The sequence below is a fragment of the Talpa europaea genome (assembly GCF_964194135.1).
Source record: "Talpa europaea genome assembly, chromosome: 10".
Taxonomy (NCBI): Eukaryota; Metazoa; Chordata; class Mammalia; order Eulipotyphla; family Talpidae; genus Talpa; species Talpa europaea.
The window spans coordinates 23,934,425-24,006,513 of NC_140077.1; the positions used below are offsets into that span (position 1 = coordinate 23,934,425).

Here is a 72,089-nt window from a genome sequence, read left to right on the forward strand (position 1 = left end):
ATGCTGGTGCCCTCCATCTGTAAACAGTAGGGAAAGTTTGTTGTTTCTGGTTGAGAATTCAATGAATTTTCATTGCAACCTCACCCATCACACAGAGAAACCAGGGGGTGAAGAGCATTGTGTTCGGTTCTCTAAATAAATTGCTTTTATATTCTAAAATGGAATAGGGTTGTGGGAAAAGCAGAGCAAGTGCCTGAGAAGGAGAATTTGGAACCTCATTACTGTGTTCCCAAAATTCAAAAAAGAATTTGGTGACTGTCCAATCTCCTTCCCAAGAGAAGTTAATTCAAATAGGCCTTCGGAGATTTGCATTCCTTTTTTGTTGTTTGTGTGAATGGAGTGGGTTGAGAAGGGGAGCAAGGGGCTGTCAGGAAACAGGCAAAGGATGAGAAGATAGGCTATTTACCACAAGATCAGATCCAGGAGTCTCATCCATACAAAACCATGACTTCTTTCTTACTCTACTTGGGGAGAAATTGGTAAATAATCTCAACAAGTTGATCGTACTTATGGAGGATAGAAGACTGTGCATATGCCTGAGAAAGGATTCGTATTAAATAATAAAACATGCTCGGACCCTACATCTTCCTAGGAATATTTTTGAGTCACCTCTAAGTATTCTGTGAATAATAAATGTTTCTTGTAAGTGTTTTTATTACATGAGTTGTACATGGTCATGGCAGAAGAATTAGGAAGTACAAATAATTCTAAAAAGAAATTAAAACCATCTCTACTTCACTGCTCAGAAGTTGCTGCTGCAATCATTTCATAACACATCCTTCCAATCTTCTGTGCATATTTTTTTCTTACAAAAAATGGAATTAACAGGGAAAGGAAGGACTAGAGTCAAAATAAGGGGGGGGGTGCATTTGCATGGGGAATATAACCAAAATGAAAATGCATACATTGTGCAAAGATGAAAAAAGATGTAAGAATTATATAAAATATTTAAATAAAAAAATGGAATTAAATTGTATGTAGAATCATTTACTTAACAGTGCCTTGTAAACATCAGTCTGTGTCTCTTAAGGGTTTCTATGTCATCACCACTGGCATGAATTGCCCTATGTGTTCAATTTTACCCACCTTATAGTGTGTATTTTGAAAGCTCCTAGCACATATTGCAAAAACAATCTCCCCAAAGGTTGTGCCAATTGATATTCCGGCCAATACCATGTGGAAATGACCCTACGCCCTAAGCCCTTACCAGTGCTGGAAATTAATAATTTGTAAAAGGTTGAGTTCCCTTTACAGGGAACTGGGATCTTGTCTGACTACATACATCAATGAAGACTCCAGAGTTATGGTTTAGAAAACCTGAATCATTCTTTGGAGTTCAAAGAACATAAATTGCTGGTATATGTGATACTGACATATCCTTCAAACAGATAAAATACACCATAATGGAATGAATGGAAGACAGGAATATCAAAACAAGAAGATTTGTATTTGAGTTAGCAAGGTCAGTATTGATAAATTAAGCAAAACCCCTCATTCGCAGCCTCTCATCCCATCGTCATGTGGAACTTTCAAATTAGTCCACCCTAAGGCCACCATCAGCAAAGCCTTCACCTCTTATGAGGCCCATGATCATCCTTTCCATACTTGTGGGAGGGGCCTTTGGAACAGATGTTGAAGTCAGCACACAGAATAACTGTGGCTACTGAAGTACAGTGATGCCACTTTAGTATCTCATTTTTTTGTTTCATAAGGAATTAGCAGTCAGTCACTTCTATGTGAGCAGAAAGCCAAGGCTGAGAATGCGGGGAGCTCGCCTTGGGATACCCACAGAGAGCTGGCCAGTATCCCAGGAGGACCTGACACAAAGTGCCGCTTATCTAGAGACAGCAGCAAAACAGGATGTGAGGCCGACACTCCTATCAGATGGACTTCTCTTTCCCATCTTGTGCTGCTTTGGTCACACCCACACAACCTCCCAACAACTCCACAAGTGCCCACATTACCTGGTCCACAAAGTGAATGTTCTTCCAGGAGTCCTCTGTGAATCTAAACTTGTTCAGGAGAACGAAAATGTATGTACCAGCAAAGCAGTATTCACTCAGGTACTTCTCTTTCAAGCCAGTGTTCCTGCTTTTCAGCTGGAAGTGAAGGAATTATATTTGTACAACAGGCACTTCTCTATACCCTCTTTTAAAGTATTACAGCTGATTAAAAGGAGCAAGTCTCAGCTCATGTGGGCCTGAGAGCCTGGCGTTGCACTCCTTCAAAGGGTGCAGGGTTTTCTAGTTTAGGGTCTATAAAGGGAACTTTTCCTCCACAGGGTTCTATATAAATAAATGATCCAGGAAATAAGTTTTTGTGGTCTAGTTGGCTCACTCATTTCATCCTTGGTGAAACTTGAACTTCACAATCACATTAGCATATGAAAAGCTGTGAAAAATCTTGCAAGAAAGTAATATGTTAATCTTTGTTTAATCAGAGATTTCTATATGTCCTGAGCAGAGTTGTGGGTTCAGAGTCTCTATAAGCAACTTAAGGGCAAAGTATAAAGAGTCTTGCCACTCAGTGTAGTCCCTGGACCAGCAACTGAGCATCCTCTGGGGGCTTACTAGTCCTCACCTCAGAACTATCAACCCAGGTGATCATGTGCACACTGGGAAATGCAGCTCTAGAACACAGTTTAGGAAGCATGTTGCTCAGGACTGCTAGACATGCCAACATTTCGCCTTTCCATCCCCAGTCCTTACCTAACCTCTTTTGTTGTTGTTTTGCATCTGAGTCAGGCAAAGGAGTATTCTCGAGTTCTTCATATGTTTATACTCACCCGCTACTGAATGAAGATATTAAGGACTGCCTGCCAACCCTATCCTTACCTCTCCAAGCTGTTGTAAAATGTGTGCAAATGCCCACAGCTTGTTCTGCTACTCTCCTGCCCTCAATTAGAGGCCAACAGGCCAGAACATCTCTCACTCAACCCAGTTGGGTGCTACCTTATCCCTCAGCACTTGAAATAGGCATTCCCTCCTAGACATCCTGGGCAGAGAAAGAATTAACCCTTGTTAAGCAGACATCATTTACTAGGAATTATGCTATGCATTTTATGTATATATATATATATATATATATATATATATATATATGCTCTCTAGGCTGCCTGCCTACTCACCTTTTGCTTATATCTCTCCCCTTTCAAGGAAAAGCTCATCTTTAAATGTTAATTGCTGGCTGGGGTCTGTTTCTCTCTTGGATCCTGCCAGCCTCCAGTCTCTGGAAGTCTAATTCCATACCTAAACGCCTTCTCCCACTCTGATAGAATACTTTGAATGGCCCTGTCTTTTTATCCCCATCTTGGGAATTATTCTTTGATGAACAACTCTGACATTCTCCTGGGACCTTGATGTAACCACAAAGTCCCTGCCACTCTCTTTTAGTGACTGCAGTCTGCTTTTCCTTTGTGGAAAGATCTCTTCTGCCATTGGATGTAATCTCAATGGACCTGTAGAAACCATTTTGAAACACAAAATTCCAAGAATCCAATTGGACTCAATTGACTCAAGTTCTGAATGGCTGGTCTATATCTTGCGGCACAATGCTCAGCACCTTAGCACATAGCAAACATATATTGCACAAATCATTAGCCCATTTCTGAGATGAGAGAACTGAGGCTTGTCATTGATCAGTGATTTGACCAATATCATATGTTAACAATCAGCAGAGCTCATATCTGAACCAGATCTATGTGGCCTAATTCCCTTGTAAACTTCAACATTCCTATCCCCTACCTCCTTCTGAAGAGCTGTACATTGGCTATGTAGTCTAATCTGCTAAGGATTACTTATAGACAATAATATAGAAGCCAAAGAAATCAATCTGGTTCTCAGTCCAGAACTGATCATGTTAATACTCATGGACTCAATTATACGTACCCTCCAGTCAGAGGAATGGTTGTACCACTTCCCTTTCCCTCACCTGTCTGCCCCTCTCACCTCTCCTTTCCATTCCCAGGGCAGGGGGACAGTACCAGGTTTTCTCTTCCCCACATATTTTCCTTACCATCCTCCATATGAAGGGATATGGCAAATCTTCAAGAATGGGATGCATTCTTGAAGAATGCATTCTTGGGATGCATTTCCCTCCAAAGGCTAAAAGTGCATGAGACTGAGTGTCAGGACCGAGAGTATACCGAGAATTTTAGAGCATTGTTCCCTTGGATGTTCTCTCTCTAACTAGATCGTGGATGCCCAGATTTTCAGATTGGAAAGTGTTTATGTTTTGGATGCAAAAAGACTTTTACCAGTCCTTCAATTTACCTACCAGAAGACAAGCATGAATGTCCTTCACTCATTTTCCCAGTTTCACCTGTTCAGGGACCCAAGGATTTGGCTTTCATTTCATACCCCTGCCAAGACAGCGATAGGCAGCTCAACATAATATGTGTAGAGCATCTAGCCCACTTCTTAGGACATAGTATATTCTTAACAAATGTTCATTTTATCTCTGCCAAAGGTATCTAGAAGGGATATTCCAGAAGTCAAGATACTCTGGAGTAACAGTCCTCCTTACTGACAAGGTTAGCAGGAAAAAATGGGAAGAGTTACTCTGCAACTGGGTAGGTGACAAGACGGTCCTTTCCATGTGGGTGGACAATGCAGCTGGGGGAAATGAACCTGGGTCATACACACATCTCAACATCGTCTCATCCTGCAAATCCCCTTCCCTCAACACACCCTCACTCCACCTTCCAAAATGTTGCCAAATTTCAACCAAGTGCAGGTCTCTTTGAGTTTACTTTCAGGGCCTCTGAGCAATTTCTCATGTGGCTTATCTCAGCAAACCTAAAGACCTGCATGTAAGTGTTCCCAATTTAATCTGATGAAATAAAGTAGGTGAGGGTAAGAAGAGAAAAATCTGATGGAGCTTATACTCTGAGAAAGAAGTCATTTTTTTCAGAGTAGCCTAAATCTATTTTCTCAGGAGCCAAATACAGGCTCGGTCAAGTGGCCTCAACTCCAAGACACTCATCTTCCTCCACAGACCACTATCTGCTGCAAAAATGTTTCCTCTGAGTGTTTTTTGTAACCTGGAAAGTGCTGGTGTCTATTTGAGCAGTTTCCAAAAACTGTGAGTACCTCTCCTTCATGTTCTAACTCAGACAAAATACTTAGGGAGAAGATCAAACCTCCAAGCTCTTGCACAACCTTTTTTCTCCTGTGTCAGTGACAAGGAGAAAAGTATCCATTTATAATTAATTGCATTTCTTAAGTATTAAAACACCATTCACTTTTGCAACTGTGTCCACTTAAAACAACTGCTGGGTTGAGCTATACCTCGATCATCAGTCTTTTTATTTTATTTTATTTATTCATTTTAAAAAGACTTATTTATTTATTTATACAAGCACTGGGTACAGTCAGAGGCACGGGAGGGCGAGAGAATTCACCAGAGCCAGAGCAGAGAGCAGAACAGGCAGACTGACAAAGTACACTGCTGAGGGGAGCAGCGGGCAGCAGGAGAGGTCTACGTGCTGTGTGGGACCCTCACCCGGCGGCCCGGGATTGAACCAGCACTGCAGAGGCTGTGGGCAGCTTCGCAACCCAGCGCTTAACCGCTGCACCACAGGGAGGCCCTCATCAGTCTTTTTAAATCAGAGTAGACCCCCTACCTCCCTTCTCTCCGGAAACATGGATCAGGTAGGCTGGATCTCTAATGACTCAGTGCCTCAGACAAAAAGAAAATGTGCTTCAAATTGATGATTAGTCAGAGATACACTTGACTTGGATAATGGAGAAAGCTTACCAAAATGGTGTGGCAGATTCTGTGAACTATGTGCCTTCCCTGCTAATGAAGCTCTGATTTGCAGTGCGAGGAGGGGAGCTAGAGTCTGTGTACCCAGCTCCACAAAGTGGCTCATGAGGCATCTAAGGCTCTATGCCAATCACAGAATACTGCACCCTGCATTCCCAGTCAGTCCTGGCCAATGAAATTATAGGAGAAAGTCTGGTAAGGAGCTCTGGGATAGCTTTTACTTTCTACAAAGAGGGAACAGATGTATGGCTTTACCCTTCTTCTGATCTTAATAATGGCTATGATCCCTGAAGTCACATCTTGTGCCCATGAGGAAATAGACATAACACCAGAACTGAAGAAGAAATGACTAAGATAGAGTCAAGCTGCCTACTGCCAGACTTCGTATTAGGTAAGAAAAATAAGGCTTTTTTTGGTTAAGTCATTTTGTATGCCAAGTTATTAAGGAATGCCCTTGAACTCAATCCTAACTGTGCACCATTGGGTTTTTCTAACACATTTTGCTGGATCTTGGTCAAATTATCACAACTTCAAGAACAGACCTGCACCCTGCAGGTTGTTGAGGGCACAGGACAATGGTGACATCTGCTGCTTTTATTCACTTACCTCGTTCCAAGACAGAGCACAGAAATTACTCATAATGCGAGTCACCTCATTCTCAGAAGGGAGTTCTTGTGATGTAAAGTTCAAGAAGTGCATCACATAATAATAAGCTGAAAATGCCTGCAGAGAAAAATGCAGAATCTTGTTCTGTGTCCAACACACACAGCGGGGCACTGACTCACTCTCCAGAAAGAGCTGCTATTAAATAATAGACTTCTAATTGTTTTTTCTCCATTTTGATACATATAATTTTTATTATACTTTCCTATTACTGCCTTTTTTGGCCCTTTTATTACAGTATGAGTTTAAAGAGGAAAATTTAGTTGAGCATAGCTGCTAGATGAGGATCTCAGACTCACTGTAATACTTTTTCTCTCTCTTGTCCTAAATGGTGTCAGTTTTTAGGGGAAATCATTTTGGAGGTCTTAGGAGCACATTTGTTTATTCAGCAAACATCCTGAGTGTGGTAGGCACTGAGCTGAGTCAGAGTCTACTTCGATAACTAAAGGGAGCAGAAAGCTTTCCAAGAACTATAAGTGGTTTGATTTAGGATTTTATTTTGCTTTCTGTAAAATTCCCAAACCAGAAGGAAAGTGCTATCTAAAACAAGTCAAGCAACATTCCTATGTAATTCTCATGGCCAACTATACAGGAAGGCAAAGAAACAGGATTTAGTGAGGATATCAGGTGGGGATTCAAGTCTCACTCAGAGAAAAAGAAATATACCCTCTACCAGGCAGGTTCCTTCCTACTAAGAGGCCTTATCCTTCAATTCCAGCCAAAATAAGCCTTCCATCAGCTTCTTAAAAATTACATTATTACAAAAGCCATTGGTTGTGTCTTTGAATGCTATTTTAAGTGACTGTATTTTGTGTGTGGGGGGGCATAGTCAACAATTGTTACTTGATTGATGGTAGCTAAAATTATTCAATATACTACTAAATTACCATTACAAGAATGCTTGATCTCCAGGACTAAAATATAAAATTTGAATAATGAGTAGATCAAGGGGAAAATCTTTTACCTCTTCTTAAATGCATTATCTTATTCTAGAGTAATAAAGAAGGAATTTGGACTGTAGATCCAAATAGTTCCCCAATTCTTCAAAGTGTAATGCAAACAAAGCTATCTTTCAGGTTTCCTTGGGGCTTTCTATGTTTCTACTTCCTAAATATCTTTATAGAAAACCCACAGCTGAGACATCTAACTACTGCTTCTCCTTCCTCTAACGTCTGAGAAGCCACCTGAAGCAGATACTAATCTGTGCCTATGCAATAGCCAGCCCCCCTTCTTCTGGCTTACAGATTCCTGATCCTACTTAAGGAGGGAAGCAAAAATGATCAGGAAAGACTCCCCAGTTCTAGGAGACGAACAATGATTGTTCATGATCTAAACCAACCCTGGTAACCCATTCCTCTTTATCACAGATTAATTTAGAAATGTGCATTTCACCAAAGTGTGGCCAGTGGCATCTGAAAGATGTTTGTTGGCACTTCCACAAAATTGGGGAGAGATGTATGCAAGAGATACCGCCTCCTTTCTTACTTTGACTTTGCTTGTGTAGATAAAAGATTAGAGCAGTAGCTGCCATCCTAGCAGCACAAGAAGGCTAAGAGGATAATGGGAAACTGATCCCAAGTCTTGACATTAATAAGCCAAAGAACTAACCCTGAATTAGCTACTCAAGGTTTGTTGTCATGGGAGAGAAAAATAATTCCTTCTACTCACACACTTTGTAGGCATGTATTCTGTAATACATCCAAAGTCATCCTAACCAATGTCTTTATCATTTCTCAAACTTACCTCAAAATGTCCTTGGACTGGTGGTATATAAGTCCCATTGAAGGCACACTTGGTGTAACCACAGGTATCGTTGCTGAAGAGTTGATTTTCAATGTTTTGCTTGCATTGTTCATAGTTTCCAGTGCCAAGGATTTCAAGCTTGTCCAGTTTGCTCAGCTTATATTTCTCAGTGCAGGGGCTCTTGTAAAATTCAACTACATCCATTACCCTCTCATATCCAGGGTGAAAGCATGGGTCCTTGATGGTTCCATTTGAATTCTGAATGGAAAAATACTTGAAGCCATCATGTGTGAATGTTTTGGTTACAAAAGCACCAGTATGATTTCATTCATATGGAGAAATTGTACAATACCCCAGCATGCATTGGCTGCAGTATATCCCTGTTTCCTCCCCCCCCCACCACCCTTTTTTTAAATACACTCTTGGGAAGAATGGGGTTTATATAAGAGGAACTAGAATTGGTATCAGATGTAAATATGTAAATGAACTTTCACTATTCATAGAAAATGAATATAGTTAAAGCTGGACCCAGAAATTCCGTTAGTTTGGAATGTCCCTGAATACTTAGACTCATCACAGAAGTCAGAAGTAGATTCACAAGGAAAACTGTGAAGGCTCTCACAGTGTTGAACTTGAGTTAGTTCACCAGGAATCAGTCCCCAATGCCACCTTCAAACAAAAAAATCAGATGCTCCAAGAGCGAGGAGTACCTTAGGTCATTTAAGTCAGGGGTAACAAAGTGATTTGTAACCCAAACCCAAGAAGCACAAAAGAAAAAAGGGACTCCTGTGAATGAGCGGCTTAGGGGAGCCTTGGGGCTCAGTAGGTGTCACTCCGCAGTCCTACTCTCATGATGGTCATTTTATGGAGAGTGCTTCTGAGAACCCCAAAGAGGACTTTGGAAGTGAGCAGAGACCTGGCTGTCCTTTCAGTGGAGATGGGGAACAGGCATATATGACATCCTCACTCTGTGTTTGCAAGGCACTCCAGTGATTTTGAGTATGTTTAATTTTTCTTCCCTTCAAAATGCAGAAAGTACCTGGAGACAAGATTGGAAGCAGTGACTAACATGTTCTGCGCTTTTGTTTCCTCTCCAAGTTGTTTTTAGCAACCCTGATTCTGCACTTTGAAGGAATTGGAGATTAGAAAGTGGTAAAGACCTTACTAATCACACACACACACACACACACACACACACACCCCAACAATACTCTAGAATGAATTTTCATTGTCAATCCCATAGGCATGAGAAGTTGTTTGCCACAAAAAGGAGTTCAGTCATGTCCTTAGAGACAGTGTGGTAAGCAAAGACAGGAGGCAATGCCTGGTAGAGAATGAGTCATGAGAAAGACATATAATTGGAGATGACAACAAGAAATTATGCATGCTATTTACAAATTTGTATCTAGAGTGTAACGCATCCCTCTGAAAATGTATTATCGAGGCTAAATATATTAATTATTCAGATGTCATCTCAGATGTGGTATTTGTCAAAAGCTGAGAGAGCTGTTTTCCCAAAGCATATCATGCCCAAAGTGCTTAATAAGAGATGCTGTTTATATTCATTCTAAATTACTCCAGTGCTTCAGTTTGGACCTTTTCTATGAAATACGCATTGCCTTGGTTGAATTAAAAATTAAAAAAAAGGAATGATTTGTAAGGGTTTGACCCGAGGTACTTAGATATTCTGCCAAAAAAGGTTTGGGACAGGGGCTCCCTGGTGGTGCAGGGATTAAGACACAACCTCCAAAGCTATCTGCAGCACGAGTTTGATCCCTGGACAGGATCTGCAGGGATCCTGTGCAGCAGACCTCTCCTGACTCACCCGCTGCTCCCCTCACCAGTATGTTTCAGTCAATCTGCCTGTTCTGTTCTCCACTCTGTCTCTGGTGAATCCTCTCACCCCCCATCCACAACACCTCTGGCCTGTACCGCAGTTCTTGTATGCATAAATAAATAAATCATTTTTTTGAAAAAAGAAAAGAAAAGGTTTGGAACAGTAATAAACCTCAGGCCAATTACTGAAGTAGAATGAGAAAAGAATAGGATGTGAGGGCTGGCAGCCAAGCTGTGGGGAGAACAGATCTGGATTGAGTTATACTTGCCTGAAAATCGTAGGACAGTTTCGTCAAGAGTGCTTGGTCCTTTCCATAACACAAGAAACTATGTGTGTACAAAATATAGGTTTTTCCATAGAGTTGAAAGCTCACATGGTTTTCTTCAGGCATTTCAAAAGGCTTGTTATACACAAAAGTTATTTGTGTAGAGGCTCCCCCAAGGTCTAAGGCTCCATAAGCTGTCTGATAAGTTTTGTCCTTTATATGCATGTTGAGCCAGTTCAATTTCTAAAAGAGAATTTAGTCACAAGTGGTCAGAGTGCCAGAACATCCCCCTTTTCACACTATTTACTGGACTCAGGGGCTTCCTAAGGTAAAGAGCAGGGCCATAAGGGTGACACAGAGTTCACCAGGGTTCTTGAGTCTCTATCAATCAACAGTAAGAAATGAGGGGCTCTAAAGACATAATTCAGCCTCCAATAATACACAAGCAGTATAGCCAGTGTTTACAAACTAGAGGGGTCTATGGCCAGGACTCAAGTTCAAATTCTCATTCATTTGCTCATTAGTTGTATGACCATTGAACAAAATAGTTACCTTCTCTGGGCCTCAATTTGGGGCTATAAAATGAGAATACCTCATCTGGCTGTTTTGAAGATGAAATCAGGCAGTACAAGGAAAGGACTTAACACAAGATAGCACTGGGCAAATATTAGCTATTCTTGTTTTTAATGATAATTTTTTAATTTCCTCTATACCTTCCCCTAAAGTGGAGATACAGCATCCTTATTCTCATGCTGTGAAAGCTCTTACAAGAGAATTATATTTCTGGTAACCCTAGCAAATGTGGGGGCAAATTAATTTGGTCATTCAACTAGCATTTGTACTGATTAGTGATCCAAATACTGTCTGAGATAGCACCTCCGTGGATGCTGTAAGATAATCACCTGAGTGAATTTTCCCAGCAGGTAGTTGATAGTAATCCAGCCAAAGGCACCTTCTTCTTTGCCAGAGATGATTTTGGCGCCTTGGAAGTCAAAGGGGTACTTGCTGAGGCTCGTTGTCACTGCTAACATGACCTCGTCTGCAGCCCATTTATCTTTCAGCCTGCACAAAAGAAGACTTGGGATTATCAGCTTTATTTTAAAAATGACGACCAGCCATTCCAGCCAGAGCTTCCAGTCAGTTCTCCTAGGTAATTAACCATAGCACTGGAATAAACAGAGGTAGAGATCGCCATGCATGGTTGTCTAAGGAGGCCATCTTTAGGGAGGGGGTGGGGGTGGCAGATCAAGTTGTTTGGCAACCTCTTTCCAAAGTCAAATCCTTCCAATTCCTCTATAGGTTGGTCTTTCTAAAATACCATTTTTTTGCTCTCCAGCTCCAAAAAAAAATCATCAAAGTAACATTAATTTCTGTGGTAATAGCTGGGTATTGTTTTATCGTAACACCTAAAGCTGATGTGCATTATGTTAGTTACTGATGATGGTTCCTAGCTGGTTATATAGCCAGACTCTGCTTGAGGTTTTAAATTAAAACTCCACTGGTAAATATTCTGGGACAGATAACCAGTTGGTGCCAGACTGAGAAGAAGACTTCCTTACTCAGTCCTTGGTTCTGTCTGAGATACTTTTTTTCTTACCATATATTTTTTTTTTTGAGGTAACATTAATTTACAATATGGTGTAGATCTCTGGCCCTAAAAATGAAATCTTTCAGGTTGTCATAATGAACTTGTGATGCCATTCTCCACAGGTGTATGCTCTGCAACATGAGAGGTTCTCATCTGAATGGCTTCCATACCTGAGCAACTGGCCCCTTATCCTTAGTTTTCCTCCCTCCAAACCACCTTCTCTATGAGTGTTATCAATTGTGTAACATTCTTTAATGACATTCTTAAATGACTTTTATTATCTCCCAGAGAAATTCCAAACTCCCTAGTGTGACCCACCAGACACTTTGTGATCTGGACCCTGCCTTCTCCGATTCCACTCAGAGTCCTGGATCTATCATTAATCACATGTGTGATTGCATGAGTTCCTTAACATTGGTAAGCCATAGCTTTATCTGTTTAACACATTTAATAATACCACTTACTTCATAGAGGTATGGTGATTAAATTGAAGCAAAGTGCTAAACAAGGGTTCAACAAACACAAGCTGGTATTTTTATTATTTTACTGTATGTAGCTTATGTTCCATCTATGCAGAACTATCTACCGTCCTCTGAACAAACCCTGGTCTCTCAAAATGTCCCTGCCTTTGCACATCTTTTAGAACACAAGCTCCAGGAAGGCAGGGACTTTGTCTTCTTCTCTGCTGTATCCCCAGCACTTAAAACAGTGGCTGATACATGACTGGTTTGCAAAATGTATATCTGTTCTGCCAGTAATGCCCTTCTCTCGTCCTGCAATTCAGCCTTCATGATTCAGATATGGACCCCTTCTCTGGGAAAGACTTTCCATTCTGGACAGGGCCAAGTGTGCTCCCACAGTAGCTCTGAGCACCCCTTTATTAAAGAATCCATCACTCTGTATTCAAAACTCTGATCACCTTGAGGGCTGAGTCACCTACTTCTATTCTGGAACAGAGGGTGCGGTCACTCTATGCTGAATGAATGAATGAATGAATGAATGAACAGATAATACACATAGGTACAAAGTGGTGATGGAAAAAGATGTGTTAGTTGTGATTATTTGTGTCTTGGGTTCATTTGTGAGTCTCCTGTGGTCTCCCCACTCCTAGATATTGAATGACTGGACCTGTAGCCCCAAATCACAAGTACACAGGTTCAACCTTTCTCTCTTTGTATCCATGCCCCTTTGAATTCCTTGTGGGAAGATAGAAAATGGGGTTTTTTGAACATACTAAAACTTCTGCCATTGCACATACTAAGAGTTTCAGTATTTTATCCACTTACGGAGATTTTCTTAGATGTGGACATTTAGGATGCAGAGAACTGGGGTGGTAGGGAAGTGTGGCACGTCCCCATAAGTTCAGAGCTTTTGGACTGTCAAACCCTGCTTATGGTCCCTACATGCACTTATACCTGAGCAACCGCATGCCTGCTGTGGCTCCGAGGTAAACAGGTGTCTCTTCATGCTGGGACTGTGGAATCACACTTCTGGCTCTTTGCATACATTCCTCCAGAGAATGGTCAATTTCTTTTGTTTTTTCAGCATAATCTGAGATTCCAGGACCTATGAAAAGATATCAAAGCAGATGAAAATCTTATAAAACAGTAAAATGTAGTATAGATGGTCAGTAGTTATACTCACTGAACCTAGCCTTGGTAGGACTTATTTTCAGACCTTTGGTTGGGTTTGTCCACTGTTCAAAAATTTTGCCACCAGGTGGCACAATTTTCACATCCAATTGCATAAAGTTCCTAACAGGTTCTCTCAAATTTTACTGAGGATCTATACCTACTCTGCATAGCTGCTGTTTGATGTTTCTTTCACAAAGTTTAACTTAACAATGTTAATTCATAGAAGGCCTAAGAGGAAAATGATGACAGTTAAAATAAGCATCAGGCACACTAGTTATTACTGAAAAGATAGGAATTGCTACTAACTAGCTAAAATTGCTGAAGTGGCATTTCTTCCTTTGTTAGACAAAACAGGAATAGATTTCCTCCCGTCCCCCAGTACTCATTTCATCAGTAGGTTTTTCCACTCGGATTCCCTGCCCCCTTAGTAAAATTGTTTTTCCAGTTTTGGAACAAAACTAATTGTTGCTATGGAGAGGGCTAGAGCCAAGAAAGATTCCCGAAGCTTTTTGAAGCTAATACTTAAGAATGTCAGCACACTTTAAGATGAGCATCTACACTGTCAGAGTTTCAATAGTGAGGATTTGCTTAAAGATAATTATCCAAGTATGTTATCCATATCATTTGCAGTTTTTAAACAGTATGTTTACTTACCCACACTGAGGAAATCAGCTCTAAATTATGGTCTGTTTTGATCAAAAAACTCTGGCCTTTCAAGAATTGGTGACTTTCAACCAACCTTTTATCTAAATACTTGGCTAGAGAAATCTCTCTTTTGAAAGAGGGAAATTACAGCATTAATTAGGTCATACACACACATGGTATGAGTTTCACAAGGAAAACAGCTTCTAGGTTTAAAAAAACTTTAAAGATGGAAGGCAGTGGATTAAATAAACACCAATAAAATATGGTATTTGAGTTTTAAGAAATGCTCAAATTGATGGAGTCAAAGTCAAAGGACATGAGACTGTTGGGCAGAATGACTTGTTCACTTGGAAATCTCTCTCTACTGCTTTCGTGACAAACTATGAAAAGTGGGGGTCCTCAGAGGCCAGCAAACTAAAAGTCAATAATTTTCTGGGGTCTGAGTTATCTGTATTACTAAAAATAAACAGTGGGTCCCTGGCTCTAAGGACCAAGATAGATAAAGATCAGAGAGATGATGGTGTAGTGTCGTAACATTTGGTGCATGCTGGAGTGTTGGATGGGAGGAAATAGAAGGAACTGAATTGTATACAACCCTGACTTGTTTTATGATCTTAAAAGAAAACAAGCTAGTGCATCTCACTCAGCACCCAGCTGCTGGTGCCTTAGCAGACCAAGGTCCCAGCCTAGGCCTCCTTGCAGGGCCTTGCTCTACATCAGGGACCCTTAGCAACCCTCAGGTGAGCACCCCTGACTCCAGACCTGACCGCCTACTCCTCAAGAGTGAACAGAGGTCTGTGTGGCAATCTTGCAGGACCTAGCTACTCACCACAGGCCCCCAGCCGCACCAGGAAGTATATTCCACTCAGCACTCAGCCACATAGGGCATTCTTCCATATCAGGAATAGTCAGCAACCCTTTGCCCTCCTGGTCACCAGAAACATGCCCTTGAGCCACCACTCCTGGGTGAGGCAAGGTCCCAGCAACTTAGCCTCTAGACCCAGCACTGCAGTCAGCCCTCCCAAACCTCCCAGCCACCAGAACAAGGCCCAAAAGTGCTTTGGGGGATGCTCTAGTACATCCCTAGATTCTACTAGACCCCAGTAGCTGTACCTACCATCAAGTGAACACTCAGAACAGTGAGGGAGAAGCACTCATACACAACAAAAGCCCCAACTACAGCAGGGCAAACCCAAAGCAAACAATGGAGTGAAGGAAAAGTACAAATGGTGAAACAAGCCCTCAGGGGAACAATATACCACAAAGACACAATCAAATTCCAGGACCCAACAACACTGACACAGAAGAATCATTCTCCCTGCCAGATAAAGAATTCAAAATTGTCATATTTAAGAAAGTCAAAGAACTCAAACAACACAAATAAAGCTCAGAAAAGCAAATCAGAGACATATGTGAAGACACAGAAAAGGAAATGGATGCAATGAGAAACATAATTATGAACAGAATATCAAGATTGAAACTTTAAATAAGAAAATGGAGGGGGGGGAGCAACATGGCGGCGAGGAGACACTGCGAGTAAGATCTCCCATTAAAAAAAGTTAATAGGGAGGAAAAGCGGCAGGTCCCAGTGAGAACTGGGACACGGAAGATAAACGGGTGACTCCAGCAAACTACCCGAAGAAGAAAGTGGCCATAAAAGAGGACTAGAAGGGAGGGAAGCGCAGAACCCTGCTCCCCTCCCCCGCCCACAGAGGCGGCACTCTCCAACCGGCAGAGAGGAGGGAAACAACAAACCAAAACGGCCAACAAGAACAAAGGACGCAGCAAGCGGGACTGTGAGTGGAAAGGAACTATTGCAGCCACCACACCCCGTGAACGGGAGCTGAGGCGAACCCTGCAGGATTCGCCGCGGTGGTGAGCGAACGGCTCCGGGCGCCATTAGAGAAGAACAAAGACCCCGGGAGACGCGCACACAGCCCGGGCTGCTGGTAAGCTTGCGCGGAAAAGGGCGCGCTCGGCGCGCTTGAAAAGCAAGTGCAGACCGGGATAGCGGCTGCCCAGGTCCGCGCCTGCAACCTAGGCTTGCGGGGAGACGCGCGGAGGTCCTCACTGAGGTGAAGGTCCCTCCCTGAGTGAGCAGGAACAAGGCGCCCAGGCAGGGAAGCGGGATTCAAAAGGCGCCATTCCCGCGCCACTGAACTGGGCTACAGCCCGCGTCCTGGAACTGAGGGCTTTGGAACTGAGACCCGGGGCACAAAATTAGGGGCGTGGGTTCCCCACGACGGTGGGGCACAAGGCAGACACAGGACCACAAAGCCATTGAGGTGTACCCTACCATCCCCGCTCTGCTCCCTGTCCCACGGGGTGGAAAATCAGCTCCCCAAGGGCTCTAGGAGAGATCTCTGGCGCCACCTAGCGACTTGAAGCCAGCACAGGCTCCTGAAGGAGCTAGTGGCCAGCTGGGGAGTTAGCCCACACCCGGCCCCTTCCGAACAAGTAGTCTGAGCCCACAGGGAGAGCGAGCACCCACAGCCAGGGCAGACCAGGCACGCAGAAGAGTGTGCCTGACACCGGACGCGCAGGGAGTGTGTCCCCCATCACCATTTTAGAACAGGGACATTTCTTCAGTAAAGACTACCTGCAGAAGGCTTCCTCAGGAGCCAGAGGTGAGCGGGGGAAGTTCACCCACGACAGACCCCCTCTGGCCTGCAGTCCAAGCCCAGAGGGGGAGCAGGAACCCACCGCCGGGGCAGACCAGGCGCACAGGGGAGTGTGTCCCCACATCGACATTTTAGGACAGGGACCTTTCTCCAATAAAGACTGCTTGAAACTGACAGATGACTCCTGGAGGAACCAGAGGGGAGCAGAGAAGCTCACCCAAGATGCCGGCCAGTCCCAACAACACAGTGTCCCAACGCATACGGCAAATTAGAAAACAGACAGTAGGGAGGAGAAGAACCACACGCAACCTAGCAACTCTCCAGAGAAAAAGCACACCACAAAAAGAAAACCAGCCCCCAGATTGCAACGACAGTAACTTGGAAGAACTTCTGAGCCTTCCAGAAAGAGAATTTAAAATTGCCGTGATTAAAAAACTGACAGAAGTCATAAAGGAAAACAATGATAAGGGAAAAATAATCAACGATCAGAAGAATGAAATTGAGTCCCTAAAGAGGGAAGTAAAAGAAATGCAGGAGATCAAAGAATTAGTGGAAGAACTAAAGAATTCTGGGAAAAGCAATGAAAGCAGAATTGATGAAATGGAAGAACGAATAAGTGCTCTTGAAGACACAGAAATAAAAAGAACCAAAACAGAAAAGGAAAGAGAAGTACGAAGGAAAAAGAATGAAGAAAGACTTCGGGAACTATCTGACTCCATGAGGAAAGGAAATATAAGAGTTATAGGAATACCAGAAGGAGAGGAGAGAGAAGTAGGAACAGAGAAAATATTCAAAGAGATAATTGAAGAGAACTTCCCAAATGTGAAGAAGGAGCTGAAAATTGATATACAAGAAGCAAGAAGAACACCAAACTTCCACGACGAAAGAAAAAATACAGCAAGACACATAATAGTAAAGCTCCCTAGAATCCAGGACAAGGAAAAAATAATGAAGCTGGCAAGAGGGAAGAAACAGATAACATTCAAAGGAAAGCCAATCAGGCTGACATCAGACTTCTCCGAAGAAACACTACGGGCAAGGAGAGAGTGGAGGGACATAGTCAACAGACTCCAAGAAAACAGATGCCAACCAAGAATACTCTATCCCGCAAAGCTCTCCTTCCTCTTTGAAGAAAGAATATGGACCTTCCCAGACAAACAGAAACTCCGGAATTTCATTGCAACTAAACCCCCACTCCAAAAAATACTACAAGGAGTCCTAAAGCCAGAACCTCAGAGGGATGAATAACAATGAAAGAAGGCCAAAAAAAAAAGTTATTAAAAGAATAAATAAATAAAATCAAAGGAAAGACAAACACAATGGCAAATACAGATGTTAACATATCAATATTAACTCTAAATGTAAATGGACTAAACTCTTCAATAAAAAGACACAGAGTTGCATCCTGGATTAAGAAACAAAACCCAACCTTTTGCTGTCTCCAGGAAACACATTTAGCTGCAAAAGATAAAAATAGGCTCAAAGTTAAAGGATGGAAAACAATCCTACAAGCGAATGGACCAAAAAAGAAAGCAGGAACAGCTATACTTATATCAGATAAAACAGATTTCAAACTCAAAAAGATAAAAAGAGACCCCAATGGTCACTACATTATGATCAAGGGGACAATACTTCAAGAAGAAATAACACTCATTAACATATACTCACCAAACGAAGGAGCACCAAAATATATCAGACAACTGTTGTCCTCTCTGAAAACAGACATCAGAGAAAACACATACGTAGTGGGAGACTTCAACACACCACTATCAACAATGGATAGATCAACAAGACAAAAAATAAGTAAAGAAACCAAAGCTCTAAATAAGGACCTAGAGCAATTGGGCTTAACAGACATCTATAGAACACTAAACCCCAAAAAAACGGAGTACACATTTTTCTCAAGCGCACACGGATCATTCTCCAGGATTGATCACATACTGGGGCACAAGACAAACATCAACAGATACACCAAGATTGAAATCATATCAACCATCTTTTCTGACCATGAAGGCATCAAACTAGAAATAAACCATAAAAAGAAGGCAAGGAACTTTCCTACCTTATGGAGATTAAAAACCACACTACTGGAAGACCACTGGACTAATGAGGAGATCAAAGAAGAAATTAAAAAATTTTTTGAATTGAACGACAAGGAAGACACCAATATCCTAAATGTATGGGATGCAGCAAAAGCAGTAATAAGAGGAAAATATATAGCAATAGAAGCTCACATCAAGAAACAAGAAAGAACTCAAAGAAACAACCTAATCTCGAAGCTCAAAGATCTAGAAAAAGAACAACAAAAAAACCCCAAAACCAGTAGAAGAAAAGAAATAATAAAAACCAAAGCAGAAATAAATGAAATTGAAACTAAAAAAACAATCCAAAAGATCAATGAAACCAAGAGCTGGTTCTTTGAAAAAATCAATAAAATAGACAAACCCCTAGCCAGGCTCACAAAGGAAAAAAGGGAGAAAGCACAAATAAACAGGATCATCAATGAAAGAGGAGAAATCACAACGGACACAGCAGAAATCAAAAGAATAATCAGTAACTACTATGAACAGTTATATGGAAACAAGTTTAACAATCTAGAGGAGATGGACAAATTCCTACAACTCTACAATCACCCAAAGCTAGATAAAGAAGAAATAGAACACCTAAACAGACCAATTACAATTAGCGAAATTGAAATGGTAATCAAAAACCTCCCCAAAAATAAAAGCCCAGGACCTGATGGATTTACAAATGAATTCTACCAAACATTCAGAGACGAATTAGTGCCTATCCTTCACAAACTCTTCCAAAAAATTGAGAAGGAAGGGACAATACCAAACACGTTCTATGAAGCCAACTTTACACTAATACCAAAACCGAACAAGGACAACACAAAAAAGGAAAACTACAGGCCAATCTCCCTAATGAACACTGATGCAAAAATCCTCAATAAAATTTTAGCCATCAGAATCCAACAATGTATCCATGAGATAATTCACCACGACCAAGTTGGATTCATTCCAGGGGCACAAGGATGGTTTAACATCCGAAAATCAATCAACGTTATCCAACACATCAACAAAAAGAAATATAAAAACCATATGATAATATCAATAGATGCTGAGAAAGCTTTCGACAAAGTGCAACACCCATTCATGATAAAAGCCCTTGAAATTCTTGGGATACAAGGAACATACCTCAACATCATAAAGGCCATCTATGACAAGCCAACAACCAGTATCATTCTGAATGGTGAAAAGCTGAAAGCAATTCCATTAAGATCTGGAACAAGACAAGGATGTCCACTCTCACCACTGCTTTTCCATATAATACTGGAAGTCCTAGCCAGGGCAATAAGACAAGAGAAAGACATCCAAGGAATCCAAATAGGAAAAGAAGAAGTCAAACTATCACTATTTGCAGACGATATGATATTATACATAGAGAACCCCAAAAACTCCACAGAAAAGCTAATTCAACTCATCAATCAGTTCAGTAAAGTGGCAGGATACAAAATCAACACGCAAAAGTCAGTAGCCTTCCTATACACAAACAATAAATCTGAAGAAGAAGAAATCAAAAAAACCATCCCTTTTGTTATTGAAACAAAAAAAATCAAATATTTGGGAATAAATCTAACAAAAGGGGTAAAGGACCTATACAAAGAAAACTATAAAACACTGTTAAAAGAAATAGAAGAAGACACAAAGAAATGGAGAGACATCCCCTGCTCATGGATTGGAAGAATAAACATTATTAAAATGGCCATCCTTCCAAAAGCAATATACAGATTCAATGCTATTCCAATCAAAATTTCAATGTCATTCTTCAAAGAAATAGAACAATTATTGATGAAATTCATATGGAATCACAAAAAACCCCGAATAGCCAAAGCTCTCCTGAAAAAAAAAGAAGGGAATGGAGGCATTACACTCCCAGACTTCAAACTATACTACAAAGCCATAATCATCAAAACTGCATGGTATTGGAACAAGAACAGACATACAGACCAATGGAATCGAATAGAAAATCCAGAAATAAACCCACAGATTTATGGTCAACTAATCTTTGACAAAGGAGCAAAGACTATGCATTGGAGCAAAGAAAGTTTGTTCAATAAATGGTGCTGGGAAAACTGGGTCGCTTCATGCAAAAGAATGAAGCTTGACCACTACCTCACACCATACACAAAAATCAACTCAAAATGGATTAAAGAACTAGACATAAGACCTGAAACCATAAAATATATAGAAGGAAATATAGGCGAAACACTACATGATTTGCACATCAAAGACATCTTTACAGACACATCACCCAAAGCAGTGATAGTGAAGGCAAAGATAAACAGCTGGGACTACATCAAATTAAAGAGCTTCTGCACAGCAAAAGAGACAATAACAAAAACAAAGAGAAACCCCACCAACTGGGAGAACATTTTTGCACCCAACACTAATGATAAAGGACTGATCACAAAAATCTGCAAAGAGCTGATGAGACTCAACAACAACAAAGAAAAGAATCCAGTCAAAAAATGGGCAGAAGAGCTAAAAAGAAACTTCTCTGAAGAGGAAATGCAAATGGCCAACAGGTATATGAAAAAATGTTCAACATCACTTGTCATCAGGGAAATGCAAATCAAAACTACCATGAGATACCATCTTACACCAGTGAGAATGGCACATATTAAAAAAACTAGCAACAACAAATGCTGGCGAGGGTGTGGAGAAAAAGGAACTCTTCTGCACTGTTGGTGGGAGTGCAAACTGGTCCAACCACTGTGGAAAGCTGTGTGGAGATTTCTGGACCTACTAAACATAGAGCTTCCATATGATCCAGCAATTCCACTCCTAGGTATTTACCCAAAGGACACAGAAACATCAATTCCAAAGAACACCTGCACCCCTATGTTTATAGCAGCACTGTTTACAATAGCTAAGCTTTGGAAACAACCCAAATGCCCAAAAATAGATGACTGGATCAAGAAGATGTGGTACATATACACCATGGAATATTACTCAGCATTCAAAAAAGATAAACACATGCAATTTGCAGCAACATGGATGGCGCTGGAAGGGATCATGCTCAGCGAAATAAGCCAAAAAGAAAAAGAAAAATACCGAATGGTCTCACTCATAGCAGGAATCTAGAAAACTTAAATAAGGGACCAGGAAAATGAATAACTATAAGAAAGTGAAAATCAAAATCAACAAAAAACTATGAACCAGAGACACTTTTAGGGGGGCGGGGGCGGGAGGGGAGGGATTGGGGTCAGAATGGGGGGGCTGCAATTGTATGGGGAATATAACAATAAAATTTATTATAAAAAAAAAAGAAAATGGAGGAAATTCAGGGTGTAGAAAGATAAAATGGAGAAAGTAATGAATTTTGGGGAAAGACATGGAAATAGAACAAACTACATGGAGGAACAAATCAGTAATTTCAAAGATACAGATAAAAAAAGAACCAAGAGGGACTCCCCTGGTAGTGCATGGGGTTGAGCGCCGTGCTGTGCAGCTGTCCACAGCCTCTGCAGCGCTGGTTCTATCCCAGCCAGCCAGAGAGGGTCCCACATGGCATGGCAGACCTCTCCTGTCTCGCCCGCTGCTCCCCTCAGCAGTGTATTTCATCAGTCTGCCTGTTCTGCTCCCCACTCTGTCTCTCTGGTGAATCTTCTCACCCTCTCGCACATCTGGCCTGTATCCTGGTTCTTGTATAAATAAATAAATCTTAAAAAATAAATAAATAAAATATTAAATATTAAAAAAAATAACCAAGAAAGAAAAGATACAAAGGAGAAAGAGCAAAGAAACACTTTGAGAATTATCTGACACCATGAGGAAAGGAAATATAAGAGTCATAAAAATCCCAGAAGGAGAAGAGAGAGACAAGGGGGCTGAAAAGCTATTCAAGGAAATAATTGAGAAAACTTCCTAAACTTGAAGAAGGAAATGAAAATAGACATACAGGAAGTTTTAGATGGATACCAAACATTCAGAATGAAAGGAAAAATAAAGCAAGACAGATAGTAGTAAAACTTTTGAGAGTCCAAGAAAAAGAGAAAAAAAAATGAAGTTGACAAGGGGAAAGAAACAGATAAGCTAAAAAGGAAAACCAACTACGCTTATATCTGTCTTCTCTGAAGAAACACTATGGGCAAGAAGGGAATGGAGTGACCTATTCAAAAAACCCCAAGACAAAAAATGTCAGCCAAGAATACTTCATTTTGTAAAGTTTCTCCTTCCTATATGAGGAAAAAATAAGGACCATCTCAGACAGACAAAATCTTTGGAAAATTTGCCACTAAACCCTCACTCCAAGAAATTTACAGGAATTCTTAGGACTGAAGCCAAGAGAGGAATGAACATGAAGAGCTGACCAAGGACTGAAGAGAACCACAAAACGATGAACAAAATGACAGTGACAGACTTCCACATATCAATAATCACCCTAAATGTCAATGGACTAAACTCATCAATAAAAAGACAAAGAGTAGCATGCTGAATTAGAAAACATGATCCAACCTTCTGCTACCTCTAAGAAACATACCTAAGTTCTAAAGATAAACATAGATTGAAAGCAAGGGTTGGAAAACAATTAGACAAGCAAATGTCTCCCCAAAGAGGAAAGGGGTGGCCATATGGCCATTTCCTTCTTCAAGTTTAGGAAGTTTTCTCAATTATTTCCTTGAATAGCTTTTCAGCCCCCTTGTCTCTCTCTTCTTCTACTGGGATTTTTATGACTCTTACATTTCCTTTCCTCATGGTGTCAGATAATTCTCAAAGTGTTTCTTTGCTCTTTTTCCTTTGTATCTTTTCTTTCTTGGTTCTATCTTTTCTTTCTTGGTTGTATCTTTTCTTTCTTGGTTTCTATCAGGTAAATAGACTTCAAGCTTAAAAAGGTGATCAATAGAATGATCAAAGGGAAACAATACAGGAAAACATAAGACTCATCAATATACACTCATCAAATGAGGGAGCATCAAAATACTTTAGACAATTATCATCTTTGAAAACAGAGAAAATGCATAGAAGCAGGTTGAGATTTGAGAACCACTGGCTAAGACATGGGCAAATATCCATATGAACTGCAATTCCATCATTTACTAGTTCAAGCAAACTTAAAACAAGTGGCATAAATTTTCTCAACCTCAGTGCCCTTGTGTTTAAAAATGGAAACAATACATATCTCAAAAGGAGACTGAAGATCAAATAATGTATTTTCAGTGCCCTATGTATGGGAGCTACTATTACTCAGTTATTTTTTAATTTGCTTATTCAGGGCTGGAATGTTAAGGACTGAGTTCAGTATTATTTTTATAATGATTAAACAGTAATAAAGTCTCCGCTGTTTTTCACTGGACTTTTTCTCATATGTTCCACTTGCCATACACTTTTCACTTTTTCTTGCCCCACTGCCTCCTCCCTTTCCTTTTTCAACTTACCTTTTACTTTGCATTCATCTATCTGATGTACCACCCCTGTGTCATTCTCCTTTTCCGCTGGCCATGAATAGACGTACAGACTTGTGTGAGAAGAGCCTGCATCCAGCACAATCCCATACTGAGGGCAAAACAAACCACAGCTTATCAGCATTAAATTATTCTTCTCCATTTTCAGCTGAAGACAATTACAGGAGAAAGCATTTTAATTCAAGACGAACATGGAGGCTAGGGGTGGGAGGGAACATGCTTGGAGTTGCCCCCTCGCAGATTTATTACCATGTGAAGAGTTCTAGAACAGTGGCTATCAGTACTGGGCACGCATTATAAACACCCAAAATTCTCTTTCCATTTGCCCGAATCAACCATGAACCTGCCTGGTCTGGGATTGTTGCACAACAACAAGGAAGAACTGGTTGGTCAGAGAATGGGAGAAGAAGGCCCCACCTCACATTTCAGAGTCCACTAGATATACCAGGCAGGTGATATATGAAACACTTCGTAAGAATTATCTGACTTAACCCTCAGAACAGTGCTGTAAAGTAGGGACTATTTTCATTCCCTCTATAGAAGTGAGAAAATAAAGTCCAAAGAGGTTAAGTAATGTACCCAAGAAACACAGCTAATAGATGACAGAACCTAGTTTGCATCAAAGTAGGACTCAATACCTTATGCGCCTTAGGTAGAGAAACAGGAGTGTGGGCTGGACAAGAGTTTTCAAAATGGTGCCCCTGTCCAAAGACTTTTAATGAGGGAGGAATATAGCAAAGTGTGCAAATCTTAGGTGTGCATCTCAATGAAGTTTTGCATTTGTGCACATCTGTATAAACCACCACTAACAGGAAACAGGGGAGGTGGATGAGGGAGGCTGTTGTACCAGCAAGGCATGGGGCAGGTTATCAATGGATCCAGGCAGATGGGTAAAGGAGAGTCCTGGAGCCCTCGGTGGCTTTTTCAGGCTTTTACTCTTTTTTACACCAATTGTAGTGTGGCAACCAGGAGCAGGGCAGGCAAGGGGGTGGGGGGCCAGGAGGCTGGCAGGCCTCCCAGCCCCTGGCCAATCTTTACTCTCTCTGGACTCTCTAGTGGTCTCTCCCCCACTGCCCACCACTCCCCAGTGGACTCCGCCACACAGTCCCCTACAGCACCGCCCTTAGATGTTCAGCCTCCAGGCTCAGATGCGCCCACCTACACATGCCCACACCACGCTCCAGGTGACCATCGGGCATTCATACCCTGAGCCCACACTCCCAAGTGCCTCCTGCACTCAAGGTAATAGCCAATGAGGCCAATGGCACAAAAGCCTGAGCAATCTTCAGAGGCAGAGGGGGTATTGGCACAGGTGGTTTGGTGGAGGGTGGGTGCAACATGTGCACACATTGAAGAGCAAAAATGTCACCCCAAAAAACTAAAATAAAGAATTTTTGAAAGCCACCAAGATCAAGATAGAGATACTTTTTCTAGCCTGCAGAAGGCTTTCTGGTGTCCGTCACTGTTAGTTTCCTCCATGGTATAGGGTAAGGTAAAAGTATCAGGCTTTTCTGCCCTCCTGCCATCAGGATGGATGACAGAAACCTGTGGTCCCGAATGCATGCCTGATGGCGGGCACCTGGAGCAAGGTGTGGGCATATTAGATGGGATTCACCTGGGCTAAGACTGGGCTTTTCAGGGCGGTGTCACGGGGATGCGAGAAGAAGAACAAATGAGAAGTAGCAGAGAGAATGAGAGAGAAGACCCGAGAGCCCAGAAAGAGTAAAGACTTGCTAGGGGCTGGGAGGCCTGCCAGCCTCCTGGCCCCCCAGCACCTCTGCCTGCCGTGTACCTGGTAAATCCCAATAAAAACCCGCAAAAGCCACTGAGGCCTCCAGGACTCTCTCCTCCTTTACCCTGATCTGCTGGATCCTACTGTCGCCACCATAGGTGAGTATGCCTGCTTCTGAACTGCAATGATGGACTGACTCAGTGTGTTTACCTTAGTTCTAACCTCTTTCACTCTACACAGTGTCTCTAAAAGACATTCAGACCATGGTTTCGGGAGTTTGTTTCCTCCATTGTCATATGGAATACGGTTTCCAGAAACATCCTTACATGTGTCATTTTGTGGACAAGCGCTCTCATTTATTTGGGGTTATTTACCCAGGAGGCAACTGATGAATGCCCAATTTGATCAACTGTCACTCATCTTTGGTTACTTCCCTGGTTTAAATTAGAGGAGAAAAATGCCTTGACTGAAGAATGTCCACCACGGCTCTTGAGGAGGGCACAGAAGCGCATGGACTTATTTACTGCCCTTGTACTAGAGGGGGAAATGGAGGAAAGTAAACAGGAAAGCAAAGGAAGAGACACTAACATTTGAGCCAACTGCTCTCCACATTTTGCAACTCATTTCAACCTTAAAGCATGGTCTGCCACTTGATAATGTCTAATTCAGCAGTTGTTTTATTTATATATCTATATTTATAGCTGTCTATATTCCCTCATATTGTCTTATCACCTGGTTAGAATCTAAGAACTTTCAGGGAGAGAAGGAAGTGATCTTTCTGAACCACTGGGAATGGCTAAAAGTAGAGCCTATTGAGGTGCTGGGCTTTATTCCCTATCACCACACACCAGGGAGTACCCCTGGGCCTGGTACAGATTTTTGATCCTCTACAAACTCCACTCTGTTCTGTTTTCTTACTACACTCCCAGTGGGGATTCCGCATGATTAGCCTTTGCCCTTATTAAGAAAAGGACCTGTCTACTTGCTTTGGGCATGGCAAGGAAGCAAGCTGGCCCAGCTCCTCTGCAGCTAGGCTTGCAATGAGAGGAAACCAAGAATTGGCTTAGGCAGTTACCTTTATGGGCAGGATGGCATCTGAGGGCTTTGCACACATGTGAAAGCTCCCAGGGTGGAGGATGAGGCTCAAGGGCTACACCTAGAGAATTCTGTTGTTCCCCAGAAGGGGCACTGAATTCTTCCTGCCAGAAAAATGTTTCAACCACAATGGCTTATGATAAAAGCTAAGCAACAAGCAGACTTTTCTGGAATCAGGACATTCTATTGTCTGCCTTTGTTGACATGAAAGTCACTCTTCTAGTAGAAAAAGGAACCAGCCTTGCTTCTATCAGCCTGTCTCTCTAAGGCCTTGCACAGTGAGGAGGTTGATAAATGTCAAACTTTCACTACATTTCATTTGGCAAGAGTTTGAAAAAGGGGTAGAGTGTACTTTTAACAGGAATTGAGGACACTATCTGTGTGTACAGCAGAAGTGTGTGCTGTTGAATTGTGCCATCTTTTATCTTCAAAACTGGTTTGCAGAATACGACACTGGCATTACTTGCTGCTTACAGGGCGGATGAAGCTTAATTGTCTGAAAATTCTGTTCACACATTTGGAAAGTTTGCCTTACTTTGTCACAAACTGTCAGTATATTTACTCATTTTTCATAGCTGCCCTACTTTAGAGCTAAAAGTTTAATTCCATCTAACCTAAATCTCATTTTATAGATGAGCAACTGTGCCAGACAGCTCAAGGACTTGCCTAATGGGTAGAGATAGTTAATGCCCTAACAGATTCATCTAGAGTCCAGGTAACTACCACCTTTTGTTCTCTTTCATCACACCAGCATTTCCTATGCATGTTCCAGAGGGCAATCAGACTACGAAGATCTGGGCAAATAAACCTCAGAAGTGTGGGAAATGCTGTGTGCTCTTTCCCCACCTGGGCTCATTATCCCATGCAGTAGTGAACACTTCAGAGAAGTCTAAGAACTCACTTACTGCTGTCTGAGCCAGCATCCCCCAGATGACAACCAAATTTTGTTAGCTCTCCTAAACAACACTTTAAGAAATGCTGTGTTTTGCTATCCTATCACTCTCATCCAGTGTTTCTCTGTAGATAATATTTAATGTTTCTAAAAGCTCCTCTTAATATGTCCTTTACATTAAAGAAAATTCAAAGATTTAGATGGTAAGGAAAAGACCTAACATTCCTTTAATATGATTTCAACATCGCTTTGCACTTTAAGAGTACTAAAAGTAATCTAGAAAATGAAGGAAAAGGGGGAAAATAAGGTTCTATCAATTAGATATGGCTGTTATTTTATTTCCTTCCAGTCTTTTCTAAATGCATGGTGATTTTTATATAGCTATAATTTGACTATTCATATAGCTTTGTCCTAAGCTAGTTTTTCATCATGCACGTCATTTCAGCACTCATAATTGATCTTCATTAGCTGAGTGGAGAAGCTAAAAGAAAAAGAAGTTAGAAAAGACCTTGCTTGAAGACACCAGATCTTGGTGAAGATCTTAAGATGTGGGTGGCAACAGACCCTGAGCTCATGGAGCATAGAGGCCACAAGGAAGAAGATCTAGTAACTTTGGGATGGAAAACATATTATCTGTGCAAATGTCATAGGTCCAGGCTTCTGCCTAAGTCTCCCTGAATGTGGAAAGCAAGAGAAAACCTACTTCTTATCCTGGGTCTGCAAAAGTGAGAGGTTTAGCCCTTTTTTCAGAGTCTTCTACCCACCCTCTTGCTGGCCTGCTCTCACGCACATGTTACTCTTTTTTTTTTTAAATAAATTTTATTTTTATATTCCCCATACAATTGCAACACCCTTATTTTGACCCCAATTCCTCCACTCCCCGCCCCCCACTCTCCATAGAGTGCCTCTGGTTCATAGTTTTTTGTTGATTTTGATGTTCACTTTCTTATAGTTATTCATTTTCCTGGTCCCTTATTTAAGTTTTCTAGATTCCTGCTATGAGTGTTGTTTTTTTTTTTTTTTTTTTAAGATTTATTTATAAATACAAGAACTGGGGCACAGGCCAGAGTTGGGGGGGGCATGAGAGAATTCACCAGAGACAGAGTGGGGGAACATAACAGGCAAATTGACTGAAATACAATGCTGAAGGGAGCAGCAGGCAAGTCAGGAGAGGTCTGATGCGCCATGAGGGTAGCTCCCTGGCCAGGGATCAAACTCATTCATGCTGCAGTGGCTGCCATGAGTTTCATAGGCTGTGTCTTAAACCCTTGAGCCACCAGGAAGGCCCCATGTTACTTTTCATCCAGAGCCTTTGCCTAGAAAGTCTTTCACCTGAGATCCTAGCCATCTCTGATTAGATTCCACCCTCCTAATCTACTAGTACCTGTAGTTTCCTCTCAAGACATCACCACATTGTGTAAATGCATATTGCACATATATATATATGTGAACACTTGATTAAGGTCTGTCTTCTCTATTAGACTATAAGCCACTTAGAGAAGGTCTATTTTGCTTATCATGTTTGTCTGGCATTTCCCAAGCTCTACTCTACTGTACATAAAGCACAAAAGATGAATTCAATGGACAATTACTAAATCAAATGAATGTGGTTCTTAAATTCCTTTCAGACTTAAGAGAGGTTACTATTCACAGTCTAGTATAAAGCACAGTCTAGTGCCAGTGGGTTGAGGTCTACTACCTCTCCACCTCCTTACCCTACTCCCCCCACCAAAAAAACCCCATAAGCTTGGTAACATGGGCAACATTGTGATATTTAACTTCTCTTGGTCTCTTCAGACAGGCCTTTTTCAGAATATTTTTTAGAAGTTCCTGTAGCTTTAAAAAGTAACTTCAGCAACCTCATCAGTCTGTCACAGTGAGTCCTTTTGAATATACAAAGCTTATCCTTTTGAATCTGACTCCAGTACTCTATAAACAAATCAGGTCTCCATTAGCTACAGTGATGCTGGCAGAGTCTATAAAAAATTAGAGATCATTCTCTTCCTTTTTCCCCCCCTTCTTTAAATGGAGTTACTAGACCTTTAACAGAAACCTCAGTTCTGTATTATGATTCTGTGGCAATAAGTACATTCATAGTGTTGGGCAGTCATCAGCACCACTCATTTCTGTGTTGTTTTTTAAGCCAGACCACATTAAATTCCTGTAGAATAAAAATGGTCTAATTTCCAGGAGTATTTTAGGTAGAAAATTAGAATGAATGAATCCTTCCAAATTTCCATTAAAAAAAATCCCAAATGCTTATTGAAGTACAGCACTCTGTGAAAAAAAAAAAGCAGGTGTTAGGAGATTGGACATTACCTTTTTTGCAGATGCTGGATATCCTGGGAGGCGCAGCCCAGTGACCCTCACAGCAAAGGGCCTTCCCTGAAGCTCATCTCCCTCACATCAGTGTTGATAACTTGTCTCTGCTGAGGGCTTCTGATGTACTGGGGACTCTGATAATTGAGTCACTGGTATTATTATTATTTAATCCTCACAGCCATCCTCCAAGTGTATGCCAAGCTACACTTCCATTTTACACATAAGGAAACTGAGGCACAGAAAAAGAATTTGTGTGCCCAAAGTTTTGTAGATAGAAAGTAGCAGATTTGGGATTGAAATCAAAGCCTTTTGGGTTCCTGAGCCATCATTCCACAGAAGTGGCAACTTTTAATGAAGGCAGGTTGGTACTGGGCCTTTTGTGCCTCCGGGAGAACCCCTTAGGGGCTCTGTACGTGCCAGAATGCAGAACATCTGTGCTAAAAGAAATATCTGACAACTCGCTAACTGCACTTGTTCAGGGATGAGCAAGCAATTTAACAAGTGGAAACTGGGCAAACCTCAAGCTACCTGCCCACTCAGACCTATCAGGGCAAAGGCATTTTTCCAGGGGACATTTGGGTGAAGCTAATGATTCTTCAGTTCATTAAGAGCTACTTTTTTTCAAAGTGGCTATTATATAACTACAGGGCAGTGGTTCCCAGACTTTAATGGCATAAGAATGCCCCAGGATGCATATTAATTGCAAAGATTTCTAGGCCCTGTAAGTTGGGGGTTTGAATTAAGAGTAGGCTCTGGAGATGAGAATGGGGAACCAGGATCTCTAGGAAATCTGATTCTGAGGTATTTCCTGCCTTTCACACTCACAAACCCTGCTATCAGGTTGGTTCTTCAGCCTAAGGACAGAGCCATTTTATCTGTTCAACATGCTTGCTCTATTTATTTAACCTGCAAACTTCTATGAGGCAGCCATGTAAGTCAGATTCTGTGCGTGTTATAATTTGACTTTCATCTTGTGACTAAATGCTTATCTTTCCCACTAGACTATAAACTCCATGAGGGTAAGGATTTTGCTAGTCTTGTTCCTTGCTACACCCGGGGCCTAAAATAGAATAGGTAGTCAAAGACAATTTGTTAAACAACTGAACTGAGTGAATGAATAATAAAAATGTGTGCAAGGACAGACAAAACAGTCCCTGTCCTCAATATACTTACAACCTGGTAGAGGTCGCTGGGCAAGTAACACACAGTACAATACAGAGTCCATGCTGTGTTATGCCAGACATGGCTTCAGCAAGAGCATACCCCACCCCCGCCCTCAGCAAGGCTGAACCGAACTGGGTTAGGCAGGAATATGACAAAACTAGATGATCGAGACTGGAGGATTAACCTGAACTGGGCTAGACGAGAGTGAGACAGATGGAAAGAAGTAGGTACAAAGGTAAATCAGGAAGACAGGCTACACAGCTAACACCATCACTGAGTGTCCACAGTTGGCCAGGACTCCTGCTCTACCCTTCACATTTACTTTATGCCACCTTAATTCTCATAAGAATCTATGTGATATCACTTATCAACTTCATCCTGTGGAGAAACAGACTCAGAGAGCTTAAATCCTGTGACTAAAAGAGCAGAGCTGGGATTCAAAACTGGGAGCATGAGTCCATGGCCCAGGTGGGGTGAGGCAGAACATACCTGCAAAAAGGACAAGAATGAAGACAGAGGAAATTGGTAGAGAGAGAGCTAAAGTCTTCCCATGCATGAAGTTGCACCAAGAAAGACTTAAGGTTTTGAACAGAACCACTGCCTAGTAGGCTTTCATGGTGCCCACATAGGCCTTCTGACCCATGTAAGTACCAAGGAGTTCATACCCAATGAGGCAACCCTTGACCAAGAGGGGATGAGAACCACGGGATAAATCCTCAGGGCAGGTGACTCCAAAGTGCACAACTCTTCAGGGGCCCTCATGAACACAAGCCTCTGGGGCTCAGTGTGGCTATCCACTCATCACCTCTCTCTGGGCAGCCTTCCCTCCTTCTGTTTCCTTGGGATCACTTCCCAAAATAAACATCCTTCATTCAGTTCATTATTAGGATGTATTGTTTGGGAAAACAAAAACAAAAGATTATCAGTCTTTGGTCAGATAATTGGGTTGTAGTTTTAGCTCCACCTTCACCTTGGGCAAGAGAACCTCAAAAGCTCTTATTCTGTATCTATAAAATGAAGATAATCTTTCCTCACAGCACTCCTGGAAAGAAAAAATGTAAATGATGTATAAACTGCAAAGCACTATAGAAAGTAATATCACTGTACTTTGGAGAAATTACTAGTCAACGTTTAAGAGAGAATTCCTCAGAAATTGAGCCTCAATCTCGTCTCATCTTACTTTTACCCTCTTCCCATGGCATCATGTATTTCTAAGGTTTCAATGTGTCAGTGACATCAGAGACTTACCTTTAATCCAGATCTGCGCTATGCCATAAGGTCGCCAATAGTCACATGCAGTTACTAAGCACTTGAAATGAAATTAGTCTGAATTAAGATGTGCTTTAAATTAAAAACCTCACTGGAATTTGAAGTCGTTTGAAAAAAGGAATGTAAAATATCTCCTTAAAAATTATTTTGGTAAAATGTTGAAAAGGTATTAGAATATTTTAGGTTATAGACTATATATTAAAATTAATTTGACCTCTTCTAATTTTTTAATGTGGCTCTTAGAAAAAATTAAAATGTAGCTGACATTATATTTCTACTGGGCAGTGAGGTTCTACACCTCTCTTTTCTGTTATCCAGATCTGATTATCCAACTGCTTTGTTGACATTTCCTCTTGGATATTCAAAACCTCAAAAACAATCCTTCAAGCAATTGAAGTGCCCAATGACACAGCAGTGGATGAAATGGTATGACATATATACACAAAGAAATATTATGCAGGTATTTAAGAAAAAAAAAAAGAACTTTTGCCATTGGTGACAACATGAATAGATCTGGAGGGGATTATGCTAAGGAAAGTAAATCAGAAAGTGAAAGACAAGTACCAGAGAGTTTCACCCCCATGTGGAGTATAGATAGAGAAACAAAACAAAAACAAAAGGTCAGATAAAACCAACCAAAACAGCCTCTATAAATCTGACTGTGAAACTGAGGCTACCAGACAGGGAGGCGTCCCATGCACTACAGTGAAGGATTATGGTGACGCATCTGAGGAGGGGGACCTATACCTCTACAGTGTTGTAAGCTGATATTACCTTAAAAAAATTCTTCAAAATTTAACTCAAAACCTTCTCCCTCCAAACTGCTATAATAGCTTCTTACATAGCCCCCTGCATCATCTGCTCTTATCCCTCAAATTCATTGTGGCCATAACTTGATGCATAAATTTATGGACAAAAGAGTGAAGAGTTGCTGAACGATGTCTGGTCATAATGAGATAATATTATGTGTTTTTTAAAACAAATGTACCAGATACAAATATCCAAATAAGAGTCTATCTTTTAAATCAAAATTTTCAGAAAGAAATATATCTACTCCAACAAACTAAATATATTTGTAGCTATTTCAATAAAATATTAATATATTGCTATTTGGGACAATCCTGGTATTAATTTACAAGCCACATGAGGAAAAAGACATTTATTGTTCCTTATGTTGGATTACATAGACTATTTTATCCTATATCTTATTCATCAAATTGAGTTTGAATGATTTCAGATACAATATCACAGAGTGTGTTCTAAAGCAGCAATGTCCAATTAAAATTTCTGCCATAATGGAAATGTTTTATGTCTTCATTGTCCAATTGGATAGCCACCAGCTACATAAGAATATTGAGCACTTGAAATGGGCCTAGTACAGCTCAGGGACAAAATTTTTAATTTTATTTCACTTTAATTAGCTTAAGGTTAAAGAGGTGCTTTTAGCTAGTGGTTATTAAATTGAACAGCATAACTTAAAGACATCATCAAAGACAAATTCCTAAAACATTTTTGCCCTCACTATGTAATCTTACAAAAATTAGTGTATATCCCCAACAAATGCTAGTTTGCATATATAAAATGATCTTTTGTAAAATAAATATATGATATTGCCGTAAAGAATCACTTCAGATGCCAATGTCTGTGATCTAAATACGAACGCCACTTATTTCAAAAATGCCAGACCTAGTTCCATTTTGCCAGGCCAAAATAACAACACAAAATTACCAAAGACTTGAGGACAATTCCTGCCAGTCAGGGAAGGTCACCCATGACCACAAGTATTCATGGGAACACAAGAGCCCAAGGCTGTCATGGATTTGCTTCCTAGGAAGTCCCCTTCTCCAATGATGCAATAATAAACATGGAAAAAGTTCAAATCAAGAAGGCAATCATGTACTTTTGGAGCTGGTAAACAAATGGCAGAACTGAGATATAATGAGACTTCAACTCTGAGTGAAGTTTTGCCAAGAGAGTCGACATCACTCAACATAAAAGGCAAGATACCATTGACAATGATAGCATCGGCCTTTCATGCAGACAAAGGGGCTGCTGTGTACAACTCCACTGGACTGAATTTGTATGGCAAAATAATGCCAATGTAACATCCAGGCCTCTGCTACATAGCAAGAGATTTAGATGAGTGGCAAATGTTTCAGAGGTCTTGGCATATCCAGTTGTCTTTCCAGTTCAGTATCATCAAATACAAGAGGATTTATTTCTGCACATGTATTCCAAGACCTCCATGGTGAAGGTAACTCCTAGATATATCACTATCCAAATGTACACATGTGCTCATTAGCATATTGATAGATTTGTCTTCATAGATGTACTATAATTTCAAGGAAAGTTTAAAATGACGTATTACAATATAAATTTAAAAATATACTAGATGCTTTTTAATTAGCAAATTAAATAAAATAATGACCATAGTACACGTTATATGTGAGATAATTGTCTTTGTGTTTTACTTTGATGAACTAGAAAGGAAGCAGAAATAAATCACAATAGAGGTAATGACCCTAATTATTTTTAATGACATTAACTAGTTCTTCAAATGCAAAAATTTCACAAGAAATCTGTGATTCATTTCAAATTGTTATATCTGACACAAGTTTGTGTTTCCTGGTGGCTTTTGCAACAATGTTATCTGGGATATTGTTCTATAGTTTTCCCATTTTTGTAGTGTGATTGTCTGCTTGTAGTATCAGAGTAATGTAGGCCCCGTAAGTCATGTTTGAAATCATTCCATCTTCCTCAAATTTTTTTTTTTTTAAGTTTGAGAAGAATAAGTATTGTTTCATCTTTGAAGGTTTGGTCGAACTCACTAGTGAAACAATCTTGTCCTGGGTTTTTGTTTTTTGGATACTTGATTACTGTTTCAATGTCCTTGCTTATAATTGGTCTATTTTCCCTCTTATACTATTGATGGGATTGTAGATTGGTCCAGTCCCTATGGAAAATAGTAGAGAGGTTTCTCAAAATATTAAAACTAGATCTACCATAGGATCCAACAATTAATTCCACTCATAGGTATTTACCCAAAGAATACAAAACACTATTTACAATAGTTATGTTATGGAAACAACCTAAGTGTGCAGTGACAGATGCTAGATTAAGAAGGTGTGGTCTATATGCACAATGGAATACCAATCAGCTACCAAAGAAAGATGAAGTCTTGCCATTTTGGACAACATGAATAGAGCTAGAGCAGATAATGTAAATGAAATAAGGCAGAAGAAGAAAGACAATATTAGATGGTTTCACTCATACTGGGACGAATGCTATATTTACCACATCCAGAGAATGGATGTAGTGTGTGTGTGTGTGTGTGTGTGTGTGTGTGTGTGTGTGTGTGTGTGAAAGAGAGAGAGAAAGAAAGAGAGACAGATTCAAAACAAAACCTAGAATTTGACTACAGAATTGAAGCCACCAAAGGTAAAGAGTGAAAGTGGAGAGGAGACCTGGTGACAGTGGTGGAGGATTATGAGTCTTGGTGGTGGGTGTGATGTGGTTACAGACATCTGAAGAGGTGCGAGCCTGTGTCTCTGAATCACATACAGTGTTGTAATCAATTACCTCAATTAAAACAAAATACAAGTAGGGCCTCCCTGGTGGGGGTTAAGCACCGCACTGTGAGGCAATCCAAAGCCTCTGCAGCATGAGTTAGATCCTTGGCAAGCCAGGGAGCAACCCACATGGTGCAGCAGACTTCTTCTGCCTCACCCGCTGCTCTCCTCAGCAGTGTATTTCAGTCAGTCTGCCTGTTCTGTTCCCCATTCTTGTCTCTGGTGAGTCCTTTCACCCTCTGCATCTCTGGCCTGTACCCCACTTCTTGTATCACAAATAAATCTTTTTAAAAAATACAAATAAATTCTAAATCTTCAAAAAAAAAAAGGTGAGCTAGTTCTAGATTATAGAATGTCACCACAGTATAGCACAGAGCTGGATGTAGTAAATAATTTATCTCTGTTGGGGCATTAATTTAAATAATTTGCTGATTATTATTTAATTCAGCAAATTAATCATGAAAGGAATTATCTTCCCACCAACTACTGATTCAAGGCATTCCTTCCTCCAGAATGAGCATTCATTTCCATTTTCACACCCTAATCCAATGGATTTTGACTTGCACCTGGATTGTCAGAAGTTTTATTCGCTTTTCTCCCACTCAGACCAGGTCCCCTCATGAAAACAAATGCACACACAGGCACACAATGTATGTACATACATGTAAATCTTGAGTTACCTTAAGATTTTCTGGCAATGGTTTGTTCTGGGTCAGCCCCACAGTAATCAAAGCAATCACAGCCATGATAAAAGTGAAGCCAAGGATGATCAGTATATTTCTGGAGCAAAATCTCTTCAGTCCAGATTCTAAAACCAAAAGCAGAATAGAAAATAGATTTAAAAAGCCACAAACATTGATTCTCCCCCACTTTTTTTTCTGTTTTTTGGGTTTTTTGCTGGCTATTTGGAAACATCAAAGATTGAAAAAAAAGCTCAACTTTATCCATGAGGCACTTTGCAAAGTAATTGAGAAATAATTCAAAACCAAAGAATTTGTTTGTACTGTGATGAGGGCCAAGAATGAGTTAGTGTCTGTGACGTTGAGAATGGGCAGAACTAGGTAAGAGGCCACATGTGGCATGGAGAGAGGAAAGAATCCCTAACAGGCAATTTGTTTAATGCATCATGTAGCTCTAGTAAAGTGCAAATAACAAATAACAAAAAGCAAGGATAGAGTTTTTAGAATACATCATCAAACATCAAAGTCCTACTACCCTTGCCATTCCCAGGCTTGACACACCCGTTGCATTTCAGCCACACTTACATGGAATTCTTTGGTAATAGCAAAAAGCGTGTGAGGTCTTGAACATTTCAAGTCATTATTCACATTATCTTATCTATCTTGTTCTTACTTTCACCCAGTCAGGGACATAAAAGTGTTCCCAGAGGAAATTCTATAAAAGGTAAAAGGTTACCTTGGTTAGAATAGAGTATATAATAGAGGTGAATAGGAAATGAAACGGCTGCCCCATTCCCTCTATTCTGACAATCCACTTTCTATAAAACATTCTCCATGAACTCACAAAACTAATATCAAACTATCCCCAAATTTGGTCAGCAGCAGCCACTGCACACTGAAATGGGAGCTTGTCCTCAAGCTCTTGAGCGGAAGCTTAGACTAAACCCAAAGGATTACACCTATGTGTGGGTCTCCAGTCTTTGTCAGCCTATACAATCATGAACCAGTCTTCACACCTCAGAGCTAACAGTACAAGATGTAGGAGAAAAAACTATGGCAACACCATTATCTATTGCATCTAAATAAAAGAACAATGGACAAAATACACAGCTCTTCCCTCTGCTCCCTTCCAAACATAACCTTAATTTTGTTCAGATGCCTCCCACACCCCCCAAAAGTCCCCACACTTCATGGAAAGGGGATACAACCTCTAGGACCCTGATTCAATCCTTTCATGAGATTTATGCTTCATGGAGTCAGGACTTTTATATCTTGAACCCAAAACATCTTGATATAACTGGTGTGGCAGAAATACTCTGTTTGATTCGAGGGCCCTAGGATCTGGAAAAGAACCCCCTAGATACTACCCATGCAGTTCTCAAAGTTGAGATGTCAAAAAACACAGCTCAAAGTAAGCATGTGCTTTATTTTTTTTTAAAGATTTATTTCTGCATATAAGAACTGGGGTACAGGCCAGAGGTGTGGGAGTGAGAGGAATCACCAGAGACAGAGCAGGGAGCAGAACAGGCAGATCTACTGAAATACACTGCTGAGGGGAGCAGAAGTCGAGACAGGAGAGGTCTGCTGTGCCAGGTGGGTAGCTCCCTGGCTGGGGTTTGAACTTGCGCTGTAGAGGCTGCGGATAATTTCACAGTGCTGTGCTTAACCCCTTGCGTCACCAGGGAGACCCCTAAGCATGTGCTTTAGATGAACCATTACAAATCTACTCCTAAAGGGCACGGAGCCTTGCAGCAATGTTTCTACTGTAACAGGATGATGAATGCTTGTTTACAAAGGAGTTATTCAAAAAGGTTGCTACATTTGTTTTCATAAATATGACAATTTTGCTATCTCATTTTCCTTCCGCATCTAGTCAGGCACTATCTTAGTTTCAAATGAGAAAGACCAAGAAGCTCCCTGCTCTTTGGAAGTCATAATCTAATTGGGGAGATAGACAAACCAGAAAAATAGTACATAAATAAGTGACCTCAGGTTATGACACCTGCTAAGGAGAAATTAAAACCAAGGAATGTTATTGAGTGATTTGCTACAGAGCTGGCGTAGGGGCGGGGGATTAGACTGAGGATCAGGAAAGTCTCTATGAGAAGGAAGCACTTGAGCAGAGACCTGAACACAGAGAAAAAACCAACTCCAAGAAGGAGTAAGAACATTCCAGGAAGGGCCTCCACTGGTGGCACAGCAGTTGCGCGCTGGGCTGCGAAGCTGCCCGCAGCCTCTGCAGCACTGGTTCAATGCCCGGCCGCCCGCGAGGGTCCCACGTGGCACACAGAACTCTCCTGTCGCGCCCGCTGCTCCCCTCAGCAGTGTGTTTCATTAGTCTGCCTGCTCTGTTCCTCACTCTGGGTCTGGTGAATCCTCTCACCCTCCCGCACATCTGGCCTATACCCCGGTTCTTGTATAAATAAATAAATCTTTAAAAAAAAAAAAAAATTCCAGGAGGAGGGAACAGCAACCGGGAAAGCCCTGAGGTAGGAAACAACGTGATTGTGACTCCAAATAAGAAAATTTAGTCATTATTAGCAACCTCCTTCCTCTCCAGGAGAGGGTTCTTCTTTCTCAGTTGCTTCATATTCAGGACCCACCCTCTTCTCCAACCCCTTTCCAGTCACCACCACTTCCTCTACAACAGCCCTTTTTGGTATCAACCTCCCTTTCTAATTCTCTTCCCTGTCAGAAGCCATCCCTCATGTGGCTGCAGAAATCCTCCATTGTTGACCTCCTCAGGACTCTTCCTGATCAAGAATCAAAGGTAGCTTCCTGCTGATTGCCAGATGAGCAACACTGGTCTACCTATACCTTCCAACCCTCAAAAATTTAAGCCCTTCCCATTGCTCCATTCCAGCAAATATAGATTTGTGTCTACAAGATCTTAATGCCTGACATTATGACCACTAGAATGTAAGTTCCCTGAGTCCAGGGTATGTTTTCCTGGCTTGTTCACTGCTATTATTCCCAGTGAAATAAAAATGAATTCTAGGTGGACTTCTTCAATGTGAGATTTCCTTCTTTTAGAATTCTCCTCTTTTTCCACCAAGTCCTCTCCCTTAGCTCATCAAACTCAAGCTCAATAGGAGGCGATGTTCCCCTCATATGCTTCATCACTCAGTTTTTCTGGTAGTCCTCTCTTCACATGTTACCTCTACTTAATGGTCAAACTATTTCAGTTTGGGAGTTCTATCACTGTTACTGGGGAGGAGCAATAAGCTATGCTTCACTCATACTTTCAGTTAGTCATTCAGCATGCACTAGACCTGGACTAGGCTTTGAACTAGATCAATACCATCCACCGTCATAGTGTTTATGTTCTAGTTTGGAGTAAAAGACAAAAATAAGAAAATTAAAATGTATAATCTGTTACATAATTATAAGTGCTAAGGAGAAGGAGAAAGAAAGGAAGAGGAAGGATAAGACTATCAAGAAAGGTTTCTCTGTTGTGGTGATATTGAGTAAGAGTCAAGGAGATAAGGAGAAAGCATGCATATCTCTTAGGTAAGAAAACTTTAAGCAACTGGAACTGCATAAGCAAAGGCCCTGAGATGGCACAATGTCAGGCCAGGAGACCAGTGTGGCTACAAAAGTGATAGGGAAGAGGATGGGCAGGGAAGGAAGTATCTGAGCACCTTGTTTACAGGGCCTTGCAAGTTCCAGTAAGGCTTTACCTTACTCTAAAGGATCAACTCTAGTCTTCTGCATAATTTATACTATCATAGGGGTGAACAAGGAGCCATTAGGGGCCTTTGAAGCCCCTCAAGAGGCATGGCCTTTCAAAGAGCAGATCCCTGCCTCTTGCCATGAGATATGGAGGCTGCTCCCAGTCAAGTCAGGTCATAAGACAGCCACACAGCCACATGTGGACAGAGCCTGGCTCTGTTGGAATGGAGCTTTTGCCAAGACCAGAATACGAAGACGCACGCAAAAGGAGTAAATACCATTACATGATAGGTTTTCTTTGTACCTTCAGGTCCTCCTGATGAGTCAGGAATGAATAAACTTTGCTGTGAGATCATTATCAGGAGGGTCACCAAACCAGCAGTCACTAGGATCCATCAGAAAACCAAGCTCTATAAACTTGTGAGAGGCAACTGTAGTTAGAATCATACAAGTTCATCTTTGCTCCATTTTCTAAGCCTCCACTTTCTCATGAGCAAAATGTGAGTTATAATAGTACATATTTCATGGGTTGCTTGGTAAGATTCAATGAGCTAACAATACATAACAGCTACATTTAAAGAACCCACACTGTATTCCAGATTCTACTCTTAGCACTTTAAATAAAGCAACTAATTTAGTCCTCACCTCCAATCACATGAAGTAGATGTACTGTATTACTGTCTGCATCAATTGTCCACAACAAATTATCACAAACTTGGTAACTTAACACAAAAGAAATTTATACTTTCACAATTCTGGAGGCTAAAAATCCAGAATTAAGGTGTCTGGACTGGAGTGTTGTCTGGATTGTTGTCAATGATGATACCAGACAATGTTGTACATTTTAAAATGCTAGTTTGGAGGAATCTTTGATCCCTGATAGTCAAAAGTTTGCAGCAAAGTGACAAGAGACTGATTTAGTCATACATCTTACAAATGCTAGAACAGAGATATGATCCAAGTTTTTCCAATACCACTTTACTGCCTCAATCATTGCCCTGCATTGGAGATGTATAGAAATCACTCAGGTTGTTCCTTCTCAGAAGACCAAATATGGGGCCTCCCTGGTGGCGCAAGGGGTTGAGCACTGCACTATGGAGAAGTCCGCGGCCTCTGCAGCATGAGTTCAATCCTTGGCCGGCCAGGGAGCGGCCCGCATGGCGCAGCAGACCTCTCCTGATACCTCCGCTGCTCCCCTCAACAGTGTACTTCGGTCAGTCTGCCTGTTCTGTTCCCCACTCTGTCTCTGGTGATTCCTCTCACCCATTGCATCTCTGGCCTGTGCCCCAGCTCTTGTAGGCACAAATAAATAAAATCTTAAAAAAAAATTTTTAAAAAGACCAATATGAAGGAACTCATCCAAAGTTTTGTTCAAATGGAAAGAATCTTATTCTATTTCACACATACCTCATATTAATTACTTCCAAGTAGTAAATCCAGAATCAAGTTTGAGGATAAAGCAGTTTAATTTGGTGGTATTTTTTGCTTTAAGTCAAAGAAATCAGTACAATGTCAATAAAGACACAAATGCTAAAAATGGGAACTGCAAGACCTCAATGATGACCAGCTAAATAAAGGGCAAAGGCAAAGGAGAGGTGGGTAACACATGATGAACGCAGGCTTGGGAGACAGAGGCAAGAAGACAGAGTCAGGCAAGAAGAGGCAAAGGGAGAGGTGGGCTGGGAATACAGAGACATGGGTAATTAAGTAAATAACCCACATTCTGTTCCAGTGAGCTCTTGAAGGTCAGACTTCAGAGCAAGTTGCTTGTTTTTATTTACAACCTTTTATTTCTGCTCTTTGAAATGTTAACTAGTGGTTATTTCAGCTCACAGTTCTTCAGTTAGAAAAGGAATGCATTTATCTTAACAAAGTAGCTTAGCTGATCCTAAGTAGATCCCTCTGAGGCTCAGCTTTGGGTGGGAAGATCCCCTCTGGTGACACCCAGGCAGTGGAAAAGAGGTTGGGGTTGCAGAAAAAGTTCTTCCTGCAAATCAGATCTTGCCAATCCCATGCACCCACCCCACAATTATTGTGGTCATGCTGTTCTCAGATTAGCAGCATGTGACTGACTGACTTTGCACTTTGTGTGCCGGAGTCTAAAAATGTTAACCACAAAATTCAAATGCCAGCAGACACTTCATATGTGGGAAATAAGGAAGCAAAGGAGGCTACCCCATTTTCCTTCTCACTTCTTCCTACCATACCATTTACCTCCTCACTCAGACCCCTCTGGCCTCTCCTGAATTCTTTTGCCCCTAAATTGCATGGAGTACAATAGGGCTTTGTGGTCATCATGGAATCCCGTACTCAAATATAGGGCTGGCTAGAAGGAGGGCTGTTTCCAGCAAAATGATATCACTGAGACCACAGAACAGGAATTCCCTGTGTCCCAGCCAACAAGCGTAACAATCTCGTGTATTGATGGTCTGCAATAAGAACACTGCTTCCGCTAAAGGAATCCTCTCACACGTCTGAATTGAAGAAGTATGCCCTGGGGACTCCATCCTTTCTCAAAGCAGCTGCCTTTGTCAACAAGTCTTAGTTATTTGTTCTGGTAAGAAAGACTGAGAAAATCTGCACTGGCCATAGATCAACAATGTGGGGTCATACTGAGCTTGGAGTGGACTAGCTCAGTCAGGTTTCCTAAACTTACTGTTCTCTAGTCTATACCTTACATCCATAAATTCTCTCATTTCTGCCTCCTCATTTTGTATCTAATATCCTATGTCCATTCTGCCAGCCTGCCAGTCCCTCACCAACCTGATTAGTCCAAGCAGAAGTCTCTGGGTCCCCACTCATTCCTTCTTCCCAGATCAATCTCATCTCTTCTGCTTTCTTTGGGGAAGAATCATCGGATTTCACTTGGTCAGGCTGTGGGTAGATTGAAAACTTTATTTTGAAGGAAAGTTGGTACGTCTGCTGAACTGTCTTAAATTATTAGTATCTGTTCCTGGTAGGGTGCAACAAATAAAAGTGATATTTGGGAAGGACACTATAAAAGTCCCCTGGATTTTTTTAAAGCCTATTTTCCGTACTCTTTTAGTGAAGAAGTTAAGGGTTTCAAGAAAATTTCCTGACCTCGGAGGAAGGAGTATCCTAGATCAAAACTAGTAAGACTAATACAATAGAAAAAAATGTGTGTTCAGTCTGATTATTTCCTCAAATACAGAACGCGACTAAAAAAAAATGGTGTCCTGGTCAATTCTGTAAGCTGAATGAAGAATGTGTGAATATGAGGTGGGTTACCAGCATAGATAGAAAAGGCAACTAAAAGGAATGTGCAGTGTGTCACTGTGTGTTCTGGGGGAAGAAGATGTCTTGTCTTGTGGACTCTGGTAGCTCATCTCTCTGAAGGGACTTTACAGTGATAAAGGATCTCCCCTCTAAGATAACCAATATGCTCCCACCCCACTATGATTTCATGTTCACAAGCTAACTTGCCATGATTTTTCTGCAAGGTAAAAAATGAGCTGATGATTATTAAACAATAAAAGGATATTAATCCTTATATTGCACGTTTGGTTTCACGGGATTCTCCTCTTTTTATTCCATGAGGTGAAATCGATTGTCTTTTCCTATAAGACATAGGCTGCCTGTAGAATACAGAGCAATGTGGAGCAGGCCTCAGGAGGGAGCCACATGTACAGCACAATCTATGCACTCATGCTCACACCCAGCTGGTCTACATTCTTCCTAGCTCCAACTCACAGAGGCAGGAAGGGCGCAGTCAGGCCAGGAAGCAGACTGGAGGGATCAGAGTAAACAAGAAAGATGCTATATGCTTTTTCTTCTTCAGAATTATAATAATGTTCTGCGTGGAGGGCAGTGTCTGCCCCAGGAAAAACTTGGATACTGCACAAAAGCAAGTATATGGAAATGATGACTAAATTAATTGAGACTCTTCACAGAAATTCCTACAAACCCGAGCACTCTGGGGAGCACATGAGTTGAAGAGGAAATTTTTACTCCATCCTCTGGGAAAGCATCAGTACCTGGAACTGACCTCTGAGAATGCTATTTTATTCCATCTTCAGGAAGCAGGTAGTTAACACTGGATAATAGAGACACTACAGGGTCCTCCAGCTACACTCTCCACACCGGGTGGGAGAAGGCCACGTCCTCTCAGAGCTGTATATGGAGCTGGCATGTTTATTCCACTTCTCTTGCCTTCAGTTCTCCCCCTTCAGTGTTCCCAGTGAGCAGATCCATACCCCACAAATTCTTATGATTTGACTTCCTCTAACACTTTTTTGCTCTTTGTACTATGTGCATTCCTAAAAGCCACCTTCCATATAGTCCACCCGCTGCTTGGTCTACCATACCTGGCTTCTGCCCCGCCATTTCATCAAGCCACTTCATAGATATCAAGTAGATGCATTTCAGTATTTACATGTCCTATAGAAGTTGATACTGCTATCTTTCTTATGACTCTCTCCTTTCTTGGTTCCTCTTAATAATCCTCCTACTTCTTGGACCCCTACTTTTCTCCTCCTCTTTTTCTCTCTACCCTTTAAATAGGGGTGTTCCACAGAGCTCCAGCTTGCAAACTTGGCTCATCTCACTTCACATACATCCCCCAGCTGAATGCAATGACTCCCTTATCGCTACAGTGATGACTCCCTGATCTCTATGGGATGACTCCATGATCTATATCTTTAGTCTATGGTTTTCTCCTGAACCCCAAAACTACAGTTCTAGTCACTACCAAACATATTTGCTTTAGTCTTTCATATCCAAACACACCATGTCTAAAATTTAACTTTCCTTCCCACTCTGATTTTTTCTGCATAACCTGTTTTGTGAAGGTCACCACTGCCCCGAGTCTTCCTAGCCTTTCTTCTCCCACCAATCAAACTCCAAGTTTTGTTGATTCTATCTAATAAGTCTGTTAAATCCATTCATATATCTCATTTCTTGCCTGGATTCACACACAATAACTTCTGAAGCAGCCTCTCCACATCTAGACTCTTCCCCCATAAATCCATCCTCTACTTTGAAGCTAGCATCATCCTGTGATGTAAACCTGATTATGCAACCCCACCCACGGGAACTTATTCCCATGGTTCTCAAAATAAAAGTTAAGCCCTTCAACAACAATTCTAAGGTCATGTCCTCACACAATCTAGCTATAGTTTAAGATGTTAGCCTCTAAATAGCTCCTTTTTCATATCCTCATCCCTGATATGATGTTCCCGCTTCCTCTGCCTGAAACACTTTTCTTTCTTCTCTTCTTCATCTACTTAACTCCACCTCATGAGGAAATGGAAGCTGAGAATATTCAGTTTACATATCACTGCTTCCAGGGAGTCTTCCTGAAAGTCTCTTGTCCCTCTTCTAATGATGGACCAAGTACCCTCCCTTTCATCTGTTTGACAGCACCCCATACAATGCTATAATGGCTTTTAACCTTTGTCAGTTTCCTCTATGAGACTGTGCACCCTGAAAACAAAGAATCTCCAGAAACCAGCAAATGGCCTGGCCTGTCAGTATTCTAGTATGTCAGTTGAATAAATGAATGGATACAGTTGATTAGAATTTTTAGTACATGATGTTTTCCATCAAGCAAGGGAGGTTGAATTATTTGATTATTTCAAATGTGTTTTAACTTCACAACTCTTGGTTCTATTTTTAGTGAGCTGCCAGGCAACCTCAACTTCAGTTTGCATGTATTATAGAAAGCAAGAAGACAGATGTTTGGGCAGCAAATCCCAAATCTGAATTCCAGAGCTTAGTCATAAACTCCATGGAATATTTTCTCATGGAATTACCAAGAATAATAGATTCAAATGCTGTTTATAATAGAAGGCACTGCACATTGAGGTGGTCCTTTCTACTAAGCAAGCGTGGTTAACTCTACATTTTCTCCGATGATGAGCATTCTCTTTGAGGCAGTCTATTAAGCAATAATGTTATTGTTTTGTGGCTATGTAAGCATAAGTGGCTATGTAAGCATCATGTAGGGTGAAATCTCAACCCTGCCTCTTGTTAGATGTATGACTTGGCTGAGCTATTTCACCTTTTCGAATCTTCACTTTTTAGACTAAATAATTTTAAGCATTTCTTCCTTCGGGAGGTTTACAAGAAGACATAGTGAGTTCTGCATTAGAAGAGCGAGTCCAGCCACGCCTATGGCCTCAGTTACCATCATGTGTAGAAATATTCCCACTTAGGTTTAGTCCAGACATAGGTGTTCTTCACCTTTCAGTTGCCTCCTCGACCCTTTTTTCAGCTTGGATATCTCACAGGAACCTCAAACCTACTCTGCCCAAACAGAATTACTGCTTTTCCCCTTTTCCTTCTCCCCTTCCCCTGCTTCCCCCTTCTCTTCCAGGCTTCTGTAGCTCAGGGAACATGTCTACGACTCATCCAGCAGTGCTACCCAGAGCAACAGCTTCACGTTCCATTCCTTCCTCATCCTGGCCCTCCTGGTCCAAGCAACCCGCTCACTCAGCAAATGTCACTGAGACCTCGTGTTCAGTCCTGGCATTCTACCTCCCAGAGATTGTGATATTCACACACCCCTTTCCACTTCACTGCTACCTTCTTAGTTCAACCATTACCTTCTCCTCCCATACAAGTTATAACTCGTCTCCCTGTTTCTCTTCCTGCCACTCGACAATCTTTTTCCACACTGCAGCCAGAGGGATCTTTCGAAGTTATAGATCATCAACTATCAGTTACTTAGAACACTTAATAGCTTCCCATTTCTTTACAACCCTTCTTACAAGACCAAAATGCTTCATGTAGCCGTTGGTTCTGAGTGTTCTGCTCTCCCTTTGGGTTGCCAGTTTCTTATTTTAACTCTTCCTTCACTCTGCCTCCTTTCTGGCTTCCTGTCACCATTCCTTCCCTGCACAGAATCACTGCGGTGGGGCCCAGGCACTGCTATCACCGTTCTTCCCCTGCCACGGGCCCTAGCACAATATTTTTCCTCTGCCTGGAATATAACCCTCCTATTCCCTTTACTTAGCTATTTTTTGCTTAGCCTTCAAATTCCAGCTCAACTAGCCTTCAATCTGAGTAACTTTCTGTTACCCCAGAAATCCCAAACTAAATGGTACCCCTCACCTCTCTCATATCACTTAAGTTATTTTAATTATCTATTTACATACTTAGGTCTCCCACCACCCCAGTGATTCCCAATTCTGGTTATATATCAAATACGAAATCGCAATTCTTACTCCACACTAATTAAATCAGGACTGCTGGTGTTGGGACCCAGAGTATTGTTATTTTTATTTTTAATGGCTCTCCACTTCCAATGTGCAGAAATGCTGGGAACCACTAATTAGGAAGGCAAGCACCATTTCTTCTTAACCACAATTTTATCCATAGTGCCAAGCACATAGCAATGTCTGCATACAGTCAGCACTCACTAAATGGTAACTGTAGTTATGATTATTGTTGTTATTATCACCAATATGGTTATGATTAAGATAATTTTTTCACATTTTTTTGGCCTGTGATTCTTTACATAACTCCAAGAAAAAAAAAACTCTTGCAGCCAAGTCATCTTTTTAAAACTCGATTAGTTTCCATTTCTTATCAACATAGAGTTTCAATTAAGGATTAACCAGAACCTTGTAAACATAATGTTTTCAAAACAAGCCACATCTCCAAGGTAAAACAAAATACCACATATTAAGAAATTCAGTTCATATCCTTAATAATTCCTTTTTTACATAGGTATGTATCAGTAATTATAGTCATTTGAACAGATACTTTCTGATTTTGTAATAAGATGAGTTATTGCTTATCATTCTGATTCTAAGCCTTTCTGTTAATAGGGTTTCTCTTCTGCCATGTGACCTATTTTGCTGAGCAAATGTCAACCCCACTCCCCACTCTGGCTCGGGGATTCATACTGAAGTTTCTTCAGCTTACAGTTTTCCTGTTCAGTCATGTGTCAGAGAGAAGGCTCTGGACAATTTCTCCTTTAAAGAACCCTCTAAGACATAATTTCCATGATTCAGTTCTTGACCATTAACTTGCATCAGAATTACCTGAAAGGCTCATTAAAACACAACTTGCTGGTCTTCATTCTCAGTGTTTCTAATTCAGTGTGTCTTGGTAAAGCCAGAGAATGTGCATTTTTGACAAGGTACCAGGTGATGCTGCTACTGTTAGTCCAGGGACCACATTTTTTTTAAAGATTTATTTATTTATGCATACAAGAGCTTGGGTACAGGCCACATTCTAAAAGCCACCTCTTCAATTCATAATGCACTGCACCTACCACCCGAGTTAATGGCTGATACTTTAAAAGAGAAAGAGAGAAGAGCAGTTGTTAGGCCTTAGATAGCACCGTGAGTGAAGACTCCCCAAGTTATTCTCCATGTTTAAAAGCTCAAGCATGGGCCTTTTCCCCATAATTTCAGAGGGATTTTCACTGTGTTATTTTGTTAACAACCCAACATATCCCACCCAAACTTCTCTTTCTTATAAAAAGGAGATTGTAAAGGTATGTGGGGGCAGCCTGCCTCCTTTTGTCCCTAACATGAAATTCCCACAGTCACCTCTGGCCTGCTTTTCAAAGGCAGCCCTTGTTCATCATTCCTGAAGCCAGCCGGTTTTGTGCAGTTGTTTTCAGAATTATTTAACACAGTGGTGGAAGGGGGACTGAAACAGCAGTGGGGGAAATGCTAAGAAGTTCTTCAAAGAAACAAGCTTCAAATAAGGGACAAGGAAAAAGAATAACTATAATAAAGAAAAAATCAAAATCAACAAACAGCTATAAACCAGAGACACACTGGGAGGGGGGGCGGGGAAAGAAGGGATTGGGGTAAAAATAAGGGGGGTGCAATTGTATGGGGAATATAAAAATTTAAAAAATGAAAAATGATGTGAAAAATATATAAAAGAAATAAAAGAAAAGAAAGGGAAAAAAAAGAAACAAGTTTGGAAATCATTTTAGTAGGTTTTTATCAGGGGTTTGTTGGGAGAGAGGTAGGATGAGGAATCCCAGGACACCCGGAGGGAAGAACATTGACCCAGCACCAGCAGCCTCATAAGGTGCTCTGTAAACAAGCAAGGACTATGGCTAGAATAAACAGGCAGAGTGAACATGAATTTAACACTCTGCAGCTGCTCACCATGCAACCTGATGCTTCAGATGTGCACACAGCTTCACTGTGAAGGGAGTGACAAATAACAGGTGTCCTGTGCTACCCTCATTTAAGGTACCCTTGGGGCACCTCTTAGGGTGACTAACTATCCCAATTTGCCCAGGACCATGCTGGTTTTAGCATCTTCTTAGACCCACCTTCTTCAGTCACACTCTCTTCCCCTCGTATCTTTCCCACCCCGCCTCTTTCCTGCCCTCTTCTCAGCTACCCGGCTGCCTCTCCTCTAGTTCACTGTCTCCTGGTAACCTCTGGCACCTTGAGTCTGGAGACTCCCTTAAACAGTTCTCTTGTCTTCCCTGAGCTCAGTTTTACATCTGATTTCACTGTCACCTTCAAGCTTCCCACCATTCTGACTTTTTAAATACCCCACGAACATGAATTTTTTTCCCCCAAATCAAAACAGCCTCAAGGTTAAAAAAATCGAGTTCACATGCTCCAAGATTCCTGGTCCTGACGGCACAGGAGAATTGCCTGGATTTCCCCAGATCTGTCCAGGGCAATTGCATCCAAATCTATGGGGGAAGGGGCCCAGGTAATATCATTAATTTTTAAAGCCTTTTACATGGTTCTAATCTGTAGCCAAGGCTTTGAAATCTTTGAAATCAGCTTGTACAGAATTCTTGAAAGATGGGCATTAAGCCTCCGCAGTCATCTTCTCCGTTAACACGGAAAACAGGGCATTTCCACACAATACAGGTCATTGCCAGATACCTGTGATTGCCAAAAGTTCTTGTCTTTTTTTAAAAATTTTTTTTATTATATTAATTTTTAAATTTTTTTACATCATTGTTCATTTTTTAACAATGTTTGCTTCCCCCCACCCCCTCAGGTGTAGTCCCCATAGAGTTTCCTTCACCAGTGCACCCGTGCACCATCACCTCAGTCCCCTGTGCTCCTCCCTCCCTCCCTCTGATCCCTCACCCTCCTCCCCTGCAGTATGTCTTTGATTTATAATTGTCCATTTTTGCTTTGTTGTGTTTTGTACTGTTATTATTTTTTTACACTGATGTCTTATTTGGTTCCCCTATATTCCTGCTATAAGTGAAATCATCCGATATTTACCTTTCACTGTGCACAAAAATCAACTCAAAACGGACAAAAGAACTGGACGTAAGACCTGAAACCATAAAATATATAGAAGAAAATATAGGTAAAACACTATAAGACATACATTGCAATAACATCTTTAAAAACTCATCACCCAAAGCAAAGAAAGTGAAGGAAAAGATAAACACCTGGGAGTACGTCAAACTGAAAAGCTTCTGCACAGCAAAAGAGACATTAACCAAAACAAAGAGACACCCCACTGATTGGGAAAAATATTTGCACTCCAGTCAACTGATAAAAGACTGGTGACAAAGATATACAAATAACTCACACAGTTCAACAAAAACAAAATAAAAAATCCAGTCAAGAAATGGGCAGAACTTAAAAGACATTTCTCCAAAGAGGAAATGCAAATGGCCAACAAGCATATGAAAATTTGTTCAAAAAGTTCTTGTCTTGACCCAAGTTTTGCTTCATTCTAACTTTCACCCATGGATCACAGTTCTAAGCTATGATCTAAGCTTCTGAGTGTATTCACTTCTTCATTTTTTTTTTTTCCAAATCCTCAAAGATAGCCAGGATGTAAGTCCTGTCTTCAAGTTTCCTATTCTCAAGGCTAAATAACTCCAATTCCATTAACCATTCTTTATGTGCCATGATTGCCAGATCTGTCACCCTCATTGTCCTTCCTTAGAATCCTTATACTTTGTTAATGATCCTCTCAAAACACACTGCTCTCAGCAGAAGAGTTTGTGGTAACTGCATCCTTGACCTGGATACTGACTCTGCCTAGTACAACTCCTTATTTCAGATACTCATACTGACAATTGTGGCCTATAAAACCTATAGATCCTTTTCACTTAAACTACCAAGTCAGGATTCCTACACCAAATATATCATTTAAATGGCCACTGTATGGTTCCAGCCCATTTTTCCAGCCTGATCATACTTGATTCTTTCATGTAATTCATTGAGTTCCCACTAAAAACTGTATATTTTTGGCAAATTTTCCAAGCATGCTTTCTGTTTTCATCCAAATAACTGAGAAAATATACCATATGGGGATCCTATATCTCTGAAACATAAAATTCAATGTTGTAAACCAATGTTATCTCAATTAAAAAAAAATGGGATAAGGAGAGAAACTGATATAATATCTGGGATTTTCTTTAAAATATTCTAATACTAACAATAAAAAGACTTGGTGGGGAGAATAAGAGAAGAAATGGAAATTTCTTGTTTTGGTAATTGTTGAAGATAGGAAGAGGAATATAAAAATTTATTATTATCTATTCTTTTTATTTTTATTTGAAAATTTCTACAACAAAATCTTTGAAAACCTTTTGCTGAAATAAAAAATACTCTCTGAATTTGAGACACTGCCAGAATTTATTAACTCTAGCACCCCCATACACATCTTTCAAATTAGGGTAATTTGCTTTAACTTTTAAAAACAAATTTTTTCCTATCCCAGATGCCGGCCGAGTGCATTCTGCCTTCCACCATCCACTGACTAGGCCCCCACCAATTTGCTATAACTTAATTTAGTAAATCCACACCAGTCTGTAGTGATTAGGACTTTCCTTTCCAGATGCTAAGAAATCTTCCATATTTATTTTAACGATTTTGTCAAGAATCAATTTCATGTGTAGTTTCCTGAATCCTTCTCCCATATTTTATGATTTAGATTAATAACTGAGAATTTAAAGAACATAATCTCTGTAAAGTTCTTTAAACTCATTTAGGAAAGTCAGGGGCTGCCTTTATAATTTCCCATCTGCTTCAATGACTTCTTAATGATGCGTGTCTTACTTAGAACTAACTGAACTTAATTTTTCCAGATTGAAGCAAAGTAAAAGAAGTTCAGAGTTTCCAATTCCTTTGTATCATTCATTATCATTGTACATCCCTCTTCCTGTTCATGGTCTTGCAATGAGCCGTAACCAAAATAACTAATTTTGTTATCTTTAGCATTTTTTCCTGCATGCCTCATCTCCAAGCAATACTTAGCCCAACTAATGTTACTTTTAAAAGAATTCTCCTAGCTTTTCAGCATTCTTCTCAATTACTTTTTTTCCATTGTTATACAAATTCCTGTAGAATAGTTTTTGTTTTATGAGTGTCAGAGTCATCATAGAAATTTTTAAAAAACAGAAAAATATGTAAAAGAAACATAATAATTTCTGAGCTCCTTATCAAAGTCTCTCTGCTCAAACAGTTGTTTTTAAATATCTTTCAATTTTCTTGGCCATGAAGATTAGTTATGAGTGCATAATCTGATTTCTCATTTAGATGGTTATTTCTTTTTTAGACTCTTATCCTTTTTGAGCCATTTTCTTTAGCAAATATGACCATGAGATCTTAACTATCACCTTTCTGTTTTGGGTTTTTTTTTTTTAATCTGCCTTCTTAAAAATTAAGGCTATGTGCCTGGTAGTCTCCATTTCTCTCCCTTGGGATTATTAATGATTCAATGATGTAATAATTTCTCCCACCTTACTAACCATATCTTTCTCTTGAATCAGAATTAAGTCAATGAAGTAGGGCACTAATGTCTTCTTCTAACATGCAAAAAGCATCTGTAAGGAAAATAAAAACTTTCTCACATATTCTGTTTTTGGAAAATCAATTTTCCAACAAATACCCAGATAAGATACAGAGTTTTAGAATTTCGTAATTGAAAGGGGCCTGGGACATGATGATGGAGGAAAGCAAGCCAACATTTACTGCAACTTTTTCCATACCAGGCACCATACCAGGCACTTCACATAATTTTTTCTTAATTCCATACCCTCATACTGGATATACTATAACTATTGTTTTAGTCCTTGTTTTACAAATAAGAAAAATGCAAATGAGATAGGTTACAGAACTTCCCCAAGACAGAGATAGTCAAAATCTTCAAGATAATAAGAACTTGCATATTCAGTGTGTACTGTCCTCCTGAAATTGGACTACTACTTGAATAATTTGCCTCAGCCTAGATTTGTGGTTTGCAATAGGAGCACTTCATCCAAAACTTGCATTTAACTCAAGTGATTCATCTTATATTCATCTAACAATGGCCTTTTCATCTCTCTCCTTTGTTTTCCCACCCAAAACCCTGCGCTAAGCTGCCAATCTCATGCTTCTGTATTTTCACACAGCAAACAGTATTTTTAATATTGCCTCCTAAACATTTATGTCATTGGATAAGAAATAGACTTCCCTGCACTCCATTGGTAGGAGGCCCATCCTTCCAAACACTTTGACAAGTACAGCTTCATGTTTGTGTAGAGTAGAAGACACAAGTGTGTTTCAATAGGTTAAACTTTGATTTGAAAAAACGACGATGGTCAAAATAAAGCTTGGAATACCAGACTGATCAAATTTCCCTAACGGTTGGATCAATGAATCATAGATTTATTCTCCTTTTTTTCTGCCTTCAGCTTTTTTCCTGAAAATGACAATAGCTTATTGTGTCTCTCACAATGGAAGATGTAGAGTCCGGCCAGTGCATTTCTGAAAATGAAACATAGAGACTACTAGATCCAGGATCCTGAGTGAGTCACATTCTCAGTCTTTGTAAAATGAGAATTAATGGCAATACCTACTTGACAAGGTTGTTAAGAGGATTAAATTAAACAAAATACTCTATTAAAATTTGCCATATGAACTGCAAAGTTAATGATTATGATTCCTATGATAATGATGTTTTAGGGTTCACACAGCCATAATTACATTTGTAGTCAACATATAAAAGCAAATACAGAATTGTGTAACACCCAAGTAACCAGAGGCTTTTTATATCTCTAAATGGTGTTGAAATTTATTTTTAAATTTCCAGGCTTCCTCTTTTTAGCTCATGATAGCAAAGTCAAGAGTGGATGCAAAGATTCCTGTCACTTCAGCATTTTCTGGTGTTTTTCTTCACTGAATTTGGTGTTTTAGAGATCAGCTTTTCCTGATGACAGTGGACAATGGGAACTGAGGTCTAGGACTGGGCATGGCTTTGTAGGCAGTGGTCTGGGGTTGCCCTCTTCCCTGGGGAGTAACACTCACTGAGATTCTAGAGTCAGAGTTCACATTTTTATTTTATTTTTTTTTTAATATTTATTTATACAAGAATCGGGGCACAGGCCAGATGTGCTGTATGGTGAGAGGATTCACCAGAGACAGAGCAGGGAACAGAACAGGCAGACTGACTAAAATACACTGCTGAGGGGAGCAGCAGGCGAGACAGGAGAGGTCTGCTGCGCCATGTGGATATCTCGCCAGCCAGCTGGGATCGAACCATCACTGCAGAGGCTGCGGACAGCTTCACGGTGCAGCACTCAACCGCCTGAGCCATCAGGGAGGCCCAGAGAGTTCACATTTTTAAGGAGGATGAGGAAGAGGTGCAGCAGGGAGGCTGGGGTGCCCATTCTCTTCTCCCTCCCACCACCTAGGCTCTGTTAAGGACACGATGAAGTCTTTGGGCCCAAAGTATTCTCTAGCATTCACTGCTTCTCACTCTACTACCCTATTTGGGGTGGTTAAAGAAGAAATACCTCTGGTGTCCTGAAAAGTAGAAGGGAGCTGTGTTGTTCTACGCACCTGGAGTGATTTGGTTGGCCTGCTCTCCCCCAAACTCAGCAAAACTGAACTGAGAGGGCCTCCCAGGTGGCGCAGCGGTTGAGCGCTGGGTTGCGAAGCTGCCTGCGGCCTCTGCGGCGCAGGTTCAATCCCCGACTGCTCCCCGGCCACCGCAGGAGGGTCCCACATGGCGCGCAGACCTTTCCTGCCGCCCGCTGCTCCCCTCAGCAGTGTACTTCGGTCCTTCTGCCTGCTCTGCTCCCCGCTCTGGCTCTGGTGAATTCTCTCACCCTCCCGCGCTTCTGACTGTACCCAGTGCATATATAAACAAACAAACAAACAAACAAATAAATAAATAAAACATGCCTCTATTAAAAAAAAAAAAAACTGAACTGAGAGAACAGGGTTCTGGAAGCAGTAAAGGAAGGAAATGGGCAAACCACACCTTGGGATATGGAAGCAAAGGGCATTAGGCAGTTCCCAAGCAATGGGCATCAGGATGGGAGGATATAGAGGGTGGGGAGGTAGAGGATAGGCTTAGAAAAAAAGAACCTCAGATAACACGACATGTCTACTTCGTACCACCCAGGTTTCCCAAGTCCCAATGCTGCCTCCTTCACACAGCTTCACAGGAACCTAAGCCAAGAAAGCTCATGTCCTCCTAGCCATCATCCTTCCTGTCAAGTGTTAAGTGCCTGCTGGGCATACAGGCACTATGTTAATAGGCATTATTCATAAAATGCTCACAACATCATAGATATCACTATAGATATCACCAATGGGATTTGCACTTGAAGAAACAGAGTCAGAAAGTTTAGTAGCATGTCTGCAGTCACAAGGATAGTAGGTGCAGAGCTAGAATTTGAACACAAGGGCCTCCCTGGTGGTGCAGCAGGTTGAGTGCCGCACTGTGAAGCTGTCCGCAGCCTCTGCAGTGCGGGTTTGATTCCCGGTCAGCCAGGGAGCTGCCCACATGGCATGGCAGACCTCTCCTGTCTCGCCTGCTGCTCCTCTCAGCAGTGTATTTTGGTCCTTCTGCCTGTTCTGCTCCCTGCTCTGTCTCTGGTGAATCTCTCACCCTTCTACTCATCTGACCTGTACCCCAGTTCTTGTATAAATAAATAAATCTTAAAAAGAAAAATTTGAACACAAGCCTGTCTGACTGTGGGAATTCTATGTTTTTAATTATTATGAGGAACTGACATTCACACAATTTTCTCTCCTACTCACCACCACAACCCACACATTTCCTTCAGCCAATGTGAACAGGAGACAACCATCTCCTTAGAAAAGTTGTCATAAGTGGTTTGCTTTATGTAACTACAAATTGCTAGGTTGGCTTGTGACTGACCTTCATTTCCTTATGTATTGGTTATAACATAAGTTGTTTCAGCAGCTGCTGCCTAAGTGAAAGCCTAGGTTGGCTTGCATTATCTCATTTTATTTATTTATTTATTTATTTATTTATTTATTTTTTGTGGGACCCTTGCTGGCGGCGGGGGAACGAACCGGTGCTGCAGAGGCTGCGGGCAGCCTCTCAGCCCAGCGCTCAACCACTGCACCACCACGGGAGGCCCCTGGCATTATCTCATTTTTAAAAAGCATCACCACAAAAAGAAGCCCCTTACCCTTTAATAGTCACTCCCTACCCTTCTAAGCTCATGGAACAAGTAATCTATTTTTCTTTTCTATAGATTTGCCTGTTCTGGAGATTTCATATAAATGGAATCATAACATGTGCTCCTTAATGACTGTTTTTTTTTCTACTTAGCACAGTATTGTCAACATTTATCCATGTTGAATCATGTATCAGTACTTCATACAGTTTTATCGCCAATCTTCCATTGTTTCTCCATTCATCAATAGAAGGACATGTGTGTTGTCTCCTCACTGGGGCTATTATGAATAATGTTGCTATAATAGTGATGTGCAAGCTTCTGTGTGGATTAATTTTGTTGTTTCTTTTGCATTATCTCATTTAATCCTCATAACAATTTGCAAACTATTAATCCCATTTCACAGGTAGAGACGTGGCACTCAGAGAAGTAAATTACCTGCCTAAGGTCACACAGCTAATAAGCAGCAGCACTAGGATTGGAAGGGGTTCAACCTAATGCTTGAACACTCTGCCACCATCCTTTAGGGAGAGATCGATGGAGTTGGCCTTTGGGAAAAGACCCTCTTAAGTGCAATTTGTGACAACAGAGGGGAGTTTCCCTGTAACTGCAATAGGAGATGCACACATGGAAGTCAGAGAAGAGCTGAATTTTGACATGGGAGAGTGCTGTGCGCTAAGTGAGCTGGCTCTCTGTCTTCATCAGAGGGGCTCTCTGTCTTCATCAGAGGGGCTCCCCGTCTAGCTGACGAGCAGCAATGGAACGTGTTGCCAGTATTTCCTGCCTTCTCTGTGTAGACTGTCAATTCCTATCACCTCAGGTAAATAAACCAGTCCTTATCACCTGTTCCCCTTCCTCTCTCACACACAGACATACACATATACTCTCTCACTCACTCCTCCTGAGACACAAATTCCCTGCAAACATCCCTCATCACGACCTAGGCCTTATAGAATGGAGCAGTGAGTCTCCAGAGCCGTACAAACCCTGTTTCTTGAATCCCGCTCCTGTCTTGGCCTCCATTTTTACCTTCTACCCCCCAAAAGTAACTCTCTACCTTCCTTCTTCATTGCCAGCTCCAGGGGAAGGAAGATTGAGGGCTAGTGGTACTTTGCAACAGGCCCTGAGTGCTCTTGGTATGTGTCAAACGTGTCCTGAGGAAACAGAAAGTCAGATGCAATGTGCAACTCAGAAGGTCATACAAGTTCTGGCCTACAGGACTTGCATTTCCTAGGTCCACCAAGATCTGTCAATGGGTCACAGGGGAACGAGGCAGAATCCTTCCCCTAGTGCTCTGCAGCCGGCCCCACACTCTAAACGGGACATCAGAACTCGTGGGAGATCCCATGTCTCTGAGGCTGTCCTGAGCAAAGAGTTGCTGATGACAGTCAATGCTGGAAATTTTGGCAACAAGCCACATAAGACATTTTTAGTGCTTCCAAAAAGTCCATGTATTCTACCTGTATTCAAGGGCAGCTGGAGCTACATCTTGAGATGTCACACATGATAGACTGTTTCAAAAAAGACTCAGGAATACAAAAAAGTAGATTTCCTTGTCTTTCCTTTGATACCCTGCCATATGGACAATTTGACAATCTTCTGCCTCTCCCCTCAAAAGACAATTGAACAAGAAAATTACTTAGTATATAAAGCATCCTACCACATTCCTCCCTGAGGAAGGCAGGACAAAGTAATCAGAAATAGCCAAAAAAAATAAAAAATGACTAGGAAACCTTACATTTACACAGATTTTTCTACTTCCTTTCATCTCTTTTCCAAGGCCTCCTGCTATTCTATTACTTGATCACCAAATTGTCCCACTTCCAAATCTGTTCCTCTTTTCCACCATCAGTGGAAGTTCCCGAGGCAACCACAAATATTTGTTATTCTTTCTGCCTCATGCGACTTGTCCTAAAAATAAGCTCAGATTTTTTCCTATCATTATAATGTCAAGAAGAATGTAAATGGACAGGTTTTTTTATGCATGCATACCTGTGAAATAGAGAAGGCACAGTGCCAACATTTCTAGGAATACTGTCAGAGTCCTACTTAGATGATAATATAAAAACTGGGGTATTAGATTATCCTATCTTTAAAACAGGACAATCAAAGGACTGCTTGAGGGAAAAGGGTCAGAACCAGTTGATATACACATGCTCACGCACACCCAAACAAGTGGAATTTATCATCCTTTTTTAAAATGGGAGTAGCAAAAAAATGCACACTTACTCTGAAATCTAGTCAAGATTTAGCCTCTTCCCTTTAAAAAACCCCCTTGATGTGCTTGCCATCCAAGGACCCCAGAGACCTCCATTTGTTGCTAACAATATTTGAAAGCAGTTAGCAAAGAAGGTTTGAATTCTGTTCTCATCTGACTCCACGCTGGAAACTCTTCAGAAATCATGGATAGAGTCTCTACTTAAATGCCAGCACAGTAATGACCTTACTGCACAAGTCATTGTGAATTAGGGAACTTACAAAATAAATGAGGTACAACAAATGGAAGTGAGATAACAGTAACATAAAAGGGTGTTTTGATAGTCTCAACCATAGTTTGTAAATGTATCAATGTCCAAGCTCTTTGTTCACCCCTGAAAGAAACTCTCTAGAACACAAAGAATGCATGCACACACACACACACAATCCCATTTGCAGGTTTGTGATAGCTGAAACTAAAGAACAAGGAAACTTGACCAACCAGCACGTCACATGGACTGGTGCACAATTCAGTTAAGGTTTCCACCTCCTGTCCCATGTCTTTTTTTTTATGATTTATTTTATTTATGCATACAAGAACTGGGGTACAGGCCAGAGGTTTGGGGAGGTGAGAGGATTCACCAGAGACAGAGTGGGGAACAGAACAGGCAGATCTACTGAAATACACTGCTGAGGGGAGCAGTGGATGAGACCAGAGAGGTCTGCTGCGCCATGTGGGTAGCTCCCTGGCTGGGGATCAAACTTTTGCTGCAGTGGCTGTGGATAGCTTCATAGATTGCGTCTTAACCCCTTGCTCCACCAGGGAGGCCCTGTCCTATGTCTTTTTAACTTAGATGTTCTCTATGCCTCCACCTCATCATTCCCACTATTACCAAAAAATCCCAGAGACAATAGGATTAATGATACAGAGGACCAAGAGTTAGATTTAAAAAGGTGGCCTTAAGAGTTTTTAGAGAATCAGTTCAAAAGCAGAAGAAAGACGGTGTGCTAAGTGAAATAAGCCAGAAGGAAAAAGACAAATATTGGATGATTTCATTCATATATGGGATATAGAAAATCAAAACAAAGGAACAGATAAAACCAAACCAAATCAAGGCCCAGAAATATGACTGCAGAATTGAGGCTACTAGATGGGGAGGGTGGGGGTGGAAACAAAGGGAAATGGGGGCCCAAAAGCTTTATGGGAAGGACTAGGGGTGCTTTGGTGGTGGATGTGGTATGGTAACAAATAACGAAAGTGGTGTGAACCTATTTCCCTAAACCACATACAGTATTGTAAAGCAGTGTCACCTTAGTAATGATAATATAAATTAATTTTTAAAATGTAAAGTTCTATTAAGATTAATAATACAACAAAATTCTGTCACTGTATATACATATATATTCTTCATATTATTGCTTATACTTTAATGCCCAGATAACTTTTAATAGATGGGAATTAGAAACATTTTTTGGTAGTAGATTTTATATTCTTTCTTGCCAAATATTTTTTTACTTTAGGTTCAGAAATTCCTTCTACACTGCAATATTACATGCATACACAATACTTAGGTTTAACTTGACTTTTATGTTTTAATTTTTGCATTTTAATCTCTAATTAATTTGGCATTAAAATTTGCAAACAATAAAAAAAAAAGAAAGACTATGGATTCAATCAACGAAGAGGAGCTAAGATGAACTAAATGCAGGATGGGGTGACTAACGCAAGTAGGAAAATTCTCCTTCCTTCTTCACAGCCTCCCTTCTTATGACTGCCCTAAAATCCAGAAAGTCCCCCATATAACCCTATAATAACCCTTCCCTCCAATATTGGACAGTTTCTGAAAATATTTGCAGCTAAACCTCCTGACTGACCAGAAGCAAGTTTCCAGTTTTTTCTTGCAACTACAATATTAGTGCCACATTCATTCACTACCCACTTTGACACGTTCCTCATATAACATGGTCCCCATTCTAGATACCCACCCATTTTGTCAACATTTCATTTCCAATGTGATGCAAAAGGGAAATGTACCACCCATAAAGAGATTTTCAGTTCTTCACTCAATAAATCAACCCAAAAGTAAATACTTAAGTATTGAATGACATGGGATTTTTGGGGGTGATGGAAATGCTCTGTATTTTGATAGGAGCAAAAAGAATTGCTTGACGGATAAATGAGGTAAAGTCAAGCACTTAGCACAGCACCTGGCACAACATACATCGTTAATAGTTCACTACAAATCAGTGCCTTTGTGGCACTCTCTCTGCAGTGTCTTCAGTTCAGAGCAGTGCCTTTTAAGAGCGACATTAGCAAACTGGACAGCAAAAGGTCCAAAAAAAAAAAAAGAAAGAAAGAAAGAAAAGAAAGGCGTTCTACTCAGAACTTCCATTAGCAATTTGTCTCTCTCCGTTTGACCCTGTCAAGCTTTGCTCTGCCCTGGTAAGGGCTTGTTTTCTAAGGCTCAGCCCCACCTAACTCCTGGAGTTATTATGGACTTCTTCACTCTAGTGGGAGAACATGTGAAAACTAAAGATTGCGCCCATGCCTGGGGTCAGGTGTCCCGAAAGGACAGCTGACCTTTTGGAGAGTCTCCTTTAAGACAAATCTCCTAATTTCCCTTGTAGGAAAACTCCTTAGCTACATTCATCCCAGAGTCTATACCAGTGTGGTGGGGTCCCTAGCTCCTGGTCCTCATTTAATTTCCACCCTAGGACTTTAGCCTGACTACAAATGTTTACCAAATTCATAGGGGATTAACTGTTTCAGTCCACTCCTTTCACACAGGATCTGAATTCAGTTTCTGGGTGTCTCCCTGGTGCTCATTAGACAGACCTCCCTGCCCCATAATGACTTGGTCACAAACCAAGAATATATTCCCCAGATGCTCCTGCAGCTGGACCCCACACCTCGGATCAAAGTCCTTGAACAGAGTCACGTCCTGGATCAAACGTTGAGTTAATTACTCTCCTGTGGATGTGATGATCTAAAATACCTCAGCAACTTCCTTTTACTCACTTCCATTTGCAAAGAGCTACAAGCACATCTCATGACTATTGATGTTCCATTTAGGACAACAACAGCAAAAAAGGAAAAAAAATACAAAGAGCAGACACGTAAGCTCATAAAGTAAAGCAGTCAGTGGGAGATTTAAAATAGGGGCAAATAGGTCTAAAAACTTCAATAGACTTAAAACTTGAATAATCATTGCATAATTTTATTCACTCATTCATTATGTACTCTTTCACGTATTCATGCTTGCAGTGACGTGAATCATATTTGATTGCCTGAGATATGCTTGGTATTAGATATATAATCAGACCTAATGAATCAGACCTAATTCATGTTCTCAGAGATCCAAACAAGTTAATGTTCAGAATGTCAATGTTATCACTTTGACCTATCAATAGTGTTTTGATATTTGGTATGCACTGTTAAAGAAAGAAAATAGTCGGTATACCTCAGTACATCATTTAATTCCATTCAACCATTTCAGCTATTATTAACACAAACATAATGTGGAAGATTCTTTTCTCTATGTAACAGCTTTGAGTCTGGTGTTTCTAGGTCTGCTGTCCTGGTTATATGGCATTGACCTCACTTCCTCATTACCAGAAGGGGAGTAACATAAAACGATTGGTGTCATAAAACGGTTGGTAAGGTCAAATGAGATAATGTGTACAAAAAGCTCAACCTGACGCTGGGAGAATCCATCTGCACTGTGTCTTCCTTTTCAAATATGCATATGATAGTTTTTATTTATACATTTTACAGTAATAAGATCTTTCCAGTTACCTTAACAGCTCCACGTAAGATTAATATCTAACGTTAAGTGGAGCTATCCTTGAAAAGAAATTCCTAAGAAGTAAAAGGAGTAACCAACAAGAAAGACAACTCATCCATAATCTTCATCAAAAAGTAAGCTGCCCAGAGTCTTAGATATTACATTTGTGAGAAACTTAACAAAACTATCATGTACTAGGAAAAGAAGTTATCAGAATACATGAAATTCCCCAGATTAAAAAGAAACCAAATATAGAACATATTAATAAAGTGACAGTATCCTTCATTCAAGGCTTACTCTCCCAAAGCACATCTGGACTCTTTATTAAGTCATAGATACCACACTCACAGTGAGACCTTGACAGCTAGCAGCCCATCTGACAAATAAGTGTTCCAGAAAGAAAGAACAGAGAAAACTGTGGGAAGGAAATTATCATAGAAACCATATGAGAAAATTTCCCAGAACTGAAAGATCTGAGTTGCCAGAAGGGAGGGGTTGAATGCCCAACACAGTGGATGAAAATAAACACACAACACAGCATGTTACCATTCATATTTAGTATGTAAGGAGTAAAGAAAAATCGCAACTGCTTCCTGGAAACAGAAGGTTGGCATCAGATGTCAAAATTCTGAAAGATACAAAGGCTTCAACACTTATTCTCCAATGCACCTTTTCTCAGGAAAATCCTGAAGGATGTGCTCCACCCAAATGAGGCAATGAGCCTAGACAAATAGAGTACAAACTGAGAATTAACACACAACAGAGGTCAAGGGAAGTCCAGGAAGATAACTCTGCAGCAGGCCTGGAAAGTTCCTAGCCTAGTCTAGAGGAGGACAGGAGATTTGGAAAGCAGGTTTTTAAAAAGAACAGACAAGAAAAGAAGGGAAGGGGAGGAGAAAGAAAAGCATGATAATCAACAACATGGAAAACTATATCAAAGGGTTTACAAGAAAAAATAGTAATAGAGATATAACAACTAAGCAGATGAAGAAATGAGACCTGATTAATGTCAACAAAAATAAAAGTTTTGCAGGAAAAAGAAAAATCTAAGGTGCAAGCAAAACATACATAGACATACTAAGATAAACACTGGATACTCACTTAAAAAAAATTGTGATATTACTTTATACAGATGGTGTAGAGAGTACAACCTTGATGGAATGTAAGAAAGCAGTATACCCACAGTATACCCACCACAATAAGCAACAGGTAACATCAGGATGAGCAGAACTTCTGGAAGAAATCCTAAACAGATTAAAAGTGAAGACTCTAAAGAATCGGATTTAAGGGTGGAGGGAGGGCATAAAGTGGTGGGATTGGTCACAGTTCTTTGATAAGACTTAATAAGCTTGACTTTAAATTGCATGTGTGTATTGCTGTGATAAAAACTAATGTTGCTTTCTAAAAAGAAAAAATCCTGGGCTCACTGACCTAGGTAATTACCAAGATCTGTTATTTGATTTCCTCATAGCCCCTCATAGAATTATTCTGTGCTAGAAAACTTCATTTACCAGGTAGAGAAAGGAGAATCATTGCCAGTTGTACCAGGCTGATATGATACAAGTTTAACAATTTTCAGTTTTGCTAAAACATGTTTTTTTTTAACTCCAGATATTTCTTCATTCCAGTTTCATTCTTATTTTTTACCTCCTCTGTTAATTCAAATTCAGGTGTATTTCTTTTTATTTTAGTCTCTTTTCTAGGTTATTCATAGCTCATATTTTGATATTCTGTTATAGCACTGGCTCTTAGAAAGCAGAGAGACATAGCTGTTAATCTGTGGAAAATTAACACCTAAATTTTATTTGAAAATAAAAAATAAAGTTGCCCCTCTTCTGAGACAACACAGCATGACCAGGAACAAGTAAGCAGAGACTTTAGTTGGCCCTCCAAACACCCCTTATCCTTGGGACAACAAAAGTACACTATGGAGAACAGCAGAGTCTAAAGGCAGGGGCAGAGGAATTTCTTGGATTTGTAGTTTCGCCTTGCTTGTGTATAAAGAAACCTTAAAACTGGGCCTCCCTGGTGGAGCAGAGGTTAAAGTGTCAGCGCTATCAAGTTATCACCGATCTTGGGCGACTGAGCTAACCCACCTGACACAGCAGACCTCTCCTGTCTTGCCTGCTGCTCCCCTCAGCAGTGTATTTCAGTAGATCTGCTGTTCTGCTCCCCATTCTGTCTCTGGTGAGTCTTCTTACCCTCTGGTGAGACCCCTGCACCTCTGGCATACACCCCAGTTCTTGTATGCATAAATAAATAATTTTTTTTTAAAAAAAAGAAACACTGAACTAATCTCCAACAAAAGACATTACTTGAGCAAGGCAATGAACGGTGGAACAGGAAGTCCCCCCCACCCCCAGTTCAGCAGAGGTTTGCTCTTAGTGGTAAAGGAGCCAAAGCAAGAAAATAAGCCCAGAGAAGGACACTTCTTAAATGCCTTTATCCCTCTGGGTAACAATATTCAAAACATTCTGATAGGCCCAGCCTCTTCATCCTCAGAAACATGATGATATGGTCATAGTACTTATTCTCTTCTTTCCCAGATCTAGATCTGAGAGAGTTTTTTTCACTAGAGGACTGAGATGTTTTCCTACACATAGAAGAAGGTCTAGCATTTGGTGATGGTATTCTACCAGAACTCTACACCAAGGGTGCCAAGCCAATTCCTTGGGAAATAGAACAGTCTTTTCAACAAATGGTGCTGGGACACTGAGCATTCACATGCTGTTGGGCTCCTACCATGTATCATATACAAAAATTAATGTGTAGGATCAAAGAACTAGCCATAGGGGCTAAAACTATAAAACTCTTTGTAGAAAACATAGACACAAATTTTCATGACTTTGGATTATGCAATATTTTATTTAGCTATGACACAAAACGTACAAGCAACTAATGAAAATATAGATGAGTTTGTATATCATCAAAATTTAAAAAATTATTTCTGCAAAGACATCATTGAGAAAGTAAAGAGACAATTCACAGGATTGGAGAAAATTTTGTATATCATATATCTGATAAGAGACTTATATTTAGAATATATAAGTAACCCTCATAATTCAAAAATAAAAAAGTAAGCCAATTAAAATGGCTGAAGGATTTGAATACACATTTCTCCAAAGAAGACATATAAATGCCCATTAAGCAAATAAATAGATGTTCAAAATCACTAGCCATCAAGGAAATGCAAATCATAACCAAGAGATACCACTGCATACTCATTAGTCTGGCTATAATCAAAGACAGGTAATAACAAACATTGCCAAGGACATAGAGAAATTAGAACTATCATATACTACTGGTGGGAATGTAAAGTGATACAGCTACTTTGGAAAGAAGTCTGGCAGTTCCTCAAATGGACAAAAATAGATATGACCCAGCAATTCTAGGCATACATCAAAGGCAAATTAAGAGCATAGGTCCAAACAAACCTTGTACACAAATGTTCATAGCAACATATTCATAATACCAAAAAGTAAAAACACTCCAAATAGCCATCAACTGAGGAGTGGATAAATAAAATGTGGTCTAGCCACACAAAGAAATATATGATATGAAATTTCAGAATAGACAAAAGTATAGATAACTATATTGGTATTTGTTCATAGCTAGTGGGAAGAAGGGGCTGTTTAGGAGGAAATGGAACTGATGACTAATAGATAAAGGGTTTCTTTTGGAGGTGATGAAATGTATTGTGGTGATGTCTGCACAATTCTGTGGATATTTTGAAATTAAAAAAAAAAACCAATGAATTGTAGATGTTAAGTAGGTGAATAGCATGTTATGTGAATTATATCTCAAAATACAGTAAGATTAACAGCTACCAATTTCAACAGTTACCAGAGAGATGTTAAGCAAAACATTTAACTGTTCATTCTTTAGTTTCTCATTTGTAAGACAGGGACCATAAACAGTACCAATCTCATAGAGTTGTATGAGAACTGAATTAACACCTCTCAGGTGTTAATAGCATGTGGCCCAATATATACTATAAATCTATAGTTTAACTAACTAAAGTTATCACCACTTTTATTTACCAAGTGCTAGCTGTATTCATTTTCTATGGCTGCTATAACAAATTCTCACCAACCTGGTACTCTAAAACAACACACATTTACTCTTTAACAGTTCTTTAGACCTAAAATCTAAAATCAGTTTCACTGAACTGAAGTCAAGGTGTGTTGAAAAGGCCACTCTTCCTTTTCCTGCACAGGAGCTACATTTCCTACATTCCTTGGCTTGTGGCCCCTTCCTCCATATTCAAAGCCAGCAGTACAACATCTTATGACCACTGAAATCATATTGCCTTCTTCTATGTCAAGTCTCCCCCTCCCTTCCGCTTATAACAAAACACTTGTAATTGGATTTAGAACCCAACTGGATAATTCCCCAGTTTAAGGTACTTAATTTAACCACATCTGCAAATACTCTTTTTTTCACATAAGAGTCCTAAATTTCAGGGATTGAGTTGTAATTTTTGCAGCCTACTGTGGCTACTATAGTCAACAAATAAAAGGGGAAAAAGGAAGTAAAACTATGGAAAAGCCATTGTGATTATTTCTAAGTTCACCAAAATAAAGCAATAAAAGAAGACATTAAGCCAAAGATAGTATCAACAACATTTAGCTTAAATTGGAAAATAAAAATATTCCATAATTAATTTCTATTTGCCAACCATTGTTCACTGAAAACTTCAGGTCTTCCCTTCCCTACTTTTTCAGTGTAATGTTTAAGTAATTATTTCATTGCTAACACATAATTTCATATGTCTTTTTGTGTGTGTGCCTGAGTCTGTAGTCATTGGGCAATACCATTACAATTATAATTGTATGATGCAGAGAATCTCATCTCCACCTCCTAAATTATGCCAACCAGACCATTCCTGGCACTGACATCCTAGGGCCTGCCACATTATTTTTTTTTTTAAGATTTATTTATTTCTTTATACAAGCACTAGGTACAGTCAGAAGTGCGGGAGGGTGAGAGAATTCACCAGAGCCAGAGCAGGGAACAGAACAGGCAGACTGATGAAATACACTGCTGAGGGAAGCAGCAGATGCAGCAGGAGAGGTCTGCGTGCCATGTGGGACCCTTGCCAGTGGCCGAGGACTGAACCGGCGCTGCAGAGGCTGTGGGCAGTTTCACAGCCCAGCGCTCAACTGCTGCGCTACCAGGGGAGGCCCAAGGCCTGCCACATTATTTAAGAGGAAAAGGCCTATTCATTTTCACTCACACCCATTCCATACTAAAATTGATTCAATTGCCTAAGATGCCATCCAAGAACTTTACCTAGTCTTCCTTTACCTATTTTTATCTAAATTTACCTATCTTTGGGCCTCTCTGTTGGCGCAGGGGTTAAGACGCAAACTTTAAGTTGTCTGTGGCCACTGCAGCACAAGTTCAATTCTTGGCCAGCCAATGAGCAACCCACATGGCGGAGCAGATCTCTTCTGACTCGCCCGCTGCTACCCTCAGCAGTGTATTTTGGTCAGTCGCCTGTTCTCTTCCCACTCTGTCTCTGGTGAGTACTCTCAACCCCTGTGCCTCTGGCCTGTGCCCCAGCTCTTGTATGCATAAATAAATAAATAAATAAATAAATAAATAAATAAATAAATAAATCTTTAAGCCATAATAAGTGTTTCACTTCTCATCTTTTTTCAGAAATGAAATTCTCATAGATATCAATAAAAGTATACAAAACTAACACATAGATACTATAATTTCACATAGGAAAAATTACAATAGGTGAGGGATTACCACTTAATTTAAATGAATGGATGGATTGATAAATATTTTATACCTTAAAAATGTTTTATCTTAAAAACAACATATTTTACTCATAAGTGTTCATAGATTTATAAAAAAAAAATCACTGTGTGCTTAGGTGCCCAAAAAACTCAGAAATTAAAAGGCCATATTTGCTAATTATTTTGAAATATCATGAAAATTAATTGGTTTAAACAAAAATAACAACAACTTGGAACTTAAAAATTATTATTCTTGGTTAAAGAGGCAATTAAACGCAGTATCAAACCACTACAGATAAAAATGTTTTGGATCTATTCACAGTTATAAGTCTCTGTATACAAAACACTAAGAGAAGATTCAGAAAGCCTGTTGTGTGACAGGAAAACTTAAATATTTTTATTATATAAAGAGCTTACATAAATTAAAAACATAAAGGCCAAGGAAGTAATAAGCAGCCACAGGATCTAAACAGTGTATAAAAAAAGATTGTGAAGCAACACAAATTTATTTAAAAGAAAAGAAAAAAGCAACAGAGTTGTCGGGGATGTAGCAAAACAGGAACTGCATGTGAGAGCACATGGGCCCCATCCCTTAGGAATGGAACTTGGCCATAGTAATCAAGAACTTTAACCAGTTATAAGTTTTAATGCAGCCATTATACTTCTGGGAGTCTCTCCTTAACATGCAAACATATACATGGAAAAACTGCACAAAGACACCCATTGGAAATGGACAAGAGCTAATTGTTCAATAACTGGGGAATTAGCAAATAAGATAAGTGAATAGGGCCTCCCCGGTGGCGCAGTGGTTGAGCGCTGGCTTGCGAAGCTGCCCGCGGCCTCTGCGGCGCCGGTTCGATCCCCGGCTGCTCCCCGGCCACCAGAGGAGGGTCCCACATGGCGCGCAGACCTCTCCTGCCGCCCGCTGCTCCCCTCAGCAGTGTACTTCGGTCCTTCTGCCTGCTCTGCTCCCTGCTCTGGCTCTGGTGAATTCTCTCACCCTCCCGCGCTTCTGACTGTACCCAGTGCATGTATAAACAAACAAACAAACAAACAAACAAACAAATAAATAAATAAAACATGCCTCTATAAAAAAAAAAGATAAGTGAATAAAAATCATGCTAACAAAAACTATGCTCTAAGACAGGAAATAATTGTATTTCACTGTTATGCTAAAAGTCTAATGATACAGTTTAATGACCACAGTGCCATTTCATAATGTTTTATATCCTACTCAAGTAGATGCTAGAAGAGCATTTACTTGACACAGGCGGAGTAAAAGCAACTACAAGTAAATACACCAAAATATTGCCAGTGATTGTCTTTCCTTTCTCCCTAATCTACATGATTATGTTCTCATTAGGGGCATATGCCATACTACCCACACCTGCACATCCTTTCTAGTAATCAAAAGGAAGACCTCTCTATGCAGAACACTGCTATTGTTCCTGAGTCTCTAAATTGATTTGATATTCTAGCACAAAAACTGCAGATTGGAAGCATGGCAGACAGACTCTCCTCTAGCTTCTTTTCTCCAACAACTTCTTTTTTCCTCTTGACTCCTTCCATTTTCAAAACCTAAAGAAATTCCTTCCATCTTATCTGTTTTTTCCGCCTTTGGACCTGGGATCATCCCCACCTCCTTTCCGCAGAGTGGAGACAGTGTTCTAGCCATGCTGCTCCTGGCCCCAGAGCCCTAAGTCCCTGCTGTCCCCAGTGCCCTGGCGCTCCAAACACCAGCAAAGGTCTCTGGAGGCAACCAGATGTTCTGCCGCAGTACGTCTCAGGCTGGCAGCAGGAAGGGAGGGCAGCTTAGGGAAACTTAGAGTCAGGGAGAAAAGGTGGGAGATGTCTAAGAAATCCAACACACAGGGCCTTTAGTATGTATGGCAGTTTGTGTATGATAAAAATTCAGATTTGTTTCTTGTATGGAAAATTGGGAACCTCAACCTCCTGTTCTAGGACATATCTTTACTGAATGAACAAAGCATGAATAAGGCTTCCCATCACCCCGCAATGACATAGTTGATTAATGACTCAAAGTGGTAGCTTGTGGAGGGCAAGGGAGGAGGGTTGGCACTGGGGGGAGGAAGGGTTTGGTCATTTAGGACCAAAATAAGCTCAGAGACTAATGCACGCAATGACCCTCTAACATTGCTGGTCAAAGCATGGCCCCTGGAGGGGCAGTATTACCCCCTGCGGCCTTATTAGAAATACAGCATCTCAGGCCCCACCCCAGAGCCACTGGATCAGAACCTGCATTTTAACAGGATCCCCAATGAAGTGCATGCAGGTTAAAGTTTGAGAAGCACTGCTTCAGAATATACACTTACAGACACACATACACATAACAAAGCCAGTGCCTCCACTCTTCAGCACTTGCATTGAACTATCAAAATAACTGATGATCCTTCACCCTCAATTTCGGCTCCCACCAACATGTTTCAGGGCAAGGAGCTCACAAAGAATAGACCCTATGTGACTTTCCCGTGGCCTCAACTTCACTCTGTACAGGCTGAGCCCAGCACCATTCATCTGGTAGCAGGTGGAATTAAATACTAATGTCCTTGAGCATAATCTCTAGTTATGCGGAAGCAACCAGACAACACAGGGGAGAAAATACTCTTAAAATGTGGTTTGGCCAAGTATAAGCAAGGTCAGTCACAGCCTTCTGTAAAAACCGTGAACCACATGTACCTAAAGACCATGCAGGAAAATCATGATTAAGGAAATTGTTTAATATTTGTTAATTAGTTTTGTAAAGATTTGATTATATACATGACTGGTAATCCCAAACTCAGTTAAGCCTAAATTTTGGACTTTACCTTCAAATCTCTAGGATGGACACATGACTAGTTTCCCTGCTGACAAGCTAGAGAAGATGAGAGAACTTTTTACGCATAAATCTATGCTGGAGTTTTGGTAAGGGAAAAAGAAAAGTTCTTTAAATACTGCAGGAACCAGGAAGAAGCTTGGTGTAGGCACTAGACTCTACTCATCTTTCTAGACTCAGTTGAAGTGTCCCATCTTTTGAGAAGGTTTCCCAGAAATCACTTCCTGTCTGTTTCCCATGGCATTTTCTTCAGACTTCTACATCTCTTCTGTTACCTCTCTTAGGGAGAATCCTTACCCTGTAACCTACTAACTGGGTTTTAATTCTGCCTTCTCCTATTACTAACTGTGTGTCCCTGGCCAAGTGACTTCCTTCCACAACTGTTAAGATGTAGAAATTTATAGGTTTGTTGTGAAGATTACATGAGACAATGCACATAAAATTTAACTATTATTATTAGTAGTACTTCAGAGTCTGGCTTCAATTAGTGTTGGTTGTGTCTGTGTCTGCCTTCCTCACTAGACCATGAACAAACTGTTTATACCCCAAGCATCT

The 72,089-nt window shown here is 40.6% G+C and overlaps 1 protein-coding gene across 1 annotated transcript; it reads right to left on the reverse strand.

Annotated features, from left to right (window-relative positions):
• Positions 1–10,190: 10,190 nt before the first annotated feature.
• Positions 10,191–40,267, reverse strand: ENTPD1 (ectonucleoside triphosphate diphosphohydrolase 1; the record flags this gene model as incomplete). The annotated part of the gene is made up of 6 exons (XM_084245422.1): positions 10,191–10,517; positions 11,177–11,336; positions 13,278–13,428; positions 24,204–24,321; positions 36,954–37,174; positions 40,255–40,267. The coding sequence occupies 6 exons, from the start codon at positions 40,265–40,267 to the stop codon at positions 10,191–10,193; spliced, it is 990 nt and encodes a 329-aa protein (XP_084101548.1).
• Positions 40,268–72,089: the final 31,822 nt, after the last annotated feature.